The sequence below is a fragment of the Streptopelia decaocto genome (assembly GCF_964273445.1).
Source record: "Streptopelia decaocto genome assembly, chromosome: 2".
In the NCBI taxonomy this organism is placed as follows: Eukaryota; Metazoa; Chordata; class Aves; order Columbiformes; family Columbidae; genus Streptopelia; species Streptopelia decaocto.
This window is the reverse complement of record NC_138655.1, coordinates 136,837,354-136,909,442: the sequence shown is the minus strand read 5'-3', so window position 1 is coordinate 136,909,442 and position 72,089 is coordinate 136,837,354. Positions and strand designations below refer to the sequence as shown.

Genomic DNA, 72,089 nt, shown 5'->3' with positions numbered 1-72,089 from the left:
GCTTTCTAAAACAGGTAGGCTGTTCCAATTGACTCAGTCAGCAGCACTGGGTTGCAAATGTTACGCAGCTACAGTATCAGCACAGCATCCAGAAGAGGAATATACTGTGTGGAAAGGAAGGCTTTGGCTCCAGTTCGTGGAAGCAAATCGATCTAGAGCTGAGGGATACAGCATGGACTAGATCCAGTCCAGTGTTGTGCAGTCTTCTAGGTGGTGAGAAGAAAATCTAGGCTTTCCAAAAATGGTGAATATTGTGCATGAAAAAAGCAGCAAATATGAACAATGCGTTGATATAAAGCTCTGCATTGAAGGTGAACATCCTAATCCATGGAGACCTGAGTACCACTGTGCATTAATTTTTGCAAGAGTTGTGAATGTGCTCGCACTGGAGCATCAACTTGTAGGCTCTCTTTATAACATAAACAAGTGGTCCAAAGCTCTGTACAGTGTTGCATGTTACTCCCTCACTTAGATTTCATCCCTTACAGAGGAGAAGAGGGAATGTGAGCAAAGGGGTTGGGATTTGACCCTATGTCACAACCTCCCTGCTCAATAATGGGCTTTTCACAGTGTTGCTTGCAAGGAAGAAAAGGAGGGGAGGGGGGAGAGGGAGTAAACAGAAGGAGAAAAGGCAAAACACAGAAAAGAAAAAATGGCAAGGTGTTACTAGTTCAGTTTGTGATCATACAGACCTAAAATTGGCCTTCTTCATAGCAATAAACCAGAAATATGTGATAAAAAATAATGACAGCCAAAATATTACAGAAAGCTCTTACCAGACCATATACAGCGGATGTATCCTTCTGTACGTCGGATTTACACATTCTCTGCAGGGACGTGGGGATACTGGCAATGGGACAACTGTGGGCTGGATTTCCCTCTTCAAATAAATTCAGAGCATCAAAATTGGCATTTCATGCCTGATGGCAGCATCGAGGATGCAGGACAAAACAGGAATGTGCGTATCTGTGAAGCTGCTTGTTTGGATATGGCATCCTGGATTTTTATTCTGAATGGCTAAATTGTATCAAGAAAAAAAAAATAAAGAGCAATAAAATGTTTTCCATATTTTCTGATATGTGTAACTTCTTCAAACAGAGCTATTGTGGGTTGTGAATTTTCATGTTAAACACAATGACACCTAATAATGAATAAAAAATAAATCAGATGCAGACTTCTGGGCTGCTGTCCTATGTCACCGTGCCACCTATGACTTCTGTAAGTGGTCATGTATATTAGTGATTTACTCACTGCAGTAACCAACTAAGATGTGGCCTGAAAACTATGTGTGGCACTCATGTCCCTGTTTAGTGCTAATATAAATTTTCTGCCTTTTACACTGGCAGGTGGGTGCACATGTGTATGTATCCAAGGTACACAATAATTCTGAGTAACAACTGAACACTATCCAGCATCTCCCTAGTTATCCTCTTCCCTCATTTGACTTTTACTTGTATTTCCCATGTACTTGACTACGTAGGAACTGTTAAGAAAAAATATTTGTTCAGATAATAGAGGGTGGGTTTTTTTTTCACTGACCCCCCCCAAATCTGCTGAATCTCTTGACCAGCAAGAAGGCAGTCAGTGGTATCCTTTGCTCCCCCTTCAAAAAGCATTGCATTGCCTTGGTTATTTGTTCAAAGGGACACTGTGACGTCAAACTGGGACCTAAAGATAGTAATTATAAACACTTTTTCTTTAACAAACTGAAGACTCATGGAGATATTTCTGTGTTTATCATTTCCAGTGGATACAGGGAATTTTGGTATGTCTTTATTACAAATAAACATCTTCCACTCAGCCAATGCATCCCAGACAACGCAGCCTTATGCTCCCACATAGGAGTCAGGGAGAGAAAATGATGAGAAATTCATTACTTAAACCTGAAATGAATCAACTCATTTTATTTGTCCAAGTTGGGAGAATGAGGAATACAGAGGGGCAGTTAAATACTTGAAAAATATTCATAAAGTCTCAGAAAATTAAGTTGGGAGGGTTAAGCACCCTTGGTAAAAAAGAACAGACGGAAGAACCATCAGGTGTGCCAGATCTCTGCTATTGCCAGTTAAACAGAGTGGAGAAGGGCCCTTTACATCAATTTTTGTTTTCTTCTTTTCAATAGAGAGGTCAGCTTGCAAATGTGGATGTACTTTCTTCACATACGTGTAGAGATGAGCCAGAGAGCTTCGCACACACAGAGCTGCAGTCTCCACCTGGGCACTTTTCATAAGCGAGCTGCTGTTATTCACCTTCAGGTACTCACTTTGAGACATCCTGGAATGACCTGCATTTTGGGAGCACAGAGCCTGTGCTGTCCTTCTGACACTTGATTCAAGCACTAGGAGTAATGAACACTTTGTTTCCAGCCTTACAGCATCATCTGTCAAGCCCAAAGACAGAACTCCTCCGGGACACGCAAAACTGGACATGGGAACTCCCTGGGTGAGGGTTGAAGCCAGCAGAGGGAGGATGGATGCCGAGGCTGCTCTGCTCTTGCTTTGACCTCTTGTTGGCCCTCAGTAAATCTCTTCATTTTCTTTAGCAAACAGGCAAAAAGGAGACAACCACTGAGGAAGGGATGATTACTAGGTAGCGAAGGAGGAAACTGTGGAATGGGTAAACAGCACGGCCATGCTAATTATTCTTAGCAGCTTTTAGTCCTCCTCTCCTTTTAAACATGCTTTTTCACCCTGTGGCAACACTCAGCTGCCTTATTCTGGTCCTGCAGTGCTGAGACTTGACTTACCACCTTATGGAGGTGAGATGGATGGAATACAAAACTTCTTTTCTACTAAATGACCAAACACAAACCGTTGTTTTTGACCCTTGCTCATTCTTCAAAGATCAAACAGAGGAGGGAACAGGATGCATACAAAATGCCATTAAACCTGTGAGCATCTCCTGGTAGGTGCTGTTCAAATGGCTTTTGAACATTTCAGCATATCTTTAGTTCTCTTTGATTTTTCTGAGGTCATATGGGTGGTTACTGGCAGAATTATACAAATACAGTCTTCACAGCTCAGCAATCCTTGGATCCAGATTTGGAGTTCAATGTGGGTGGCATAGAAGCAAATGCCAATAAGAAGGCTAGGACAGGGCTGTTACTTACAGAAACTAAATGACTCAGTATAGAACCTTTGCAAGCCGCAATTAAAGAGCCGGGAGAATATTTTGTAACTATTAAAGTGTAAGGGGGAAACCTCAGCTTTTTGTAATGCTGCTTTATTTTCTTTCTTTAATGCATGTTTTAATCTTGCCTTAAGACGTATTTCTGTAACTCAATGTCCATCAGAATCAATTAGTAACTTTCAAGTCTTCTGCTGCTAGGGACATTTGCAACTCTGCTGCGGGAACAACTTTCAGCTTATTTTAGGGTCAAGACTTCAAATCTCAACAACTGCATGTTCCCTTTGTCCAGAGAGCCTCTGTAGTGCCTACAGATAGATTTTACTAAACTTCCTATAGACTTTACACTGGTTTTGTATGGTTAACTTATCACACAATGACAAGGTATTGTCCAAAAACTTTTAAATAAAAGCCATCACACTGACACACTGCGGATCAATACAGAGTTATGCAAACCTCCGAGACAATACGAGCTGTTGGGTAAAGCACTGAATAGAGACCCAGGAAAGTTGTAAGTTATTGTGCCGTCTCTGCCACTGTCCTACTAATGCTGCTGGGTTTGCAGGATGTCTCGGTTTTTCAAGTTTGCCATCTGTTGAATGGGGATGTGGTACTCACAGGCAATCTCAGTGTAGCTGAAGGCACATTTTGGAATGCAAGCACACAGAGCAATCGGTGAGTGTCAAGTACACATGCACAGGCTACAGTTCATATTGTGGGAAGTACTGGGATGAGTTACCAGAAAGAAAAAAAAAAATTTACCATATGAAAAAGCTCAAAAAATCTGATTACAAAGTAAAACAGAGAAATATGGGTTTGGTACATTACTTTAGACCGCTACAACAACAAAATAGTTTTGTGTGCATTTATGCATGTGTGTATGTGTGTATGGACATACATATATGTGCTTGGAGGGGCGCATGGGTGGATGTATATGCATATACATATATACAAAAATAGGTATATGCATATATATACACACAGTACTGCAGTGGTGTATCTATGCCATATCTATTCTTTTGCTTATACAACAGCACATGTATCATACAGACAATAGCTGAGCAGGAACCAACTGCATTTACTGACAGCAATAAAAGGGATTTGTGTTTTAGAAACAGAAAAGCAATTTTTGACTTTTACACTTTTTCTGATCAATCCACAGTGTTAAATATTTCTAAATTGTCTGGTTACCAAGTTTCAGTCATGTAAATTTGGTCACTGATCAGACCATAATATATACATATTTCATGGGATTCATACCTTCAGATTTCTCTGAGCTATTAATGAAAAAAACAAGAATAAAAAATTGCTATAAGGAGTTCCATAGGGAGGGAGGAATGACCCCAGATTTACACTGTGAACTGTCCTGCAATCATGGTCATGACTGAATTTTCAAGACAATTGTCACATCCCAGTGGATTTCAGAGCATATTAAGTGCAGTCCTTCCTGGGAAGGCTGAAAAGAAGGGGTATTACCTGAAGACCCGCCAGACCAACTGACTTCAGACTTGCATGGGTAATGTTGCTCCTGGCTCTGATGAGGTATAACAATTTTCAAAACATGTCAGAGATGCCTGTGGATTTTAGAACACTTTGAAATCCAAGTCTTAAATGAGAAGTTTTGCTCCCAGGGCATAACTTTGAAAACAGAGTGCAGGAAGACAGCAAATGAGTCACAGCAAAGCCCTCTGGAAGCTCTGAAGAGCACAATTTTGATATAAGAATCTGAGCAATGGAAAGGATTCAGTTCTTGTTCTTTTGAAGCATTCTGAAGTATTGATCCCCTCCAGTACAGCTCAAGGTATGCTTGTGCTCCTCCACACATAAAAAATAATAAATGATCCTTTGAACACAGTAAGACTTGCCAGATATTAGTGCTGGGATATTTTTTTAAAGGTGAGCTTCACTTCTTAAACAACCTGTACCCTAGAAATTGATGGGATTCTCCAATTTGTCATCATCACCCAACAAACTTTTGAATTTTAGAGCTCCCAAAAAAATCAGCTGTCCTACAGAATGCTATTTTCACCACAAACTCCAATAGTACATCATTGTACCATTAAACACGCTGCTTTCAAGATGCGTTGTCAAGGGTTTTCAAATACACATTATTTTTTCTGCCCCACTTATTAATACAGAACTGTTGTAATTTATATATGGTAAAAAAAAAAAAAATAGGAGAATAAATGGTGATATGACACTTTGTAGTTGCAATCTCCCATCAGTGGAGAATCTCCAACTTTTTTCTTTTGAACAAAATGTGACCACCTCACTATTTAACACATTAGACTGAAACAGTCAATAATTTTTTGCCATTGAAGCCATTTGTGTTTTCTGTAGCATCTGTAGTTCATGCTGCCCCATAGCATATAAGAACAATTTATCGTTCAACATCTCAATGTAAAATCAAATCTCAAAGAAGTAAAAATCCCAATGCCACTCTCACAAATCAGTGAGGAGTTTGTGGTCTCTAACTTCTTTCTCAGTCTGAAAACTATTCTTGTAGCACATTGTAAATAACTTTTGTTTTGGTTTAGAAGTGCAAAGCAGTAATTCACAAAGCAAACAGCAATAAACTCATTATTAAAATCCATATTTCACAGATATGATAATTTCAATACAGCAGCACGTCTTTTGATCACTACCGATCCTGCCTTTGAGAGGTTTGGGAAGGGGGTGGAGGCAGGAATTGATGAACAGTGATAGCGCTGTTGGATGAAAGGGGTTCAAGGAACCTCCAGCATTTATGTTAAAGCTATATTTTTTTCATGTGGTATCCTATGGTTCCATCCTGAATCTCAGCCATTAATATGTGATGTTATATCAAGAAACCACGAAGGAAAATCCTGCCTACCAAGAAATGTAACCCCAAATATTATCAGAACCAGTGAATAACAAAGCCAGGATGAGTAACCATCCAGATACCCCCCAGCCCACAGTGTGGTGCAGACTTTCAGGGTAGGGAACAAAACAAACAGACACGAACAGTTAAAGAGCTACACAGTTTCATGTCAGATTTGTTTTCCTGCTTGATTACGACACCAGAAACTGGATAGAGACAAGAGATGCCTATCCTGTGCTTCACATCAAAGGGGATGCCAAGTGTTTTAATACAGGGTCAGTTAAGTATTCCAGTAGTTGGTCAGTATATTAAATTGTCCTGGACAGACTGGGTGCATTCAGAGGGCTATCAAAGGGCTAGAAAGAGCCTGAGATGGGAAATGTGCTTTGCTGATAGCATATTGTTTATTCCAAAAGGAGGAAGGACATTGGATTACACGTGCTTTATTTTAAACAGCAGACAATGATCCAGATTTGTGATGTGAACATGAAACATGAAGTTTTATAGCAAAGCCTTGAACCTGAAAGCCCATAGTCTCTGAGGAAGGTAAAACGAGAAATCCAGACAACCTCAAAGGATGACAAAATTAACGTTTGGCTTCAAATTTTGCAGCTCAGCTCCAACTTCTGAATGAAAAGTGCAGCACAGTCTGGGCGCTCCCAGCTGCGCCTCCCATGCTCAGTGCAGCCAGCCTCCCCGTGGGAGGGTGTGGGCTCTCACACCGCTGTGACCCACAGGGCTCATGCTTCGCGTGTGGCATGCTGTCTGTCATCTTCACAGCTTAAAAAAGGAGACGGGATTTCCAATTGATCTGAGATTGGAGGCAGGGAGAAAGAGAACACGTATTCTTCTTCCCAGTCCCCTTTGCCACAGTACTGCTGCCAAAACTAAAGCAGCCACACAGAGAGCTGAGGAAACTTTTAAAACTTAATTAGGGAAGAAAGCAAACAAAATAATACTACAGTGTGTTTACTTAGAGCTGCAATGCTGCCAGAGAAACCGCATAGCTTGCATTTGTAAGCTATGCTTTTCATATAAAACATATTTAATTAAAAGAGGAGACAGGACAACAAGCTTTCTTCTAACTTCATTTAAACACATGTTTATGTTGTGTTCTAAATTCCCCTTGGGTTAATGTGAAGCTGGGCTAAAGCTTAAAAGTGATGTATCCTAGGTAGTTTTATTCCCTGAGTTTGATTTCAGGACCCCATGGTGTGTCATCTGGAGCTCCCAGGATCCATGGACACTGTTATTCAGATGGGGATCACTTGTACTCCTGTCCTGATGTTCCGAGGCTGAGCTATGGATTTGCATTCTCACACATATTGTCTTTTCTGCAGCCTTTGAAAATATTAATTTATTTGGTTTGGCCATATTCTCCCTTGTTCTGTTTCCCTACCCTGTTACAACCATCAACATAACAACTTCTGTGCTCTTTTTGTGTTCTTCTGGAAGGAATTTTAATGGAGTTGTGGAAGCATCTTTGCATGGCTTTACGTTTTACAGTGACTTACTAAGTAGACCAGGAAAACAAAGCTCTACCCATGAATGGTGCACACTTCATATTATATTTGAAATAACAAAACATGCTCTTTCAAACTGTACTTATGTAAATTAACAGGAGAATATCACATTTTTTATAGAATTTTAATGAGGTTGAACAGAACAGCACATGCAGCACAGTAATCAAGTGGGTTAGTAGCGTATTTACCAAAAAGATTGTTCATGAAAGAAGACACACAGTGGTTCTAAATATTGACATGTTCAGTTTCTGTTTGAATTTTCAAAAGCAGAAAAATTGTTTTGGAATACAGGCAAATTTTTGGGTTTTTTTCTTTGAATGTTGAAAACAATAATAGCTTACAGACAAAAAATATTTCTAGCTCACAGTCTGATTTACCAACACTGTCTATAAGTGAAGGTGCAGGATTTTTCCCCTAAAAATATCTTGCCTCTCATTACATTGAGTTTTTCATGGTCTTTAATCATTCTACCCACAGTTTCAATTTTGGATCAGTTCACTGAGTTGAACTGTTTTAGAAAATTTCAGCTGAATAGTAGATGTTTTTGAAAATGAGATCAGAGAAAACCCTCAAAGGTTCTTTGCAATTCTTCTCTCTTCCATAGCCACTTGCCTGAGAAGTGCTGGTCTCTCTGTGCTTCAGGATCTGGCACTGGACTAGAGAGAGGAGCTGCAGAGTGGAAGGTGGGGAGATGGTGAGCAGGAGGGTCCATGAAGGAGCCTGGCGCTCCTCTGGCGTGAAGCTGCCTATATTTGGCATGCTGCAAAGCTCTGCTCACACATGTTCAAACAGAAACTTGATAGAGTTTGGCATCTTTCAAGTCTGCACGAGGGAAGCAGAGCTTCCTCAGGAATTGCTGCTTTTGACAGTCAGATAAAGTGTTTTGGATGATAGAGGTCATATGCTTCAGATGAAAGAACAAGAAATCCTGCAATGAATGAGCAGCTCAAGCATACACTGAACCAAAGCAGAGCTTCCTTTCAATGCCCAAAAGCTATCAAAGTGCCAAGCACGCGATTGACTGAAGTCCAGAAACAGTTGGCTCTCTCCCTTCCAGAATTGTCACATACTTCATTTAGTTAATAAGAAATACTTTCTATTATTTGGTTTCATCCTACTATGAGTGTCCTGTGCTAGGGCTGATTTTGGTCCTGTTGAATCAAGGACAAGCTCTACTCCACTCCGATACAGGCAGAAGCATCCTGTGAATCTTCAGTTACCCGTAGCTTTTTCTACGTCATTTATGAAACGATTCATTTAGTTAATAAGAAATACTTTCTATTATTTGGTTTCATCCTACTATGAGGTGCATAAATGAGTACTTGAAGCCATACCGATGAGTTACACCAAACAGCATTTATTATGGCATCTTTTTTCTTCACTGAAAGGGAGCTTTTGAATGAAAACCATCTGTCCTGCTCCCACTGCCAGGCCGTGCTGACCAGCCAGGGGCACACCAAGCACAGCCTGTGTGAAGAACGTGGGCTTTACTCGGGCCAGACAAGGACTGGCAGTTGTCTCTGCAGCCAACAGCAAATATGGCTGGCATCTTCAACAGCCTCTATTTCCCCAAGCCTTGGGGAAAGACCTGGTCTATTTTTTAACAGTATCCATGTATTATAGTTTGAATGTCCAACTTTTTGGTGGGTTTTGAAGCAGAGTGTCCTGTGTTAGGGCTGATTTTGGTCCTGTTGAATCAAGGACAAGCTCTACTCCACTCCGATACAGGCAGAAGCATCCTGCGAATCTTCAGTTACCCGTAGCTTTTTTACGTGATTTATGAAACGATTCATTTTGCAGTTGTTTCCCACAAAGAAGGGCTAATTCTGCATCTTTGTAATTTACAAGGCACATTGGAAGATTCCACATAATATGTAGCAGGCAATTTGTGCCATCATAACAGATCTTTGGCTTGGTTTCTGAATCAGAAATGTCTGGCATAGTATGCAAAAAAGAACTGTCTTGAATATATTTGAATATTTAGAGAGTTATTAAAAACTTCATCGTTCTGAAGTCAGCGATACAATTTTGTTGTGATCTGCACAATGCAAAAATAGGAAACATGGGACAGGACTATATGCTCCCTTTTTTTTTTAAATAGGAGGAAATTAGACTGTACTTTAGTGTTTACCCTCAGTTTAGAGTAGAAGATTGCTGATTATACTGTTTTTTTTAACAGATGACAATGCAATTTAGCTTTGTCAGGACTACCAATGGTTCTGGAAAGGAATATAACATCATTGCATTCTATATTTAATCATTTATTTTGATTCACAAAAATAACTCCTCTCAGGATGCTCTTGATAATTTAAAAAATTACAGCAATTATGACAGCTCAATAAATACTTTAGCTTCATCTTCTTCAGTCAACACATTACCGATAAAAGAAAAAAAACAAAAAAACAAACATGGAAATGTTCCTCCAGTCTTTCTACATTCATAGCTAGGACTGTAGCAAACAACGTGGCCACTGTGGCCAATTCATGGGGTCAAAAACTGTCTTCTGCTTTTCATTGATTTGCTGCTAGCTCAGAAGGATGACTAAGCAACTAATGCATTTTGCATCTATGCTTTACCACGGATTTTTTATGTATCTTTTGGAAAAGGCTGAGATGCTTCTCACACAGTCCTAGCCATGTAAATAAAGAGTTAGGATATTGGCTAAGCCATTCTCTCTGCCTATGTGCTGCCTCATGACAGAGCTGATAATTGCCTCCCACATCCAAGGCACCATGGAGGATGGCACAGAGATACTCTGGTATGTTTGTAGGATCCACTCCAATTTTAGCATAACTAACACTGAGCCAGTGCTCAAAGCCCAGTTGCATACGGAAGAATCCTTTATGGGGTATATAAATCACATATACCCCTGCATAGAAGCACGGGCAGCTGTCTGTAAGAGGCAAGCGGAGGAGTTGCACTCATGCACATTAGCTAAAATTGTGTCTGGAATCAAGCTGTGGCATAGATATATTGAGTACTGATGATTGACAGGTCACTATACAGAATAATGTCTCTAATATCTTATTATATCTTAACAACTTCTGATGGTGAGTCCATACACAGAGATTTGGCATTCAACTGCCTCTGTAGCCTCTTCGCAATCCCTGATAGTGCAGAGCCCTTCGAGGACTTTGGGATATAAAAATTGTTAATGGGCAAAGACAGACAAATTAGCCCGTTATCAAACAGTTTGCTGAGCCTACAGCTCTATCTCCTGCTCCCTGGGGAATTTACAGGCAAAATCCTTGCTCCTCAGGCAGCGCACAGGGAAGGCGCAAGGAGGGGGCTGGAGACCCGCAGCTGGAGCAACCTGGAGGTGAACAGCTGCTGCGGGGATCCTTCTCTTCTGCCGGGCAGGAATCACCTGCCCCGGAGTATGGACATAGTGATGTTTGATCTCTGTGGACAGAAAGACAAGGTGTAATAAACGTTGCAGGTCACACACATCTGGCTGATGCATCCTGGTTAGTATTTGAGCCACAAAGCACGCACCCAGTAGAGGGCTTAAGCAGGCCACTAAAGGAAAAGGACTCCTAAAAAACACACACGGTGGATGTAGCTAGGAGAAAGCTGTCAATGTGCAACATAAATACGGTGCTCATTACTAAAAAAAAAAAAAAAAAAATTAAATAAATTCTTTAAATGAATGCACCCTCAGATGATTCAGTGGAATTGCATCAGTGCAAATACAACTGATAAAAGCAAATCAGGTTTTTAACCTCAATCTTTTAAAAATTTGAAGATACTGAAGGACAGAGGGGTAGACAAAATGCATTAAGTCCAGAAATCCTTCCTCAAACAAATGTCTGCAGAAAATACAGTTTGAAACTATAGCAAGATCAACCAATTTGAGGACCAGGCCTCCCCTGCAAGGGCTCATCTGCCCACCCTAAGAGCATCACAGGGACAAAGAGAACTGAAAACTGCCAGTGAGAAAAAGTGAAACGATAATAATTTTCTTTTATTTCAGTAAGTTTCGTCTTACTGGGAACTTCAGTTTTCCATCACCAAGGTCCTTGGGAGAATAAATATACATCAATAAATAGTAGTGAGCAAAATAGTAGTTTGCTCTTTCCTGTCTTGCTCACATATGAGGACTTAGCTTTTGATGAGGCAGTACGTTTTAATGACATTTCTGAGTATCCTGGGAAAGCTTAATGCTCCCTGGGCCTATGGAAATATTTCCTTTTAGATTTGAAGTGTCAATGATTTGACTGGCTGAAGGAATTTAACAGGCTCCGTAATGAGGAAGGACTTTCGTCAGTGCTGCCACCACCTGAGTTTCAGACTACTTGCTTTCTTCAAAATATCCTCAGCTGTTGACATTTGAAGATTTTTCCATGTGGGTGGGTTAGATGTGATGTTACACAGCTGAAAAAACTTCATGTAGAGCTGGGAGTTGCAGCTTCAGCTGTAGGTGGGAGACAGCAGAAAGCGGGAGCTCAGGGGTCACAACACGATGGCACAAAGTCTTGAGCAGCCCCACGAGGCAGTCAGATTTCTTACTACGTCTCCTCTTGTCTCTAACCCATGCTTAAAAATGCAGATAAATAAAATTTGAGATTATGAAGCTTGGGTTTAATGGACTATTTCATTTGCACTGAATTCTACACAGGTATAAAGTGCACAGCTCTCTCTTCTGGTGGTGAAAACAGAACTAAAAACTAACCTTGATTTTTATTGTGTCCCTGCCATCTGCACACATACTTTTTGAAACAACTCAAGTTGCTTGTTCACCCTCCATCTATTTTAAAAGTAAGGTTTGCAACTGAATTTCTTGGCAACGTCTTCGACACTGTGCAGGTGAACACGGTGCAGATGAATTTTCTGCGAAAAGCTGTCTCTGAGTTCATTAGACACTATTTTCTGACAAATAAAGCGGAGCTTTAGTTTCCAGAAGCGCTCGTTCCCTGTCGACACTGCACCCGGCAAGGGCTGCGCTTGTCCCGGCCCAGGAAGGGCCCTTCCCGCCCCGGCGCCCTGGCTCCGCCCCGGTGCGTCCGCCTCAGGCTCCGCCGCCATGCCGGGCGGTGCGCGGGGCCTGTACCGGCGGATCCTGCTGCTGCACCGGGCGCTGCCGGCCGCGCTGCGGGCGCTGGGGGACCGCTACGTGAAGGAGGAGTTCAGGAAGCATAAGGCCGCCGGGCCCGCCGAGGCCCAGCGCTTCCTGCGGGAATGGGAGGCAAGTGCCGCCGCCCCGCGGGGTCTGACGGGGGGGCGCCTCCCCAGCTGCGTCCCGCCGGGCGCTCCGGGCCCTGCAGCCCGGCCCTCGCTGCCTCCCCCGGCCGGGACGGGCCAGGCGCCGGCCCGGGAAGGGGCACCGGCCTCTCGCAGGCGGTGGCCGGCCCCGCGGTGACCTGCCGTAGCAGCGGCGTGCTGGGTTGGCGTTGTTTAGGGATAGGTGTCGTAGACAGGAAGATAGAAAATGCCTGTTAGTTGCTTCGCTGGTAATTACCACTGAGGTGCTGATCGCTGTTTCGTGTGCTGAGTGTGTGTTCTTCGTCTGGCACGACCCCCTGAAGGGCAAACTCATTGCAAAGGTACAAAATTCCTTGTAGTTCTACATCCCTGGGCAGGTTACCTTTTGTGGTTCTTATTTCCTTGTCTCATCTATGTGTGATTATAACTATGCACACATAAGTACTTATAAGAGAAGGACAATTATATAATTAGCTATGTATACATGTATAAAAAATACACAAAATTACCTGTATAATTGATAATAATACACTGTATAAATGTGTATGTATTTGTAACTACATACATAGCTAATCATATAGTTATAATTACCTCAATACATATGTGTAAATAGGCTCCCCATGAGTTCGTATTTCACTTTCAAGTGACATTTTTTCAGAGTGTTTTCTAAAAGAAACAAGTCCTATGTGAACAGTGTTTCTCTGTTTACCCCCCCCCCCGCACCACCTCTTCTCCTGAATTTAGTGGCTGACACCAGCAAGGGCACAAAAGCAGATCACAAACAAGTGATCAGGAGGTAATGAGTTTCAGAAGCAGCAGAGGAGGGAGACTGGAGGTAGTTGCCACACACGCCTGAAGTCCAGCCGGTGCCAGAGTATTAGTAGACCCCAAAATATCAGGCAAATGTTATAGACACTTCATAGGGGAAAACCTCTCAGACCATGAAAATAACTGCAAGAGACAGACCTATAGACAAGTTTCCCATTAATTTTCATGCTCACTGAACTACTGCTTTGGTAGTATTTTTTAATCTTGAAACTGTTTTCCTTTCTGTGGAAGAAAATTTTATTCTGCTGTGCTCTGGAAGCTGTTTTACCATCAGAACGGTAATGGGGGAAGATCTGACCCGTCCCTTCTACCTGCTGTAGCTGAAATCTTGCCGGGGTGGGAAAAGCAGCTCCAATATCCTTCTGCTGGGACATCAGGAGCCAGTGGGGAGAAAACTGGTGTTCTCTTCAGGGGAAAGGAGTAAGTGCATTTTAATTGCCTCTTGCCAACTGATAGATCCTGAAATCAGGAAAATTTATATCTACCTCTCAAATGCCTGATGCTATTGTAATTCTTCATTGGCATTTACTTGATATTGCCAAAATGTTTCTGCGTCGCTGCTTCCAATGTTAACATGAGCTAAAAAGACAAGTTACAGGTTACTGTTTTCAGTGCTAAAATCTTCCTTAAAATAGTTTTAGAAAAGGAAGAAAATGTTACATTGAAATATCTTTAGCCATTTCTGTGAAGTAAACAAATAGTGAAAATGTTTCTCTGTTTTAAAAGTAGATTATAGGGAAAACTGGGAAAAAATTAGACTACAAGGAACAGAAGTTGAATTTTGAAACCTGACATTTAGTGCTATTAGCTATGATATGTGCAAGGAAAGGAAACTGATTTAATAACTGTTTTGAGCGTGTATGTATAAAGAACTTTGAAAATATGTCTGTCTTCTAACAAGGTACTGGGAGAGATTAGCACATAGTTAATGTGGCTCTTCTCATCTTTAATTTTTACCTTGCTCTGGGATTTTTTTCTTCTCCAAATAATAATAATCTGTTTCAAGGGTGGAATTTAAATCAGACTTTCACATTTATGGCATGTGGGACTCTGCATCTTACAATATGCCGTGGTTCCCAGCTCCTTGAAGCTTTGAGCTAGATAACTGAGGAAGATGGACTGTAGATGACTTGGATTAGGCAACAGAAAGGTGCTTCAGTTCATGTGGGTGTCCTCTTTGCACCCATTCTGGGCAGCAGACACCCTTTTAAGTCAGACATAGGCTGGAGGCTCTAGACTAGTTCTGGCAGAACATGCTGGCATACGGGTGAAGCGTCCAGTTCTTGAAGGGCTTATGAATCACACGGTGACATGCAGAGCTGTGATATGCTGCTTCACATACATGAATCATAATTGTACTTATTGACCTAATATCTATTTTTATAAAAAAAAAAACCCAAGCAAACCAACCAAACAAACAAAAAAAGCCCCCAAGAGATCACTACAACATTAATTAAAAATGATGTTTATATTACCTGTTAAGTTTTAGCCATTTTTTTTTTTTAATGCAAAGTTACAGCTCTGTTAACAGTATTTTGGCGTGTTGCACATGTCAAACACCTTTCTCGATTTGCTTGTTCATTAAGGTACATGTTGTGTACCTTAAATGTGCACTTGAGTGCTGTCAATATTCCATCTGGAAAAGTTTTTTCCTCATGTCTTGTTGCATGCAGTGTGTCTGGTACAGAGTGCCATGATGTCTCATATGACAGAAAAATGCTATTCATAATTTTATATTTAAATAGTGTATCTTAATCTGTATTCACCAGAGGGTTAAGGTTATGGATATGACTGCATCGATGTTTCTTGACTTTGAATGAGGACTTGAGTATGAAATGTAATCTTAATAAGCCATCCCATGTGCTTTTGGGGTGAAAATTTCCAAGGACAACTTAATTTTAACATGAAACTACTTTTGTTAAAACTCTTCAGGCTTTGTTTGGATAGTCAGACCTTCTGTGTGTGCTTGAAAATATACTGGTTCATAGTCTGTATTTGTAGTATACTTTATTGTCCTCCAATTTGATTTGTATTTGCAAATTGTTTAGTTATCAGACCTAGCATTTTAACTGCATTATGGTTGTGCCAAACAATTTATTTTCCCCTTGGTATTTAAATTATGCTGATTCAAGGGAACTGGGCACATTGGTTGCTTGTCAAAGAAAACAAGCTGAGTAAATTCCCTTAATTTCTTGTGAAACATGGTGAAAAACCTGTAGGATTTTACTTTTAAAAGCTTTAAAAAGAGCTATTAAAGGAATTTAATTTTTCAGGGCATTTAAGCAAACATAGGTTCTAATATTGCCATAGTTCTTTAACATTGTGTTCTATTCCATCGCCTTTGGGAAGAACCTGAATCTCAGTGCAGGACCTGAGTGCTCAGCCTAATTCTCAAACGAGTACAGGCATTTTGAATATCCTTACAGTGCACACAAGCTCAGGTGGAACAGGGAGATTTCTAAGATTAGCTTTGAAAAGAAATAGAGGAAAAAAAGATGTAAAAGGGCTCCCAAATAATATTGTCTCAATATGTGAATGATTTGTATTGTTTTCAATTAAAGAAGATAAGATCCGCCTTCTTTGCCATGCACAGGGATGGGGAGGGATTTAGTGTTAGAACTCAGCTGGCTCGTCGATGGCTCATGTCATTTTATGGGAAACCTAAGCTGACCTGTTTGTGTGTACAAGATAGGAAAACTATCAGTTGAATATCCTTGGAAGAGATCTTAAGTGAATAAGACTGATAGAAATAATCTGCAGTTATGTATACATTTATGTAAGGGTAGAACAATGTAAATTTTGCATTTTTTCTATGCGTGTTGGATTGATGGGTTTTGTCTTGAAACCTGCTGGAAAGTGTTAAAGGGTGATAAAAAGAAAACAAGCGTTGCTGTTCAGGAATTATGGTTGTTCAGGTAGATTCAAATCAAGTATATAATTTATGAATATATGTTCCTTTCTATTTTCTAAATATTTAGTATTTTAATTAAAATAATTGGTACTCACTTACAGGAGGTGGCTGATATAATTGGATTGATAGTGATTATTACCTTGGAATGCTATTGAATTAATGTTGACAGATATAATAAGTGAATTAGTTCAACAGTGTTCTAAATCATATGGTAGCTGATGAGAATGCTTACTTAAGAATAGGTAATATTAAGATAATTACTTTACTCCAGGTTACAAATGATACAATGTAGAATATTCAGCTAAGTAATTTCAGTAATCATTTGTTTTACATCATTTAAGTTAATTCTTCTTTTAATTTTGAAAATGGCCAGTTTGTACTTAGCTTGTTTAAGAAGTCTGACCTTATAGGTAGGAAGGTCTGGACTATCTTGAGAGGAGCAGAATCATTCTGCAGAATTACATGACATTTTCTCACATCTAATAGGTTGAATAAATTGCCTTTGAAAGGCTTTGGCTGCTCTTGACTCTGAAAGCATTTTTATAAGCTTTCAGATGAGCTGACACCTGCTGTTGTATACTCAGAAGAAAGGTGATATTTTTTCATTCCTGATAACAAATCTAGGTGTTATATTGATAAAATTAAGGTGTAACTATATCCCTCTCTCTGGAGAACTTGGTCATGTAGCCTCTCAAGTATGGTTAATTTTTTGAATTGGTATGATGTCAGATATGATACAAATAATTGTCATTCATCAAATTTGTCTTCAGTTGCCCATGTCACTTACAGTATTTAGTGTGCTGGGATTTTTGTGGGATGGTCTCATCATAGTTCCCAGGATGTAGTTGTCCAGATACGTCTTTTTCTGTTTTCTGTTCATGAGTGCATACACTGACAGAATTTTTTTCCTTCTTAATTCTTTGGGCTAGTATGATCTTCCCTCCCCTTCTTGAGTGATTTTTAGGCTTCTGACACTCAAAAATACATTGAGATGTTGAAAGAGAATTCGAAGAGCAAAGAGCCGAAGAAAGTTCAATAGGTTGAACGGGGAGCTGTGGCCAGCACTGGACTCAAACCGGAGTGGGAATGGGACATGTATTTGTGCTGTCTTTCAGCAAATATATAGGTTGCATAAGTCTAAAACAGCTGCTGACTTTCTGTATTCCACTCTCAGTTTCAGTGAAGTGCATTATATAAGTGATCTTTTCTTTGCCTGACAAAGAAATACGTTTTTTGGAAATGAAATATGACTTTAAGGTTTTTGCCATTTTATGACTTTAATAGAAGTCGTGAAGTAGGGTTTAAGAGTAGTATTTCATTGTAACATTACCGGATACATTGGAATTTGCTTTGAGTGATTTTTATGGCTCTCTTCTTATTAAGAGTAAATTCCTACTGAGACTTACGTGTTTAGCCCCCACTTAGGGTGTTCACTGGATATTAATTTGTAAGAACTAAATGGGAGACAATTTCCTCTATTTTCTTTGATATTTCTCAAAAGGCAGGAAAGAAGTTCTCACTTTTCTGAGAGCCATGGCCAATAAATTGAAGAGCATGTGGGATTCGGGTGTGACCAGCCACAGAAAATCAGCCTGTTTGTCTGACTTGACGTTCCTGCTTTGCTGTAAGATTCAAAGTCTACCTGTGTAAGACGACAGTTTTGCCTCAGTGCACCCATGAACCAGCATTCATGTGCAATTGTCCCTTTGAGCAGAAAAATAAAGGCAAAGGTCGACCACATGGATCACTGTAGCAAAGTTTCGCAGTAATAACATCCTTGTCAAATTATAGCATCACTTCCATCCTTTCAGTGCTCCTTCAGATCTGGGTTTAGAGCAGGAGCTGGTATCTGCTCCCCTTCCATGGAGAATCCAGGTTGTCAGGGAGCTTTCTCATGTGGAGACACGTGGGGTGAGCTGGTGGGTCCCTGCTGGCTTGTGCGTGCTGCACACCCGTCATGGGAAGGGGCATTCGGTACTTCTCATCTGGAAGGCAGCATCCTTCTCTTTCAAATTCGCCTGCCCACTGCTAAAACCAGTAATTTCTTGGTGGATTTTTTTTTTCCTGTGTACATATTGGTGCAGGATAGCAGTTGATTAACTTATTTCATCTAACTTTGTTACGTGTAAATACACTGCTTTTTTCTTTTTTTTTTTTCCTCTTTCAAAAATGGTGTGGCCTGGGGTTGATGGAAAATAAGACTTAAAGGCAAATGTGAGATTTTGTTTTAAACCTTTGCTGTAGTTTCCGAATTCAAAATTTCATGAGCTGTGGCATCAGTACTCTCAGTGCTTCTGTCGTGTTACTATGCCAATTATCTCTATATTATCATATCTGTGATTACATGTAGCTAGTCAGATGGCTGCCCTGGTAACCGTGCCTGTCTGCTAGTTGAAGTTTTAATTTACAACTGTTCTGACACAGCAGGAGATAATATCTGAATCATTGTGGGGGGTCACATCAGACAGTAACGTCAGTGACTTGCATCTGCCAGTCACCTCGGGGTATAGTACATTGCATAGTGAATTCCATTGAAGTGATGGAACTTTGTATAAATATGTGGTGTGCAAACAGATTTATAAATTTCACATGATTTGATTGTTGCATGTATTTGTAAAGTATATAATATGCCTTTGATATTAAAGTGTGACACTAATTAAATCCCAACTGAAATTTGTTGGCAGAATACAGAAATCTTGATAAGATACAACTTAGATGGAGAAGTTTAAATTGCTGTAGAAGTGGGATAAATCTCTGATGTGTATAACAGTTTATTCCTTGCATTGAGTAGCACTGGCTTGGGAAATGAGCAGGGCATATTTATGCTAATGCTCTCAGATTTGAAGAGACTAGAAGTTTTGTGTATGCCTGCTTGTGTATACTTTCCTAATGAGTATGGGTTTGTGACAGCCAGCTTGTGATTAGATCACTAAATAAGAAAACAGGAATCGTCAGACACAGTAGAAGCAGTGGAGCATTGACAGAGTTGTCAGTTTAAAAGGTAATTCACATTTCCATCTAGTGGTGGTATAAAATTCTGTCCAAGCCATATGAGACAGCGTATGTGTAACCGTGCTAGCTAGCATGGCCTAGTACTTGTGTATGTGTTTTAGGAAATCAAAAGCCTTTGTTATGTATAAATTATATGCATAATAGCACATAGTTCTCAGGGCCTCCAGATTTTTTTAATTTAGAGCTGTAGTGATCAGGAATCTGTTATTTTTGCTGTGTGCATTCAGGTCCCTGAGTACTCTTTGAATCTAATAATTTATCTGATTTGCTGGAAATTAGTCTGATAATCTTTCAGTGCTCCTTGGCAGCCATTTCAAACATTTAACTCTGTACAGGTTACAGAAAGAAAATCGGTGTCTTAAAAAGTTTTCTTTAGGTTATATGTATACGAGTCTTGTTAGATTTCTTGTTTCCTCTTAGACTTAAAAAAAAAGAAAAAAAAAAAAAAGAAAAGGAAATGAGTATTCTGTTTGTTTCGCCCTTATCTTGATGTTCCAGCACTGTTTATTTTTATTATTTGAAGTATTTTACAGTAGAATCTGGAGAACCTTACCAGGTTAGGTCTTCAGATCAAGATAATATCAAGGTAACTAATCCACAAATCTTTTGAACTTTCTTGTATTTTAAGACAATGTAATGGGTCAAACAGACAAATGGAGTATGAATTGGAATTGCAAATTTATAAGGATTTCTGCTTGCTTTATTGACACCTTCCTTCTAGCATTTGTTTGGTACTTATGTAAATATTGTCAGCTTGTAGTGTTTTGTAAGCATGGTAGGTTTTACTGCGTTTTCAGTGCATTTCCACTATCAACACTATGAACACTGCCAACTTTCCACAAGTGCTGTCAAGTACCATATTTTGTAATTACTGCAATAATATTATGAGTGCTGTAATTGTGCATGCTGCATAGATGTGCTTTTCTGTCCTGTGTAGACATAAAATTGATATTTTCTGTGGGTTAAAATGGAATCTGAAGCTCATCTAAGTAATTGTTTTGGATTTTTTTTTCCTTCTTTCAGCATAATTTGAGGTGTTTGAACAAATAGCATTATACAAATTGGAAGATTTTTAAAGCTCCAGATGTGTGTATCACATCTGAATATAGAGCTGTACTGAAGACACACTGATGTGTTTGGACCCATTAAGGGATGAAGTTTTTTTTGATATGGTTCGCTAATATTAAAGTCAGTTAAACAAATATTTTTTTTGCAAGAAGCTGAAACTCAGATTTCCACTTCATAATCTTGTATTCAGTAGCATCTTTATCAATCTTCACATTGTTTTAGCCGTCTTCCCTAATGCTGAGAGCTTTGGCTGTTTTAATACTGAAACTGCTTGTATCTACAACCGTACACCTAATTGATATCCTGCTGTTTAGGCTGCTCACTCCTGGGAATACACTGAGCAGAACATTTCTGCTGAAATATTTTTATTTCTGTGTCTCAAAACTGCTCATTTCAAACTGCTCTTTTTGAAGGGTATGATTTGGAAAACATATTTAATCATAGTGTCTGATAAAGTGTTTGATTTTTATAGGTTTTTAAAGGTAATTTCCAGAAGTAGTGTTAATGAAATACTTATAATGAAATGTTCATGACACTAGACATTAGAAGTGATGTTGGTTTTTAGGCTTAGTGATGTGTTGGGAGCTTGAGTCCTGTTAATATGCTCCTTTTTTGTTGTTTCAGGGATATTAGTGAGAGACAGAGCAGACTGAGGGGAAAGAGATCATAATGCACTTTTCCCCACCCCTGCAGTAACTGCCTAAATCTGTAGAATACCTTCTAAATTGATCTTGCACCCACCTTTCAAGACTGGCTAGCAACTGGTGTAGAATACGTATGATTTAGATACGTATTCCCTTGCTCTGTGAGAATTCCTGAATTATGGAAAATTGATACATTAGTTTTATGTTATTTTGTACTATTTTTTCTTCCTGAGTAATTCTGTTCCATAATTTAGAAGAAATTAACAGATCGGTAGGTCACTGCAACATTCTCTTATGAGTCTGAACTGGAAGTATCCTGGTGGAAGGTTTTGAACTGAAGTTCCCATCACCGTTGCTTCTTTGGAGATGTCATGCCTGAAAGTATTGTATTGTGTTGGTAGCATTGATATCTACATGGAATGAACCAGAACAACTCGTTTATTTTCTGTGGCCCACCAAATACCATTTAGCTCATAATCAGTTTCTTGCTTTTTATGATTGCGTAGTGGAAGCATGTGGTCTTTGTAACTGAATTGAGTTTGTGTGCTCTTTGATGTATATGCAGTCTGTATTGAGGGAAGAATTTGTATTACATTAGCAATCTTTGAAACTTCATCGCCTTCTAACTGAAGTCTGTAATGCCCTCACGTGTAGTCTGATAGCTGATTTTTGATTTGATAAATGAGAAGTATCCTTCATGGGATTGCAGTTTTCAAAGTGTACGCATGATGGCAGCAAATACTTAAATTGAGGCAGCTTGTTGCTGTACTAGAAACAAATAGGATATGAATTTTCTAATATTAACTAGAATTTTCACATATTCAATCCTTGATAAACTATTCATTAAAATACATGTTGATACTTGTTAACGTACTGCTGCAGATTTTGAGAATTAAAAATTAAAAAAATTAATTCAAAAACTTTACTGTGGTTTCTACCCGGTTTAGCTGTTATGTTTTCCTAATGTCCTTTCTGGTTTTGCTTTGCCTTGGAGTAGTTTGCTACCCCAGTAGTTTGCAGTGTTGAGCGTGGCTCCCCTTCAATACCCTGGCAGGGAAAAGGGCTCCTGCAGCACTGTGTTATCCCTCAAAGCATTGCCTTGTGTTGCGGGTGGAGTGAGAGAGGGAGGGATGCGCTTCTCTTGTAAGAGGGAAGCAACGATAAACTTTATTGATATAAACCAGTGAGGCAGTCAACATGATAGTGATTTAACAAGATTTGATGGCAAGATACACTTGATTATTTACTGTGTAGAGGGCAGGGTCAGACAAAAACATCTGGGAAGCCCTCCCATTGAGTCATGAGGTTCAGAGAGGACCCTCTTATGCTCTAAACTCCTCAGAGAGGAGCCTGGGTGCGGCTGGATCCAGACTTAGTCTCAGACTATGCTTTCCAAATGTTGCTTGAGTCAGACATTGACCAGCACTGTGTTAGGTGGGCACATTGCCATGTATTAGCCCCTGGCTGTTGTGTCCTTATCTGCCTCTCCCAAATCCACTTTGAGCGGCTGCATCCCTCATGACCAGATGCGTCCATTGCGACCACAACTGGTGGTTATCACTGAAGCGGGGCTATGGGAGAAGGTCAGGTTGGGGTGCGGGGAGAGCACCCTGCCACACTCTGGCACTAATGGTTTCCCAATGGTGCTGAAGTTTGCTTTTCTGAGGACTGGTTTTGTTTTTCTCTATTGGAATAATATATCTGATCTCTCTGCAAAGAGTTCTTGTATGTTCCTTTTTCATGCTTCCTTTTATAGAGTGCTGGTGTCTCACTTTGTGATGATTTTTACTCAAATTACTTTTCACAACTGGATTTGTAGATGAGTCAAACCTATGATGGAGAACTAGCCTAAGAGAAACACCCTGCACTCTAGTCTCCATCGTATTTAAAAAGTAATTTAAAAAATTCCTAATCACATTCTAGGAACTTTGTAGACCCCAGCATCTGATGGCTTAGAAGAATAGCAGCTGGTGGAAAGCGTAGGTCAACTTCAGGCTGTGGTGCAAGCATGATGCTCTAGAATTAAGGATATTCTGGTTCATGTTGAAATGGCTTGTTCTATGTATGTACTTCATTTACAGTAGTTTAAATTTGACTTAATGCTTAGAATTAAATCTAAGGTGTGCAGCAAGTCATGATATTCAGTTGTTTTCTGGGCCTCCTGAATTTTTAAATTCAGTTGATTGTTTGCAGTGGAGCATGCTAGTGAGCTTTTTAACATCCATTACAGCTAGTAATTGTAAGAATTTATTTAAGCGATCCATGATGTGAAGAGTTGTAATGAAATAACAGACATATATTATGACCTTAGTGGTTTACAAAGCTGAGATCTTGTACAGCTGTGGGTTTTTTTTCATTAGTTCTGCTGCTGATTGACCAGTGAGAAGGAATTCCATGGGCAGCACTAGCAATGTTGGTCTGATTCATGGACAGTTCGGTACCATCACTTTAACTGAAAGGAATTACATTGTGTATTAGAAGGGGGGTGGTTAGATCGAGAGAGGTCCTCCTTCCCCTCTACTCCGCCCTGGTGAGACCTCATCTAGAATATTGTGTCCAGTTCTGGGCAGAAGGACAGGGAACTGCTGGAGAGAGTCTAGCACAGGACAACAAAGATGATGGAGTGGAGCATCTCCCTTATGAGGAAAGGCTGAGGGAGCTGGGTCTCTTTAGTTTGGAGGAGACTGAGGGGTGACCTTATTAATGTTTATAAATATATAAAGGGTGAGTGCCACGTGGATGAAGCCAGGCTCTTCTCGGTGGCAAACAATGATAGGACAAGGGGTAATGGGATCAAGCTGGAACACAAGAGGTTCCACTTAAATTTGAGAAGAAACTTCTTCTCAGTAAGGGTGACAGAGCACTGGAACAGGCTGCCCAGGGAGGTTGTGGAGTCTCCTTTGCTGGAGACATTCAAAACCTGCCTGGACATGTTCCTGTGCGACCTCACCTAGGTGTTCCTGCTCCAGCAGGGGGATTGGACTAGGTGATCTTTTGAGGTCCCTTCCAATCCCAAACATACTGTGATACTGTGAATTACATTGTAAGGAAAAACATCATCGTCCTGTCAGTCAAGAAGTAAATTAAAGTTACTTCTTAAATAACACGATTTCTGGTTTTCCTTTTTGTTTTGTTCTTTTTTGGTTAAAGGAGTTTGAATTTTGCAGCACAACTAAATGGTGCTGAAGTGCAAGTGCTGAGTACTCTGATAGTACTTAATCACTGGCACACATTGGTATCCTTTGTGATACATCTAATCACTTGTTTTCAATCCAAGAATAATATGTCCTGAAGAACTGAAAATCATACTGTATTGAGTTTTGCCTAAAAATGATTTAGTATATATAAATGTAACCATGTAGGTATCATGTTGGATGTGTGTTTACATTTCAACAGTATGTTTAGTATAGTTTAGTTTAGTTTATCTGATTTTATATTGAGACACAGGTCAGCCATATAAATGACATATGTGGCTGAAATGAGGGTTAATGTACTAGACAGTATGAAGTGTAACTGTGATGGAAAGACTTTTATGGCAATTAGCAAGGGCTTGGAAACCAGTATTATACTGGTGTGAGTGCTGTCTACATCGTTATTAATTTTTATTGTATTAATTTTAATGGATTGTTTGTGCACTTATTTGCACAGATATGCACTTTTAATGCATAATAAAAAGTATAGGTAGTCATAAATTAAGCATATAAATAAATTTTTGCAGATTTTTCTTTTGAAAATGAATTCCATGATATCCAAAAGACACAGTTCCAGTCTTTCATGGCATTAGAATTTTAGGATGCATTAGCTGGACTGGTATCTAATATTGCTTCACTTGAATTTATTTAGTAGTCTAGCAGAAAGCATGCAACAGTGTGTACTGGATTTAATTGCAGTGTGAATGAGCAATTTGAATTTGTTTTATTTGGCTTTGTCTTTTTTTCACCTTCAGATGTTCAGCTCTGTTGTGTGACCTCTTGTACTATTTAGCATACCCCATTTGTTGATTTAAGCTTTTGGTACGGTGATACATCTCTGGCAAGTTACTTGCTGAAGGTTTGCTTTTTCCCAAGTAATGGGACTTTTTGTTTGTTTGCATTTGTGATTAGATTGTTTGTAGGCACTGTTTCTGAGGGAAGGTAGGATCCTAAAGATATTTCAAATAGTTTTCAAATAGTAATTTTGATGGCAATTACGGCAGAACTTTCCAAGGGAAATTCTTCACCCAGCCGATGACAAAAAGCATTACTGAGCTGGGTTCTGCAAAGGAAGATGTTTTGCAAAGCTGTGATTTGTAAAATCACTGCTATAGTGGATATAGCAAGCACTTCTGTGAAGATGAGATCTGCTGTATTTTTCTCATAAAAAATAAATACAGTAGAATACAAATGATCCCATTGCTTCCCCACCTCTGTTGGTGTACTGTCTTGTTTTTGGTGTTTTCCTCTTTTAAGAAATTATAGATTAATGTTAAAGTGTTATGTTTTCGGACAGGGAAGATTAGTTATGTTTTGTTCTGTTTTTCTAGTGCAACAGTAAAGGCTAGCCCAGCACTCTAACTGCAGGTGGATTTTACGGTTGAATTTTCTGTAGTGCAGGTGCTGGTGGGGGGAGATCCCCTGGGAGCTGGGGTGAGTGGGATGCGCAGTGTGGTCGGGACACCGGGGCAGTGCCGGCCCTGGGACCAGCCCGTGTGGGTGCCTGCAGTGCCTGGCTCACAGGGGCAGCTCAGCAAGCAGCGCACAAGTGGGTTTATGGTGTAAACAACTGTTTATTCTAGTCTGCACATCTTTACTGTGACAGAAATGGGGCATATGCTGGGATGGCAGACGGACCTTCACAATCCGATGCCTTCCTGTGCAGGACCAGTGTTCTGCGCTGTGACCTGCTGCAGCTGCGTCCCTGTGCTCACCTGCCCCATCTGCATGGTACTGGGGAGGGGGAGGAGTTCCTGCTACGTCACTGAACAGGTTTAGTTTGACTAGTCTAAGTCCCCCCCTGAACTGGTGGCTTCCCAAAAGCAATGGGAGTGATGTCACCTGGAGAATTCTTCTTCTTCTTCCCCCCCCCCCCCCCCCCCATTTAGCGAACATGATTTTTTTTTCAGGCACATGGAACATTCTGGAGGATAGCAAAGCATGCTAATATTCACCACCCCTTAAGACTGATATAAACCCCTTCTCATGAAGACCCTGTAATTTACCATCAGTGTAGTTCAAGGGGAAGCATTGCTGGGTGGTAGGTGGTGTAGATGTTATTCAAGATTATTCTGCTAGTATCTTCAGGCAACTTATCTGAGAGTTTTTTCCCATTTACTATCTTGGCCTAACTCTATAGTGAATCCTGTGACTAAATTAAGAAGTAGAGTAGCTTACTTGGGAGTCTACCTTAAATAGGTAGCTCTGTAAGCTATCCTACAGAGTGGAGTGTGAGAAGTCATAGGTGATTCTCATGTAACTGCCTATTTGTGGACAGGTGTACATGAGGCTTTCTTTTCCATATTTTTCTTTGCTAGCAAGCAAAATTCATTAAGATGTATAAAAAAACCTCAATAATAATTCAAGTTTTATTGCTTGTATTTTTGTTGCGAAAGCTCAAGTTTTTGTTAACTAGGTGTTCATTTCAAGATGAAGTATGCACAGCACTAAACTATTTGACTTACTTGATTTCTAACCCTTTATTACTCCCCTACCCTGTTTTCCCTCTCATTTGCTAGTTCAAACCAAGTCCCCTTTAATAGCGGGAAAACCTCCTGCAGTAGCAGAAACAAAAAAGAAGGAATAGAACAAGATTTAGGTGAGTTAATTTTGAAATATTTGTTGTATAGAGATTACAAGAGAATGTGTTTAGTCTTGAATTTGATCTGTATTTGATCTCCCTAAGCACAGTACAGAATATTTTATGGCATTTTTTCAGAAGTGCTTTCAAATTAGCTGTCTCTACAGTCCTTTATTGAATTTTGAAATTTGTTCAGCAGATCAGTGAATTTTCCTTTCTCCTTCTGTACTTAATCCCTTCAGTCTTCTGTGACAGCCCAGCACATACTTGCTGCATTGTGACAGACACTATGAAAATCCTCTTAAATGTCAGAGCTGTTGGATAAAGTGACTTGCAAATGATTATGGAAGTTTTGGGGTTTTTCAGATTTGGGTGCTCTGATGTGGTCAGTAGAGATGAGTACTCCTTTATAGCATCTCTTGAACAAACTGATGACACATTTGTTGTCTTCAGTTCTCTGGCTACTTCTGAAGTAGTTCAGGGATTGTATACAATCTACAAGTTAAAAATCCTTAGTAAGATACACAGATTTGTAGGTTTAGAGGTTTTTTTTTTTTTGAAACTGTTAAAAATATCACCACAATTTTAGAATTATATTAGAGTGGGAACTTTTAATTTCTCTGACCTTTTTTTTTTTTGTCTGCACCATTGTGTCAGATGACTTTCTGACTGCATGTATGTTGTATCACCGTATTTTAGCAAAATATAACGGAGTAAGGAACTTTCTGTTGTAATTTTGAGAGCAATAAAACTAAAGAAGGAGGAAATGCTGTGATTCATCCTATTACTTGGAGGATATGAAAGACTTTTTAAACAGTTTATATTATTAACTTCATTTAACAGAGGTATGTTTATGTGTATACAAGGTGTATGGCTGGTCTAAAACTTGAACATCATTTAGCATCTTTTGCTGCAACAACAAGAACTTTAAAAATTTGCACTGAGTTGTAGCACAGAGGCCAATGAGTTAATGTTTTTCTCCTTTTATTAAGTGCTATGAAGTACACGTTAATTGCAGTAATAAGCCTTCTTTCCAAAGAGTGAGTTTACAAATATAAACCAGTATGTTTTTAGTTGTCTGAAGGAAAACTTCAGTTACATCAGTATGCATTTATTTTCATAGAGATGCCTTATTGCTGCTAATTAAAAGCAAGGACTGAAGTGATTGCGGTTAAATACACTGAGTTATTTCTATAGAGTAGGATTTTTGAAAGTACCATACTGAATGCCGTATTTATCTAAGTAACACTCCTATAAGAATTCACCTGTGGCAGTATTTTTTAATTTGCTTTTCTTGATGGCCAGTCTCCCAGGTAGTGCTCTGTGAAGAGCACACCTCAAAATGTTTGTGCCATGTTGAAGAAACAGGTAGATAAACTTAAATGACTCCTTGCTTGTCTGTTTTAAATGCCTCCACAGGCACCCAGGTAGGGCTTGTCTTTCCTCCCTGTTACTAGAGGGACCATGGGAAGACTGGCCAAGAAAATCAGCCTTTGACTCAGTGTTTTCTGTTGCTAAATTAGTATCCCATGTATTGCATTGGAACAGGAAATGTAGAATTTGTTCACTTGAAACTGTTTGTCCTGAGGGATGGATCTGACTTTTACACTAATGACCTTTTGGTCTGTTTATCAAATATCGCCCATGACTTTTTACTTAATTCATTCAAGCACATTATTCTTCTGCAGGTCCATTAAAGTAAAAAATTCAGTGCCCCCTCAGCAGAAAGGTTATTTGTAGTGTCAGGGAAATCAATGCAAGATGCCTATTAGTGGATTAAATTTTTGTTTATACTTGAGGTTTTCTTTATTAATGTGTTAGTTTAAGGCTTTGGATCTAATGAGCATATAGGAATGTGAGTAATGGAGAAATAAGAATACTGAGTCTTTTTTTAATATGTATGTACACTTAACATGCTTCATTGGGTATAAATTGAGTAAAAGAACGTGCATGGAAAGTCTTCTAAGTGTCATCACCTGGGATATGTAATCTTTTGCATATTCTTAGTATCTAGCAGTCTGGAAACTAATGTGGTTGTCTTGGAAACAGGTTTTATTTTCCTTTTGTGAATATCTATATGTGAAATCATTGTCTTCCTTGGAAATCTGGAAGTAATAGTGAAAGAAATAACTGCAAATTTAAGATGCTTGTTGTCTATTTAAAGAATTGATACGGGAGTCTATAAGTGATGTTTGCATTGTGTGCTTTAATTATAGTTGCGTGATTATGTTGCTGAAACAGTCTTTAGGTTTTCTAAGGTAAAATGCCGGTACTTAGTGTTTATATTTGTCAGAGAATTATCTGCAGTGAAGCACTTTGCCAAGATATCCTAGCTTAATATTTAAATAGAAACATTACTGTATAACTGCTGTGTTGAATAAGTTCCTAAAATTGAACTATCACTTCCAGTTTTTTCCCTTGCCCTGCTTTAAATTAACAGCATGTGAAAAACCCTTGAACATTCAGTGAGATTGTGGAATACTGTTTGCCAGACAAAACATCAGCAGTAGACAGAAGTGCACAGGACAGCTTTTTTATTAACCAGACTGCTGCCAGGCACAGCATAAAATGTCAAAGCAAACCAGAAACTGAGTCAAGAAATAACCGTCTTTCAAATTGCTGAGGATTTATTAGGATATGTATGAAAATATGAAATAATGTTCTTGAAGGAAGTTTTACTTTTCTGGTCTGTAGTTTATCTGTCCAGTCACAGCAATCTTAGAGTTTGTATTAGTAACAGTGTAATTTTGTTATAATTTTTACAGATAAAGGTCCAGACTGAATAATTAGCCATGTTTTGTTCTTAAATTATTAACTATAGTAAGTTCTAATGGGTTTTTAAATATATTTCTCTTCCCAGTGTTTTTGTCTCCAGGACCAATTTAAAACGCTCTCAAACACTGATATGTGCTTCAGAGAAGATTTTTAAAAATTCTTTCATAGAATAAGTATGTTTTTTGATGGAGCTCACACTTTGGATGATACAGCGTGTCCAAGGGGAGAGGACCATGACAGGATCTTGTCAAGCCATTGGAACCCATTTGCATGACCATCTCTTTCATTCTACTTCCCACCTCTTTCTCCTGACCCGTTTCTACATTTCAGATCGATCTCTCTTTTCAAAACTTGATTGGTCATTTTATTTTTTCTGAAATGTTGTTTTTCCTTCAAGTATGTTTTGATTTTTTTTTTTTCCCTTCTTCACTAAAGCAAGCTCAAGCTTTCTATTTAAGGTCTGAGATGAGGCTTATTAACATAAGTTGAGAGGATCTTAAAGACTATGGTTGCTACCAGTTGGTGCAAGAAGCTTTAGTGACCTAGATTTTGGCCCTGATGTACAGTACTGATGCTTGTTTTTCCACAAATGACAATAAAGTCACTCTGAGGTTCTGTCATGCTGTTGTGCTCTGTTTTGGACCTAATAGCATTGATATATGTTTACCTTGATGGTCAGGCCACAAACTTCCCAATTTCACCTCAAAATATGATCTCATAAGTCTTACATGAAAAAAGGACATTAAAATAACACGTTATTTAAGCTACAAGCAAAGCTGAGTTAGTCATGAAGCTTTTTTTTTTAACATTCCTCTAAATAAATGTCATTTCTTCCAGTTTAATGATATTACTAAACTGTGTTAAAAAAAGTAGTCCATTTATACCTTCCTGATCAAATAATAATTCTCCTTGCTGATTACTAAGTATTACATAATTATATTCCCTGGCTCCATTTTAGCTGAACAATTTTTCATTCTCTCCTCCCAAAACCCAAACCCGTTATATGGTAACAGTTCTGTATATTTGCAGTGTGTGCATCATTATGTTACTGTGGTCACTACCCTGAAATTTGGTCGATAATCACATATTCTAGCATCCTTCCTGAATCTCCTGGAAAAACATAATGTTGTTAAAGTTCTCTTGGCTTATTCTTTCAGATTAACTTTCTAAAACTTTGAGTCTGGTTGTACCCATTTTTTACAATCCACTGACTTTGTCCTGGAGAAATCTGTTTTACTTCTATGCATTGTAATTAGAAATGGTGACATGGTTTTCCATCCTCAGAAATTAAAATACCACATAATTCAAAGTTTTCTAAGGATAAAAAGGAGCTGCACTGTTGCCGAGTCTGACTTCAGCAGGGTTACCCAAAGGTAAAACAAGCTCTAGGGGAGAGATTATGGATTCATTTGAAGATAAATGGTATTTTTATTGCCTCTTGTAATTAAAAACCCTAACAAAACTAAAAACAACCCCCAAACTAATGAACACTTCCCTTTTACCGTAAGAAAGGAAGGAAGTTGATTGAATCCAGTCATCTCCAGCGAGAGAGAGAGACACATAGTTGCTTTTGCAGTGATGAGACCCACATCTCTGGAGGACAGTGTGCCCAGTCATCACGTCATCTTTAAGACAGAAGTTTCTGATGCTCAGCACAAAGCCAACCTGCATCCCTTGCTGCGGTTAGACGCGTAACATTTAGATGTAGACAATCCCATCGCAAGTGGTAGACTGTCCCTTTGGCTTGAAATGACCTCTACAAACTCTTCCGCCTAATATTGGACTGAAATACAAAATAGCTTATCCAAGCTGCTCTTCACACAACTCATTTTTAGAGCTCCTCATTAATTACAAGTGGGTATATTTGCTAGAAAAGGGGTTTTTTTCACTTGCATTGTTTTTCTTTGGGGGTGAGAGATGCATTCTTTAGTGGGATGGGTTCTCCACACTCATGGCTTTGAAGGGTACGTGAGGAACCAGTTTGGCCTGCGTCAAACTGTGTCATTTTTGTGTTTTTTGTGTGTTGCATTTGTGCTTAAATGGACTCTGTGTGCTGCTCTGCAGTCCCTGTTTTTCCTTCCCTTTGTGGCGTGCCACTGGGGTGGCTGCCTCAGCAGAGAGGCAGGGGCAGTGGTTCAGCCCCACTCTGTTAGGTTCTTGGTATTGTTTTTTTTTTCCCTTCAGGGATTGTTTGACTACCCTGTTGAAGAGATGGTGATGCACAGGGGATGAGCAGGGATCTCATCCTCGCAGGAATGCAAGTTTTACTGTTGCTGGGTTAGAAAAAATTCCTTTTAAAATTTTGGTTATGTTCTTTCACATAATCTGAAGTTCTCAAAAATGTGTATAAAATCACGCTTTATTTTTTTCCTTTTTGAAATAGAGTGAGCAGTGTTGCAGCTTTAATAAAAATAAGGCACACTTTCTGATGCCCTTTTTGATTCTTTCTCATATGTGCTTAAACTTTCAACTTAGTGACTTATGACTGGTCATATAAGCTACTCAGTCTGTTTTTTAAGTAGTCACGTTTTTATACATAGCAAATGTCTGAATAAAATGTACCTGTTTAACACATTACATCCTAACTTTAGTTTCACTGAACCTTTCTATTATTAACAGAAAATATCAGGGGTGGCTGAAGTTCGACGTGTAAAAGAAATGCCAGATTTTTAGCTTGTGTAAAACATCTTATCCTTTATGTCTAAGAGCTGTCAGAAGATAGTAAACAGATCTTAGAAAAGCAGCATTTATAACCAAATTGCTCTCATGAAATATAAGTAAATCATACAACAAAACAGCTAATTAAATCTGTAGTCTGTAGCACAGTGACTGGTATCCTATCCATTAGCAACCATGGTGCTTCACTAAAGCCAAACAGCTTGAGTTTACAGTGTGTTTAATTTGAGTGACAGAGGTTTGTGAGTGAATTGAAGGAGGATTAGAATATTATTTCATACCTCAGGTACCTTTGCTGCTGCAGCGCGGTCTCAGGTCTCCAGCTTCGCAGCTGTGGCCGCTGTAGCGCAGACCACCCGCTGAAGGGCTGTTTTGTGGCTTTCTGTAACCTGTCCATGCTGGGAAAATCTCCCTGATTTTGAAACCAGAAAACTTGGTGTTACTTTGCACAACTCTGCCTCTCTTAGTAGACAGTAAACATTTTGTTCACAGATTCTGTGCTGTGAAGGAGATGCTAGAACAAGAAAACATGAGGAAAAACATTGGTTTTTATAATAAATAATCTTGTCACTAGATTTTTTCTATATATGCCTGTTAAATTCATAGAGTAGCCATAATTTTATGATGATCAGCTTGTTTGTAGTGGTTTATTTACTTGGAGCACAGTGTCGTTTTAGGGCCCTTACTGTTGTCTCGCAATGTGAGTGCTGTCTGCTGCACTGGAGCTGGAGTGTCTGTGGATGAAATGTTTGGCCTCATACCCTTTGGATGATGGTGTTTTCCAGGCTTACATGTAAAGTACTGTAGCATTTTCAGAAAGAGAATAATCCTTGAGATTTCCCTCTTGTGCTTACACTAACAGTCAAGAATTTTTATTTTATTTTATTTTTTTTTCCCTGCAAAGCCACTCAGCAATAACCACTTGCCCTGTATCCTTCAGACTTTTGATAGGAACAGTGTTAAGCCAGTGCTGAATGTTTGTGCAAGTTCCTTTTGCTAAGAGTTGCCTCCGGTTTGTTGTTACATGTGTGATGGATGCTCAGGTGATTTAAATGCCAGAAGAGCAAGTTGTTTTTTCACCTTCTGTCAGGACTTGCAGTAGGAGCTGGTCCTCTGCTGTGCTGGGTACATCAAAGTGAAATTCCTGTCTACATTCTGTTGCCCTTTTCCCAGCAGTTACAATTTTAATTTTCCACTTAAGAAACTCTGATAATGCCAGCCATACGTCATTAGCTGGTGTCATTCAAATACCATTTGATGAGCACTTTCAAAAGCAGGAGGAAGGTTTACTCACCACCCTTTATAGTATATTGACATGTTTTTTAAGTGATCATGGTGTGTCCTTTACAAAAACAAATGTGGTTTGAAATTGTCTGATAATGCACTTTCCTGTTGGAATATGTGTGACTTCACATAGCTTTTTATTCAGATTAGGTAATTTATTTGACAGTAATTGTATTTTATGCAATTTTAAAAATGCTTATGAGCTATTTTAAGTTGTTTTATAGGATGAAGTATAAGTTGTTATGGCTTAACGTATCAGTGTATAAAAATATCCACTGAAATTGTCTGTTTTCCTTGTTTTTTTTATTATACTTCCAACTATACTTACAGGTTCAGGTAAATATATAAAGATGCTCTGGAATTTCATGAGGTGTATCTCCATTTAAAAAACACTTCTATAAAGATTTTATCTTTTGCTGATACTCAGTTTAACAAACAGAACAGTTTCATAGTAAAAAATACAGTAAATCAGTTGCAGATTTCTGGCTGAACGTGCATAAAGTAATTCATTCAATAAATCTCTGCACAGTGATCGGAACAGGTTGTTCCTTGCTGTGCTGTTCCTTCACAGTCATTTCTTCGTGCTGCTGTCCTAGCAGCATGTGTTTGATTTTGCTCCTAGAAGAAGTAGGGTTTGAAATACTCCAATTCTAAGTTAACTTCCAGGGAGCGATGGGGGTGGTCTGTCAGGCCAAACTTGTGGGGGTTTTTTGTCACCCTGAGAAAATCAGTTTAAAAGAATTGGATAGTGTTTTTCAGTGCCTGACTGCTGTGTTTGTTTAACACATCTCAGAGTAGCAGCTTCTGATCTGGCCCCAGGTAATGTTGTTGTTTATCAGTGTTATAATTACTTTGACTGCATGTGGAGCTAGTCTTTTGGAATGGATGAAGACACTGACTTTAACTGTGTAAGGGAGATTAAAACTATGGGCCTTTTTAAAGAGAAAACCTGGAAATCTGGCAAGAAAGTGAATCGTACAGGTAGTTACTGTGAAGAGACCTCTATCCTCACGTTTTCTATTTAAATGAAACTTACAGAGATTTTTGGGGTGATTGTCTAAAATGTATTAATAGTATTGTACATTGTGAGGAGGATGCCAAAGGAAATAGAAATGACCATTACTGTTCTTCCCAATGAAAATGGGCAGATAGGCTCCTAACCCATTTAATCTTACAATTAGATCATGTTTCTCATCATTTTATATTCACATATGAGATAAAGGTCTGTCAGCATGCACTGTACCAGGGAGCAGTCTATACATCTAACAGTCAGGGAGTGGGGCTTTTGGTTGTGTGGTTTTTGCTTTTATTTTTGTATTTAGTCTTTGAAAACCAGTCTGACACCCTTTCTGTAATGTGTGGCATTTTAAAACCTCAGGTGCCACCTATCCTCTTGCCCTTCTGATAATTTGTGCATTTTGCGAATGCTTATGAGTCAGAGAGCAGAAGAAAACTATTTGGTTCAGTTATTGAATTTAAAGAAAAAACTCTGGTAATTGACTACAGCAGGGATGTCAAACTCATTTTTACCGGGGGCCACATCAGCCTCACAATTGCTTTCAAAGGGCTAAATGTAATTGTAGGACTGTGTAAATGTAGGAGTAGCTATCCCTGGACTACAGCATATACCTTCTGTATTTTTGTAAAAATCACTTGGAGGTTCAAGTATTTAATCATGTTAGAGGATTTTAAGAGAGCCTAATGGCCAGATTCAACTTCCATGCTATAGACACCAGTGTGATCTCCAGCATCTCTAAGGAGAGCACCAGAGCGTTCAGGTGGGGCATCATCTTCCCTGCATTGGTGATACGGAGAGTTTTGGGGTGTCTCTGAGGTTGGCGATGCAGAGAGCTGCCCAGTCTGCACCTCAGACTGTTAATCTCTGTTAAGACTGGGCTGGGTACTGGGAGGAGTGGGGCTCTGAGACCATCTGTGGTGTGGATGGCCAGTATGCCGTGGTTGGGTACTGGATAAGTCAGCCATCTTTTGATGGTAAATGGTCAGGAGAGGTTGTCTTGACTTGGACTTGATTCTGATCCTCTTTGTTTCTGCTGATGGTCATGTATAAGGGGCAAAGGCTTTTAGTACTCAGCTGGTGTTTTGGTTTTTGTTTGTTTTTTTGTAGATGCCCAGATAGTGTACATTTGGTGCAGGCAGAGCATCACTGTAGTAAGAGCTACGTACAAAGAAAGAACCAACCAACCTAAGAACACCTGAGGTGCAGAGGTTGTCCCTGGCTGACCTGCCACCCTTGACCATCTGTGCAAGTGAGGAGCGCACCTGTCTGCCTCTGCCCTGCTTGTGTGCGCTGAGCCGGGCTCTACCAGGCCGCAGCTTTACTTGTCTCCTGTCTGTGGTTCTGTGGGCAGAGTGCGGAATAAGATGCCCTTGAAAAATCTGCCAGGGATTGGTGTCATGACTGACAAAGGAGTTTTGTTATATTTGGAAGTTGTGGTTGTATGTAAAATAAAATGAGAGGCAGAAGTAAAGCAGAGCGCTTGTTTCGGTTCTGCTGGTAGGGAAGATGACACCAGGAAATAGTTGAATTCTGTATCTATTAAGTTATAATGGAAACTGAAGCATACACAAACATGCTGCTTCTCCTTATTTCCTGAGAGGGACTGTGCTCATCATATTTTGTGACCAAAGGTATATTGTTGAAGGAACAACCGTTAGCGTGTTTTCTTGTTTGTTTTTTAAATTTTGCTTTTAAACCTATTACTGAACTTCAGAGTTCAATGTATTAAAAGTTCGTGTGCAGTTAGCAAAATTGCATGTTTCCTGTATAGAAGCTGAACCTTAAATTACAGAACTATGTACCAGCAAATGATGTAGTATCTTTCCACAAATCACTGATCACTTAATAACAGTATGAATTTCTGAGGGAACAGTAAGGTGTTAAGCACTTAAATATCTCAAGCTTTGTTAGTTCGTCATCTGGCATCACAGGCAGAGAAAATGAGATATGCCATATAGTTGATCTTTTTCCAGTGCTTTTGTAAAGGCTGAAATGTATTTTCTTCGGTGCATCACTGCCTTTTGGTAAAATGAAGTTTTCTGTCGTAAGCCAACCAAGACCCAGCATGTTTTCAGGGTCTAATTTTGAATTTTTGTTCACATTGCAAATCGATGTGAAACCATGACTGTTGAGGCTTTCTGGCATGTACAAAACATTTGTTCAGCTAGAAAATGAATGGGGGAAAAGAGCCAGCGGTGACACGTCCAGATGGGAGCCCGCTGGAGTGCTGCAGAGCAGAACACCTGGCAGCGGGGAGGGAGAAGCACCGACCAGCGCTGTGCGTTCGGATGCAGGGCACTGTGGGCGTTGTGGCTTTGTCGAGGACCATCACTTCTTTAACACTGATGCTTTGTGAAATGTGATGATTTGATTCTAGACTAAAAACCGAAATAATATTGCAGACTCTTTACCAGTCATTAATTTTTTTTTTTTTTTTTTTAAAGGTGATCTTCTAGTCAACAAAGTTTGTAAAATTGTAACCAGCCTTTAAATAGACAACAGTTATGCCAATGTGCTGGAGCCCCTGGCTGCTCCAAGGTGGTTGGTCATTAGTGAAGGGAAGGACTTTTCTCCCACTGTGGAACCTGCCCTGGTGGGACATTGCATGGAAGGGATCTCAGGGCTTGGACATTTAGTCAGGTTTCTTGATGAGATGTGGAGAGTTTCGCATTGCTTGCTTTCAGTATTGTTTCTGAATTATACGCTTCGAATGTTGTTGTTTAGTGTAATGAGAATTTATTTTTTGGAGTCTGGAGCCAATACTGACCGGATTGTTCTGTGCAGAAATTTGGAGATAGAATGAGGTGGAATAGTTGATGTGTAACATGTCGGTGTGTTACTCGCCTGCTGACAGCGTCAGAGATCACATTTGTCTATCTGCCTTGATCAGAAATTCTGTGGATCACAAAGCTGAAGACTTTTTAACCCATTAGAATTTTTTACCTTATTGTTACTGTTTGATATACTCAGTCATCAGGAAAAAAATGGTATTTATTTCCTCCTAAATACTGGACCAACTCTACCATAAAATAATACGACGGAGATGTAGAATTACTGTAGGGATTAACTGTAGTGTCACTGTTTTTGAATGTGTGTTTAATGTAAAAAGGGCAGAGATGATGTGGGGAAGAACCTCAGTATTATGAAACTGTTACTTTTCTTATTAGGTAACTTTAACACAGAGTTCTACGACTACAGAAATGAGGAATTGGTTTAGTTCAGAGTCTGTATGAATAAAATTTTACTGTTGTTTGACCTGCTTTTTAAAATCTGTTTTCTTTAAAGAGCCAGGAATTAAGCTTTGCAGCAGGGCTGCTGACTTTAGTGAGGCTTGACATGGTACATAAACAGCGTAGTGTATTTATGTTAGTAAATGTAGTGATTTTCAAATTTATCACATGCTTATGAATAACATTCTTCCTTTTTATCTACTTCTCAGGAATTATTAGACGTACAGCTGAAGTAGTGGCTTTAGTAACTTTGGTAACTGGATTAGGAATTCAGTATTCAAAAATGAGGCTCCTTTCAGCTGAAAAGTTGAAATTAAAAGAATGCTTATATCTCATTGCCAAAATCCCATGGTTTTGAATACTCCTGATACTTAATCCTTTATTAAGAAAAAAAAAAAAAAGGTGTTACCATTACAGTTCTTTAGTTCCATTTCTTATGGTATATTCTAAGTTGTGCTTGAAACTTTAAGGATACTTTAAAGGATACCTTACTAAATAGGAGAGAAGCCTGTTTGTTTTTTTTTTTTTTCCAACAGCAATTAATTTTTGAAATTAATTTCTTAATTGTGTAGTTTGTTTTATAAGTTCCACTTAAGAAAAAGAAAAATGTGAGCTCCCAACCCGGTGTTTGAACATGTGCTTAACTTTTAAACATCTGAGCAGGTTCACACGCCATGAGGATTTTGACAAATTCCCTCATGATGACGTCTCGGAGAGCAGCTGCAGCGGGATGGGGCTGGACCGGGGAGCCGAGGAAGGTGCAGGACCCCACTGATGGGCTTTGAACGCAGCGGCCTCAGGGGTAGCACCAACAGCCAAATTACTTCTGCAGAACTGCTGTCCTTGCAAAACCCTTGAGTGTTGTAATTTTTCTAATGGTCAAAGATCACTCCAAAGCAGTGGGAAAGCAGTTTCCCAGCTGTGCCCGCATTACTGGTGTGAGCTGTTGGCCAATTCCATATCTGCCTTGAGAGGTTTTGCCTTATAATGGCGCTCAGCCTGGTATGGATGTCATACGTACTGACAGTTCTGCCTGTCCACTGACATAAATACTGTTATTTAAATAAACATGGTCTAAATGCCTTCTGTTACAATGGGATTGAAGGAAAGTTCGAAAAAACTTACCTATGTTCAGGACAGTACAGAAAGGGGGTTATATTTTTTTGTCTTCTTCAGGGAATGAGCATGCAATATGGAGGTATCTGTCCTAACTTTTAATTTTACTAACTAATTTATTCTAAAACTGGCAGAATAACAGAGGTCTCACAGCTGCTGAATTCCTTCTGCCTTTGGAGCAGTCCAGGGCTGGTGCAAATGGTCAGTTATCAGAAATGCAGAGAGTGGTTAGACAGAAAGGCTGTAGGATACCGTCTAATTATAGATTGATTTTTCTAATATATTTCTTCAAGAATAACGCTTTTCCAGATACAGCAGTTTAGAAAGTGAATCCTATTGATATCTTTCTAGATAGAAAACATGTATTTTAATAGTTATAACTACATAAATGTATTTGACCTATAATGAAATTTTGTTTTCAGTAGTGGTACATGATATGACAGAATTAAATTAATCTGTACGTATAGGACACACATTTTAAACTATCATCTACTTAAAACTGACTGTAGATACTAGAAATGTCTTAACTTTGTTATAAAAAGTGTGGGGTTTTGTCATTTGATGTTGATTAATAGGCTGTTGTAGAAGGTTGATTAAGAGTATGTTATTACGGTAAGACGGTATTAAAAGTTGACCTGAATCCTCCATTTGTCATTTTGGTGACCTTTATATCCCTTCCTCTTTAGAACTACGCAGCACTGATACAGCAACAAATTAATGAGGACAAACAAAACTTGAGAGAAAAGACTGTGTATGGAATCCAGCTCACAGAAGAAAAACTTAATGACTTCCGTGATGAGCAGATTGGGCAACTGAAGGAACTGATGGATGAAGCTACCAAACCTAATAAAGAAATCACCATTTCTAAAGACTCGGAATGCAAAAACTGAAAGGTTTTAAAAGATGTTTTAATGCATATGTAAGCATTTTGAAACTTCCTTTTCCACTTGGACTTGAATGTGGTTTCTGTGCAATAGTGGGCACTGCTGATGGGATAACTTGTCTGAAACATGTCTCTGGGTATTTGGCTTTCTATGCAAGAATAAATGTGTCCGTATTTATTGTGGGGCAACAATAAAGTGTGGCAGACTTTAATTTAATTAATAATTTGTTAACCCTCACCTTCCCCACTACTGAAGGGGAATAGGAGGACAAGGGAGAGAGACTTACAAGTTGGAAAGTTAAAGAAACTTTACTAATAATGAGAGAAAATAATGCAAAAGATACAAACCCAATATTGAATTTCCCAGCATAGCGCAGCATCATGCCCGAGGCTGCAGAGCAGGCACTGGGAAGTCCTGGAGTCCTGGACTGCATTTGGCAGTAGACAGGAGCTGGATTGAGTGATGCACGGACTGGAACCAGGATCAGGATTGTAGGCAGGAGAACAGGCAGGGTCTTCTTCAGATGCCGGCCATGGACGAAGAGAGTGAGATCCTCATGATCTCCCAGTTTTATACTGTGTATGATGTGGATGGCATGGAATGCCTCATTAGTCTATTTGGCTTACCTGTTATTTCCACCCTTTCCTGCAAATAAAACCCTGTCACTTGTGGGATGTATGAAATTTATCAGCGACCTTGGCTCCTAGAGCAATAAAAGATAAACCCAGGCCTTTTCTGCATAGCATTCCTGCTGTTAGCTCAGTAAAACTGCAAATATCAGCCATTATCAGCTGCAGAGCAAACAGTGTCAAAAAAACATGCAGCCAACTTCAGAAAAATGCAGTCACTTAGAAGAGCCTAGCTGAAAGGAAAAGTCACTAAAAGATAATTGGTCTTGTTTTAACCAGAACCAGGACAAATTGTTAAAATGGAATAGTCACAACAATTTTCTGTTAATTGCAATATTTTTTTCTACTAATGGAAGGCAGAGACTGAAAGAATTTGGTAAAAGTAAATTGACATTTTTAAAATAGAAAGCTTTATTTTTTTTTTTAATCTTAGCACCCATAGGGCAAAACATTTTTCTGTTTGTGTATAATCCTCTGCCTTAATGGAAAAGATGCAGTTAGCATTTGTTTTCTGATGTGGATTCAGTGGCCAAAGAACAAAATTATGGTACTAGAGTGGGCTCATTTCAATTGAAAGAAATGAAAAGTGTTAGAAACGCATGCAATTGTTGAAATTGAAAGTTGGTTTTCTTCTTGAGCTTTATTCTGAAAAGCACTTTAGAATAAAAGATGTAGTTCATTATTGAATTCACCTTGAAGGTACCACTGGCTTATGAAGAAAATTCTGCTGTTTTTTCAAAGCTAGATATAAATTACCGTTAGTCTCTAAAATTTTGAAAAAATTTGTGGGTTGGTTGTGCTGTATTTAGAATTCAAAGACCTTTTAAAGCTCAGCACGTCATATTACTCAATATTTTGTATAGATCAGAAGTTGTAAACTCCTCAATGACAGAAATTATCCTGTTCATAATACTGTATAACAAATATAAATAATTAGTAGGTAATAGGTTAAGTCTTCATCAGGAGATTGCATGCCTATTGTAATACTTATTGCGACTAAAAAAAGTCTTACTTTTTTATCTACTAAGAAATCCACCCCCCTTTCTGTGCAAAAGTCACCTTTCATTTTGTCTTCCAAACCTGGTTTTATATTATTAGTTTTGTTCTATTTCTGGACCTTTCCCTGTCTCTTACCCACAGCGTGTTCAAGACAACATAATTTCCTTCCTCCTGGGGGATGACAGCATTGACAAGTGAGCACATTTCCATCTGTCTCAACATGCTGTTTGCCAGAGCGAAGCTCCTGATCCTGACCGGGGGCAATTTGGGGAGCAGCCTGCTGTGCTCTCCCTCGCCTCTCTGCCCAGTTCTTTGCTAGGATTTTAGATTGTAGGTTGTTAATTTCTATTAACAGGTTGATTGAAAGACTCCTGTGCAACTTAAGGCAGCTTTGCTGCATCTTCCTCTGCTCTTTGCACAGTAGGAGCATCCTTGATCCTCAAGGGTTTAATCCAAATAGGGGCAGAAGGGTGGAGATGACATCAGGCTGCAGGGCTGAGGCCACAAGTCCTGGTTCTTGGCCCGTTGAAGGCAACTGCAAAGTAACCAGTAATTTTTGTGGCCAGATCTACTTCGTTTTAATACCAAAAGCAATGTTTGGGTGCTTGACAACAGAGTTTGTTTCCACTCCTTGATGGCTATTACACCTGCGCCTGCTCTCCAGTCAATATCCAAGTTGCTTCAAATTTATTTCAAGTATTGCGATTTAGAGCATGGTTATTTTTATCAGCACATTTAATGAAACTTGTTAGTTCAATGAAACTAGCTGGAACACTTCTTTTGTGTCTGTCTACTGCTGTTTATACCTAGACAATACACATTTCTAAAGGCTAAATTAAATTTATAACGAAAAATTGCTATTTGGTATGAAAAACAAAAACTAAAGTGAGTTGGAGGTGAGGGTAAACATCTATGCATCCACAGCCTGTCTTCCTGTAAATCTGACAACTTTTTTCTTTCATTGCCAGTGGTAGCTCTTATTTGTACTATGTTTGTATTCTTGTTTAAAACAACTCTTACAAAGGCCAAAATTCTACAATAGGAATGAAACATCTTTAAAGCTTGCTGGCTTTAAGACAGCTGGTGCTAATGGTAAGGCCTGCTGTGATCTGAGGAGCGCTTACACGGGGTGGCAGGCGTGGGTGGCCCCACAGAAACTTTGCAAAGCTAATGCTACCATGGGTTGGTGAAATTCTTTGATTTACAAGTGTGAAAAATGCCAGTTAAGCTGAGGAGGACAATCGGCATCTCATCCTGTCCACAGGTAGGCTGAGTGACAAAGATACTTTTTTTTAATTTTATTTTTTCATTTTTTTTAAGGTATAGGGTATGTTCTGTAGGGAATTTTACACAAGGTTTGATGGATAATGAACAAAAGAAAGCATTCATCAAAATTACTTCAAAACTGCTAGCAGCTTGCAATTTCACATGGCAAAAGAGCTGCTAAGAAAAAGATGATCACCTTATAATGAACAATAGCCGTGATCACTTTACAAACGAAGATGAAGTTTTAAGCTCTGTCCTGTGCATGTTGTCATGGATTGCTGTTATACAACTGAGCACTGAAAGGCTCCTACCACCCATCTTTTGAGACCTCTCGCCATTCAGTGTATCATCAAGAAAGATCCTCTGTATTTTGGTGATCGTAAGTTCATTTGGCTCTCTAGAACTGAAAGAGAGTGATAACAATTGGTTAATTTGGCTAAATCTTATCTGTGATAAGACTATATGATTGCCTGGAAACTGGTAGTAGTTGGAGGGAGCTGAATTTTAGGTAGCTGGAAAAGGAATGAGCTGAAGTTTTCAGAAATCTGTCTCATTAAAAATTACTACAGTTTTGATTTGCAAAATATGAAGTTATACATCTTAAAAAGAACAACTATAAATGTAATTCCTTCAGTGTTTTATTATTTCTGTGACGTGGGTTTATGCTTTTTAAACCAGCTGTCCAGCAAGAGCTATTAGAATGTGATCTTTCTCGCTTAAAAAAAATTAATAACATACTGAAGGTAGAATTTATGAAGGAGTTTCATTCTCAGCTATTTGGACTGTAATCTTTTATAATTATTAGTGGGCTTTCTTCCTCTTGGATACATATTTATGAGAGGCTGCTTACTCACTGATGAATCAGTGGCCAAGTTTTCATTGACTTCTAGCTTAAAATATTGAACAATTGGTGAAGGAGCAAGATCATGCCTTGCCTGTTATAATATTTTTAAATTTGTACTCTGTGTAAGCCAAAATAATAACAGAGGGAGGGCTGAATCTCTCAGCAGACTGATTAAGCATGAACAAAGAGTGTCCATCTGCCTTTGAGGAAGGATAAAAGCTGAGTAACTGTAAAAGGCATCTCCCATGCTGGGGCTGTCCTACTGAACTGTTGATCTTGAGACCTCTTGGAAAAGGTTTCAAAGTAAATCCTTCCTGCTGGAGGGTATAGATGCAGCATCACAGTTTTTGCACGTCTTGTTTGGTGCCAGAACTGTCTGCCCCAGCTCCTACCGATTGGTGTCCCCGTGCTGGACTGGGCTTGGTGCATCTGCCAGTGTTTGGTACCCAAGAGCCTCACCGTGAGGAAAGGATTCCCCTTTGAACGACATCAAGAAGGTCACCGTAAAGACTGATGCAAATCAAATGGCTGCTGTTAAAAGTTACAATAATTGCATTTGTAAATGATCTGCTCTTATTCATGGAGGTTACCTACCTGCTGCAAAACCTGTCTTTGGTAGGAACATTTTCAGCAGTTTCAGTGGCCACAGCTCTGCCCTGGGAACAGACAAAACAGTGCTGAGTCCTTCCACCTTTTCCAGTGGTTTGTGTCTACTGATTAAAGCACATGAAGATCACAGAATTTAATTTTAGTTGGATGCAACCATTATGTAAGTATCATCCAAAGTATTCTTTGTTCATTGAAATTGAGAGCTATAAGTCAATGTATAAATTCAACATATAAATGACCAAGAACTGAATTGTTTTGCCACTTGTAGCAGTGTGTGTTATGAATAAATGTCAGGTGTTTCAACAAGCCTGTTTATGTGATATATGATCCTACACAACAGATGTGTGTGTCTGGGGAATTCAGTGTTTAAACTGCTCTCTAACAGTTCCAAAGCTTGTACTTGAGACTATAAAACAAGGATCCTTTATTTAATAAAATGACCTTTAGTTACTGAATATCTGTCAACTTGTTATAAATGCTGAAGAATATCAAGACAAGTGCGTGTTACTGCTGTAAAGCCCTTAATAAGTGGTTTGTTGAAATACCACCATTTGCAACACCATTTCTAGCACAGATGAGCTCTCTGTTTTATGCCAATTATGCTCCTAGAGGGACGATGTGTAATCTAAATAATCTGTTAAGTGAGCTAGCATATTTACCTTTTTTTTTTCCCAGAAGGCTCCTGTTTCTGGTTTTGATTGGAAAAAACAACTAGCACAGAATCTAAAATACTGGTATATGTTTATCCTGACAGATTAACAGCAAAACGAGTAAAATACGTAGAGGAGAGTAGGCTGGCAGTACTCTGTTGGGGGGTTATACCAAAGGCAGGATATCACTTAGCTTTGCTGTCATAGAATAATGTAGAGAATCTGTAGCATAAAAGTCCACCAGAGCAATGGAAACTGGACATGCTCTTCCCTTGCATAAGAAACCCACATCAAAAATGGGATGGTGCAGTCAGTCTGCTCACAGAAGGATCCCATCCTTGTACATGCCCTTTACTACTTGAGTACATGTTAACAATATCGTGCTGTCATCAGTGAAGTCACCTTTGGTTATGATCCAATCAGTTAAAAGAACTTTACAAAGATGAAGAAAATACCCTGTTAATCAAAGACCCAGTTAGAACTGATTTGAGAATTTATATTTATTTCTGCTTTAATTTTATAATGTGAGCACATACTACTGGGTGGTGGGAAAATGAACCTGACCTAAATATCTTGAAGTGACAGTTTCTTAGCCTCTAGGGGCAAACCCTTGCAATCCTTAGCCACTGGAAAACTTCATCTTAAGATGATATTGTACAGTGCTCCCAGAATATACCCTCAGGTGCAGTAAAAGTGAAAACTCATTTGGGGCTTTTCTTTACAAAAGGTGAAACTTGACTCTGCTGCTTTGTTTTTTTTCCTGAGTTAAAATATGCTATTCCTATCCAGCTATTCCAAATGAACATCATCATTTGAAAGATGAGCTTGGAAAATAAATTTAGTGCATTTTAATGTCCATTGAGGTACAATAAGGTTTGTTCAGATGGATCTGTGTTTCAGCCTGTCATGCTCTTAATTGCTGATTTCATACGGCAGGACTTCAGTCAGATTGTGATACAGAGGCAATCAACAACCTTTAACTCAAATGACTTGGATGTCTTAATGATGTGTGACTGACATGCGTTGATGTGCATATGACTGCACATCTGCAGCCCCTGCCTGGGGGGCTGGCTGGCAGGGAAGGAAAGGACATTTGGGAAGAACTGGCTTTACAAAAACCAGTAATGTCTTCTAAGTAGGTACTTTTCTCCAGAGAAAGCGCTAATCCATCACACAAAGTGCCAAAGCCACGGCAGAAATCTTGGTGCCAGCGGTCGATGGGGACTCTGGGGTCCAGTCTTCCTCAGGCTTGAAATTCCCCAGACTCTGCTGGGGAATTCAATTTGTCCATTGTGTTCCTTGAATTTTCTTCCTGAGCGTTTGGCAATTTTAGCATTTCATGAACTGTGCTTCCCGGCACGAGGCTGCAGGAGACAGCGGTTGGTGGTGTCTCGCAGTCCCCCCGAGCTGGGGGTGCAGCGTTGCCTGCCTGCACCCTGCATCCCTGCAGCGGGCTCAGAGCACGATCCTGCGACAAGGCAATTGCTTTGATTGTACTGCAGGCACAGCAACGCGGCGTCATGTTCTCAGGTGAGGTAGTACAGTGTTTCTTCCTGATCCGGCTGTGGTGGGACAGTCAATCTGAGGAAGAGTGGCACTGCGTAATGGGTTTTCTCCATCGCTTTCTTTGCCGTTGCCGATTTGTGTTGCAGGAGCGCGCTTTACTGCATGCAAGTCCTACAGAGGTAAAAATTTTGTTTCCCGCTCGCCTTTCCCAAGCCCGTGTCTCACATCCTGGAACTCCGGATGCTTTTTTGCTTTTACTTGGCCCATTCTGCTCACTCCAGTAGCCTGGTTTTAAAATTCTGCAATGAGCAAGTAGGTTGGGAAATGTTTTAACCTCTCACTGCCCACCCAAGCCTCAGATGAGACTATAGGATTTGAATGGTAAACCTGAGGAAGGAAAACACTTTTATTGTTGCTATGGAAACAAATTTATGTAGTAACGACTTGTTCTGCTTCCCATCTCCTTGATATTATGCCAAAATAAAGGAAACAAAACCACAGACAAAGCCTCTGGTACATGAGATTACAGTTTGAGTGACCTCCCAGCAGTATCGCAAAGGAAAACAAAGATGACAGGAATAAGGGGAAAAAAGTCTTTGTGTCAAGACAGTCTGTTTTGCAGAGAAGGAACTAGGAGGAGGCTAAAGAAGGAACTGGGGCCATAGTGGACAGAAGGGCAACAACCTGTTGCAAGTCTTTTGTAGGATCCAGTGTTCCCTGTCCAGAGTCACTGCTCCAGCTGGGCAGCTCATGCTCTCTGGTCAGCATCAGATGCTCAGCGAACAGCGTGACACTTTCTAATGATAAGACCTACCCACATTTTCTCTATAATCTGTGTCTTTGCACAACAGCGATATGGATTCTGGGACTTTGCCTTTTCCTCAATGGCTGTGGTTGAGGGCTTCCCTTGCTGGTCCACTGCCTGAGGCAAAATCTGCGGCAGGACCTGCATGGCAGTGCAGTAAGGCACAAACATGTACCTGTTCCTTGTGGGCATGTGATCAGCGTGGATATGATGGTCTGTACCCTGCTCTATTGCAGATGAAAGCACGAAGTGTGTCTGATCATGTTGCTACGATAAGTAGATTGTTGCAGTATTTGCTTAGGCATAGTTTTGAAAGCAGGTCTGGAACTTCAAGAAATGACACATCTTAAGTATAACAAATTGCCCTTTAGAAAAAATATCCACACCAAACAGTGAGACTCTGCCAGACTAAAGCTATTTTGATATTACAGGATTTAAGCCCTGGTGTGGGCACGTGAGGCAACCGTAACACAGTGGTCAAAGAGGTTTCAGAGCATCAGGGAGAAACATCCCTTTTGGTTTATGAGCACAAGTCCTGTGCTGAAGGAGCAAAGAAGGTGACCCTGTGGCCCCATCCCTAACCTTTCAGGTTCATCCGCAGCCTCTTTTGGTTGCTTTGATTCAGGACACACCTAAATTCCTGTCCTTTCCCACAGTGATGTCTGTGTAAGTCAAGAAACAGCAGCACACCGAGTGGAGATGTTCCAGAACAAGCAAATCAGATGGAATTAGCTTCTCCATTTGCTCATCTTTGTTCACATTAACTCCACAAAGCCACAGCTGACTCCTAAAGCAGGAGGTGCCCTCCTAGCAGTTTGAAAACAACTGCTATAACCTCCATGCATTAAGAGCAGTCAGGCTGAGGGTGTCTGGACTGTAGTGCTGACTGGAAGTGATTTAAAGACTGGCTAATGGCTTTCAGAATTAAAAACCAAACCAACAACAAAAACCCCACAACCAAAAAAACCCCAAAAGACCAAAACAACAGAAATGACGTATCAGGGGACACATTATAGGAATTTACTAGTTTGATTCCTAATGCCAAACCATGGTAGAGATTTTACTAGATATCACAATAGGAGCTCACTAAAAGCTATACAGTGAGACAAAGCAAGCAAGGAATATCAACCTGGAATGCCAAGGGGGTACTTGGAGGTAGAGGCAATCCTGTAAAAGCTGTTTAGATGTTATTGTTATCTACGGTGTGGATAGTTATTTTGAAACCAATATTCAGCAAGTTCATAGGCCAAAATATAATTCTGCTCATCTGAAAAAGTGGATGAACTCTAAAAGTCCATGTAAAAATCAGTCTCAAAGATAGGGAGAGTAAAGCAGCTCCTGATAAAACATCTGGAGAACTGGAAGAGGGATGTGGAAGATGTGCCCTTGTGGCCAGGAAGGCCAATGGCATCCTGGGGTGTATTAGAAGGGGGGTGGTTAGTAGATCGAGAGAGGTCCTCCTTCCCCTCTACTCCACCCTGGTGAGACCACATCTGGAATATTGTGTCCAGTTCTGGGCCCCTCAGTTCCAGAAAGACAGGGAACTGCTGGAGAGGGTCCAGCATAGGGCAATGAAGATGATTAAGGGAGTGGAGCATCCCCCTTATGAAGAAAGGCTGAGGGAGCTGGGTCTCTTTAGTTTGGAGAAGAGGAGACTAAAGGGTGACCTTATTAATGTTTATAAATATATAAAGGGTGAGTGCCATGATGATGGAGCCAGGCTCTTCTCGGTGGCAAACAATGATAGGACAAGGGGTAATGGGATCAAGCTGGAACACAAGAGGTTCCACTTAAATTTGAGAAGAAACTTCTTCTCAGTGAGGATGACAGAGCACTGGAACAGGCTGCCCAGGGAAGTTGTGGAGTCTCCTTCTCTGGAGACATTCAAAACCCGCCTGGACATGTTCCTGTGCGACCTCACCTAGGTGTTCCTGCTCCAGCAGAGGGATTGGACTAGGTGATCTTTTGAGGTCCCTTCCAATCCCAAACATACTGTGATACTGTGATACTGTGATACTGCTTCAAACCCCAGAAGGTCTTGAAATGCCAAGTGCAAGCTAAGAAATTGATACTACCTTAAGTCTGTTGCTCTTGCCTGTTTGTGTGGGGTGCTTTTCCTGTGTGGAGTGATCCAGGCACAGCACGTGGCACATGGGCTGGAGCTGCGGTCTCTTCTGCTCTTACCTGAGACAAATCTTTGCAGCTTACAGCTTACCAGGGAGTCAAAGGGGCTTCTGAGAGCAAATCCCAAACTTTGCAGGGTGAAACCTCCTTCGCTAACTTTCTGTGAATTGTGATAGTTGGTCTGTGGCATGAATTACAAGTATCTTCATCTTGGCCCAGCTTGTTTCCTTAGTTGTTCCTATCATATTGGGGGGAGTGGGGTTGTTTTGATTTTTTTTTTTTTTTTTTTTTTGCTTAATTCTGCAAAGTTGAAACTACCCAGATGATCAGAACTACTTGTTCAGTTAAAAAATGTAACTACTTCCTACTTCTTTTCAAATTCCGGAGTCATTACAAAAACTGATGGCAAGGGTTCTTAAGACCACTATTAAAAAGTCCCTGTAAGGAAGTAAGACATTAGAAATCAAAAATACCCTGTGCTATACTGCAGAAAAAGACTTAAATGAATAATTTTATTGCTTACTCCTGAACATAATTTATGTAGTGAGATATCTGTGCAGCTCTTTGCGTGTGTCACATGAACCTTATCTGTGATTTATAATTACTTCTGGGTCTCATAATTACCATATAACTTCTTTTATTAAAACAAACTGATCACTGTGTAATTAGTTACAGTGTAGTCATTTGTAAGAGCAAAACTTTGTTCCCTGCCTAAAGTGAACTGGGGAGAGCTATAAATGTGAAATATCGGTGCTACCTGCGGGATTCAGTTGCTGTTTTCCAATAGCTGTGATGCTTAAGAGCATAGTGCTGCAGCAAGGGTGTTTTTGGGAACATGAGGCATGATCTGTAACCCTGATTAAAGCTAAACCACACACTCTGGCTTTCATTTGGCTTCTTTTGATATCAGGTACCACTCGATGTCACACTCTTGCAGCATCCTCTGGAGCCCAAACGGGTACTTGTGCTGATGGTGTGACCAGCTTTAGGGGGCCTGGGGCAACCACCTCCGTCCTCCACACTGCTGGTGTGGCAGAGAAAGCCACCGAGGGAAATCCTATTTCTTTACCAGAACTGTTTGCTTTTCAGCTGTAAACACTGAAAAACTGTCTTGGAAACATGGCAGTCCTTAGCTCTGCCCCTTTGCCGGTAAACAAACCTATTGAAAGCTTGCAAACCTGTTTAAGATTATTAAAATTAATGCAATTTTACAGCAATATCCGAAGCTTCGGGAAACTCAGAACCCACTGCCCTGGGCCCTGCACCAGGGCCCCTCTGTCCAAATGAGCAGGAGCCCCTGACGTCCCTCCAAAGGAACTGTGTGGCTTTTCTGACTTATTTTTAATGTGACACACAGGAAAGGAGACTTTGTATGATCTGTCTGTGCTGGATGGCAAGTGAACCTTTCTGGAAATTACTCAAACACTTTGGTGCGGACAGACTGCTCACGTGTGAGCTTTTTGTCCATCAGCTCAAACCCAGTGTACTATTTCTGCCTCTCCTCAGGCATTGGAGATCAAAGCATTTCCAGGTTGTTTTTTCAGCCTCAGGGCACTACATTACACCAACTTTTTAAAGAGAATGGCCTTAAAACGCCACATCTTTAAATAAAAAATGAACTATTTAACACGGGCAATTAGCCCCAGGCTGGTTATTTCATTTTTTTAGAAACAATTCTCACTCCCCCTGCCAATGGAAGGGAAAGTACGAACATCCGCAGCATAAAAAGCACATCTACTCAGCAGGGGCAGAGGAGGCAGGTGCAGAGATTGCCCCTGCAGAGCATGGTAAGGGGTGGAGATAAAGATGGTGTGCCATGAAAATTTAGAACTCTTACAGAGGCTTTTGGTGATGTGCTGGTGAACAGCTTCTTCAAGCAAGGTTTTAAATGTATTTTCTTCCCCTTGCCAACACATGGGACAGGCAACTCCTCCTGGTGGGTTTTGGACTCCAGGCCTTGCAATGCCTTTGGTGTGCACTGTGTTTCAGCAGTGTTCTAGTGGCAGTATGAAACAATTTATAGTACTTGGCATTTTCTATGAAATATTTATAGAGATACTGTATTCCAGTGAATTGTGTTGCTAGCTCATGCAATTCAGATGATGAAAATGTCCTTTGTAATCTATGGAAAAGGAAACCATCAGTGCTGTAGAAATAAGATTTGCAACTGGCAGCATCATCGACGAGTTGGAATCCAGGACATGGGCAAGCACCGCTCCTCCGATAAATCCCAGATGTAGGGAAGAAGGTGGCAAAATTCACCTGTGCCCACGTAGCCGGGCTGGTGCAGCTTGTGCCAGCGATGGAGATGGGTCAGCGCCTCAGCCTGAGAACGAACCTGGACTTTGAGTCAAAGCAGCTGATCACGGCTGAGGAGCAGCATCGCTCACCCTATTGTGACTGGTGTAGAACAAACACAAAAGCTGTACACAAATAAATTCACAGTCTTGGCCTCCTCTGCTGGAAGACAGAAATTGCAGGGATCCGTGATGTCTGCCTAGAGGCAGGAACAATATTTTGTTTGGTTAAAGGGAATGTTCCTGTTCCCGGGGCACACACATAAATCTTGTTGCAGAAAAACAAAAAGAATGCTTTTTCACCAGAAGCAGAAGTGAGCTATGAAATGGTGTTCAATATAGCCATGATATTATCTTTTCACTGCAGGACAGGACTCCAAGGGATGCAAGACAGAAAGGCTTGAAATGAAAGTCTTCCTTTTCCATGGAGATTTTATTTTAGTTCTTCCTCCATGTATTATTTTCCTTCCTTGAAGGTACATTGTCATGCCAAAGTCCCTGGAACTGCCTTGGCAGTCCCTGTCCCACAAGAAGAGGGGGTGGCAGTGGGTTGGTGTCTCCCAGGCTGTTCAGCCCAGCCTTGCCCTGCTCCCAGGGCACAGCTGCGGGGCAGAGCTGGCTTTGGGGGGACACCGGCTGCAGCCTCAGCAACCACCCAGTGTTGGTCTGTGAGGTTTGGGGTGAGCTGCCTCCCTTTGGGAGAGACACCCCAGCTGACCTTGTGGGGATGCTGCAGTTGGTTATCCTCCAGTCAAAACTGTCCCCAGGAACCAAGGATGTTTGTGCTCCTCAGCGCTCATTTGGTAGCAGACCAAGCTCTTCCCACAGATAGATTTTCTGGGTTTGGAGGTTTTTGAAATATTTTAATGCAAACGGAAAATAAAATCAGGTACAGAGATTGTCAAATCTTAGTTTAGCTGGTCTCTGATCTAATCATTCAGGTTAGAAACCATCACCTGGAGGGCTTGGGTGAGCCCAGCTCTGTCTGCATGGATGTCTCAGTGGGGATTTTAGGCAAGGGGCTGGCAGGTGGGGTTGGGTTTGAGGGCTTTAGTAGGAAGCTCTGTGTACCGGTAGTGCAGCACATGGTGTGGGATGGAGGTGGTTGTCTGTTGGTAATATTGATAGGGTCTTTCTGCTGCTGTAGACCATGCACTGTGACTTGTGGTTGTCACTGAGGTGGCTATAGCTCCTGAGGCCTCCCAGGACCCTGCTTTTCAACAGACCATGGCTTCGATGTCCCAAGGGCCCTGGACAGCCCAGGGAGGTGCCATCCACAGCGAGGGCAGGCGGTCCCCACACTGGAGCTCTGGTGGGGTGCCCTGCCTGCTCCCACACCTCCCTGGGGGAACATTCCTCATGCCAAACGAGCGCTTTCACCAGCTTCCCGCCTGCTTTGCAGCCTGCTTGTCACCCACGGCAGCTGGCGTCACCTGGCTGGGCGTTAATAGCAGCTTTTGCTTCCAACTGGAATCCCAAACTCCCTCTCTGAATCAAGCTGGTATTAAAGAAGAAACAACTACCTTAGTAATGAGTCAAAATTAACAATTATGAACTTACACATTTAGAGTGATAAACTAATTGCTCAAGGAAGGCAGCAATGAGTATGGCAAGGGTTCAGAGCCCCTCCTAAACACAACAGGGAGAAGGTGGTGGCTAAATGTGAGATGGAGGTGTCACGCCTTTGAGCAGACAGACAGACATGAGTATTCGTTAGAAACACGTCTGCTGCTGCCGGCACCATCTCCCCTCAGGACCTGCAGCTGCTCCATCCCGGCCTCACCCCTTACCCCGCCCTGAGACCCCTGCTCCAGCCCTCTTTTTGGGGGATGAGAGGAATTCCTGGCACTGGGAAAACCCAAACTCTTGCTGTGCCCCTCCATGGCTTGTGCATCATGGAGCTGGCTGATGCTTCAGGTGCCTTGGGCTTGCTCATTTGGCCCTGCAGTGGCCCTTGCCCGTGGCCTGGGGCCATTATGTGCATGTGGCCTCCAGGCAGGAGGAAAAACACAGGAGAAGGAGAGAAAGGAGCTGAGGGTGACAAGACATTGTTTTGTTTGTTTTATATTTTCTGCCTTTTTTCTCCCGCATTTTTTATTTCAGGGCAAAAGTAGAGTGAGGGATTAGGTAAGGAGGAGCTGAATGAAGCAAGCTTTGTTGAGGAGAGATGAAAGAAAAAAGGGTTGTAAAAACAAAATGTGCTTTGTCACAGGACTTCCTTGCATGCGTGGAGACCCCCAGGGAGTAGGGGGTACGCTGGGCAGTGAGGTTGTCATGGAATAAGGCTGTAGTTTTTTTGCAGGAAAGCCACCTCCTGTGTTGCCAGTTTTCCTGCTTTGGGGTATAAATTCAGCCTCCATGACCCAACTGGTTTTCTGCACGTTGAACTTGCGGGGTTCTGGGGTGCTGGAAAACACCAATGTTTCTTCGTCTGCGTGCTCATCTGAGTTTTCTCATCTCTTAGCAGCAGGAAGTTGTAAGTAACGTTTCCTGTCAGAAGGCTGTTTATAAACAGATGTGCAATAATTTCAAGATCATCCTTCTTTTAATGTAACCTTACATGAAATTTTCTTCAGATCCTTTGGATGACTAATTCTTCTTTGGATCCCATATAAAACCACATGGTGATTCATCATTAAAATAATAATCACTATACTAGCAGCACATAGTTTAATGTTTCACCAAATAAAGAAGTGATTGAAACTTGCTATTATCAAACCAGAACAACTTTGTTTGGAAGAAAAAAAAAATGGTTTTTTTTTTTTTTTTTTACAAACTGCTATAATGAGCTGCCTCTGCACTATTATCTCTGAGCATTAACTGGCTCTTTTACACAGGATAATACTCAGAATAATTATTACTTATCTGCATGTACATACATTGAGTAATAAAATAATTAGACCTTTTAAAACAGAGGATAGAAAAGATTCCATTCACTGTAATTCTCACTTTCTGATTATAAGGTTGGAATAAATGATGTGATATTTTATCTGTGTGTCAAGCAGTAAATGCTGGATTTATAGATATTGGTCCAGGCTGTGCATAAGGTATATATTTTGTCAAATTCTACAATGAGCAGAGATTTACATAAGGATGTGAGGGATCTGGGCTGTTGAAATTCAGAGGTGGATGAAGGCTGCTGAGAACTCCTGCCGCATGCAGCTGCTGTTTGGTGCAGGGGCTTGGAGCCGCATCCCGCTGGGAGAGCAGAATGCATTGGGACTCTTGCAGAGATGGAGGCTCATCCCTTTGCTTCCAGCTGCGTGGAGTCTCATCTCTTTTCTGGGTGAAGGGCTGGTGCCTTCGCCCCCGGCTGGTGGAGCGAGCACAGCCTGCCCTGTGGCTCAGGCCGACGTCTTGTGTGGCACTGGCCCAGCTGTTGCGTCTCAGGAAAGCTGTCTGGGCTCTTGGACGCTGCCTGGACAACAGATTCTCCTGAAATAATGCACTTCTGTGGAACCTAGGGACCCTTTGTACTTGGGCTTTGGTCTCTGCTCAGTCTCCCATCTGCGTGGTGCGGTAGCAATAGTCTTCTGCTTCACACGAGTGCTGGGATGACAAAAGTGGTCATAGTGTTGAAACCAGTGAGACATCACTGTACAGAAAGGTAAAGAGCTGCAGGCCTGGTCTCCTGGCAAAACCCCACGCACTGTCTTTCAGATGTGCCCGAAGACATCCCTGGTCTTGGTGGGAGAGAGATGGGGAGCCTGGATGTGACCCCCATGGCTGTCAGCCTGGGAGCAGGACCTGTGGGGTGGCACAGTTCAGATCCTTCTGGCTTCAAAGGGCTCCTCAGAGCTGGGAACCACATTGATTTCTGAGCACATACGGGTCAGAGATTGTCTTCTAACACGACTGCAAAAGCAGACAGACCTTGGGGATCATCAAAGACTCCTTACTGTACCGGTCCAAAGTGGAAATGGGGATGCTGCAGAGGACAATATTAAATTGCTGTGCTGGGGAGGTGAGTGGCACTTGGAGCTTCACATTTTCAGCTGTTGCTTATTATTTTCAGGAACTGCATTTCTATGTATCATACACCAAACGCTCTTTCCTTCAGCCTCACTCCTTCATGAGCAGGCAGACCTGAGCCTGGCTGGTCGTACCTTTGTTCTTGGCCTGTGATTGATTGTACTTCATTTGCCATCTCAAGAGCGTGACCTTCTGGCTTGCACGTGCGCTGTACAATGGACTGAGGAATGGCAGCGGGTGGTACCCATTGCTCCATGGATAATGATTTTAAAGGGGATTGTTTGCTTGCCTGTTTTTTGAGGACACCTCAGGAATAACTGAACAATGTCAGATAACAAAGAGAAACCAATTCATCTCATGCTCTCTTGCAAAGCCCAGACACTGGGTTAATCACACAAATCATTAGGAACTCGAAGCAGACTGGTGGAAGATTTTAATTCTGTTTGTTGAGAGTTGTAAACATAATTGATTTACATTTTTCTCCAATAAGTTAATTTGAGAGAGTGTTCCCATTGTGAATAATATCAGATCCAAGGCTATATGGCTTACAAATCTCAATGACTCCACTGGAGAAAATACAGATCACTCCTTGCTGCAAAGAGATGAAAAGGATAAAGACTAATGACTGGTAAATGTTGGCTTCCTGTAAACAGAAAATTACCAAATCTGACAAATGTTATACATTAGCACTGTAACACAAGAAGCAACATGCTCTCCATTATCCCTGATAAGTTAATGGATAAGTAGTGCTGAAATTAAAAAAAAAAAATAAGTAAAGAAAAATCTTTGGAAGCAAAATCTCCAGCTTGATTCAGAGTAGTTTTGGATTTAAAAACTTCTGTTTCCTAGAAATATTACAATTAACTGAATGTTTGGTGTATGCGACATTTTTCCATTGCAAAATCTAGATTGGCTGACGATGAAGATCCTTACAGAAAGGCATCCCTTTAGAGATAATCTTGTGCTTTAATTTTGGTGGGATCAGGGAGAGAGAGGAAGGGAGCTGAGGACTGAAATGCAGCAGACCCAGATTCCACCTCCTGCTGATGCTGCATATCTCAGTCTTCACTCACCTAAGCTCTCTCTAATGTGTACATTTTTTTTCTTTCTAGAAAAGATCTGTGTCATTTCTGCATGGAACCAGTTCATGTGTGATTTTTTTTGTGTGTGAAAGGCTTTCTGGCCAGCCTTGAACTCCCCACTGAGAACGCAGACGAAACACAGGTGCTGTGAAGGATCCCTTGCATGCCATTGTTACCTACTCTTTGTATGGCAGAGTGAAACAATTCAGAGACTAGAAGGGCTCAGAATTCAAAACACACTAAAAATTCCGTAACTAGCAAATAAAATAACCCCAGCCCCACAAAGACTGGTGGGACAAAAGCACCCTTATCAGCATGGTACAGGCAATTGGGTGAAAAGAGCAAGAGAGAGGGGCGTTATTCATAGTCAAACAAAGTTTAATTAAATAATGCTTTAAAGCCTTTCAGCAAATATTAACAGTTGCAAATGTGGAAGAAGTTTCCTTCCGACACAGCCTAATAATGTTGACAAGCAAAATAATCCCCCTTCCTAATGTGATGAATGCGGGTCAGGGTTTGCCCTGTGCGTTTCCGAGCACGGTTTGCATTAATCACACAGCCGTCATGAGCGTCTCTGCTCTTACCAGCACTGGTGGTCACGGCTGCCCACGATGTGGCCACGGCTGGAGCGCCCAGCCCAGCTCACCCAGCCAGGTGAGCTCCTGTGCAGGGTGCTTGGGGTCCCAAGCCTGTCTTCTTAGGGAAAAAGTCTTGTCATCATCTTCTCGTGTTGGAAACATATAAGCATGACTGTTCTTAGCAGCAATATTTGAAGACATTCATGATTACCTTCAATCATCAGCTTCTTAGTGTTGCTACAAAAGCAGCTCACCTGCATAGTACCTTTTAAATATCCCTGGTTATCTTAAGCCTTTAAGAGTCCAAATCTACACCCCAAACCCTTACATCTTTTCTAGGAACTGAACCATAACATGATTTTTTTAATGTGGTTATTGTGAATGTGCAATTAGCTACCGCTGTAAATCTAATCCTTTCTAGACCAAGTCTCTGAAAAAGGAGAAAGTAATTTTGAAATGCATCTCGAAAATCTGCTGCTTTACTAGAAAAAAACAGACTGGATATTTTCTGCTTCATCCAGTGAATTTTAGAGATGTGACTGTGGACACCACCGTGCCATCAGGATGCACTGGATGGAACCCGTGTGGATGGTGCTAGGGTAGGTGCATGGAGGGCGGGCAGGTGGTCTCAGCTCCTTCTCCTCTGCCAAAGCTGCAGTGTGAAGGATGCCACGTTCTCCAAACTTCCATCTTTCCAGACATGGAAAACACTTCTTAGCTCAAGGATCCTGGCCAGGGCACCCAGAAACAACAGAGTATGGGCTGTCATGAGAAGTGGATGAATATTAAAAATTTGCTGAGAAATGTAGATTAACATTAATTAAATGTTAAAGTTTTGTGAAGTTACCAGAGAAATAAAAAAGGACCTTGCACTGTGAAACTGTACCTAAAGTCAGTGGTGACTGACTGTTAATTGGAGAGTTACATAGGGTGCAGGTATTATAGTAAAGGATGTCAATATTGGTATCCTGAGACAGACACGGGCCCCATCCTTTCCCATTTCCTAGGAAACTCCGCTGATTTCTTTCTAAACTTAACCTTCTCAGAGACATAAGAATAATTGCCCCAGCCTACTATAGATTCATAGAATCCAGTCTAGCTCAAATTAGATAAAGTTCTCCAAAAGTGCAACAGTCTTTGCAACATAAGCAGACTATGCTTCATCTGGTTTTTCTTGCTATGTGTTCAATGGCACCTGCTCTGTATGAAACATGCCCCAGTCTTTAAAAGCATCTTGTTTTTACCATTTCTATCCACTTTCCAAAATCTGCGCTATTCATGAAAGGTATGACAATGGCATGTATGTTCTGAACACATCCCTGGTAACCAGATATCAGCTCTGCTTAAGATGAGGAATGTGAATCTGACCTAATTTCTGTTGTGAAACCTCATTGCGCTGTTGGAAAATGTGATGCTGATTTTTATTGATTAGCTCATTTAGAAATGGGTTTATAGCCCTTTTCTTAGTTTTACAGCCCCAATCTCCAATTTTTTTTTCTTATATGAGCAAATACTTGTTGCACCTGATGGTTCTGATGACTCTTGTGGCACAGGGAGCCGGTGGCTCGGCTCTTCTGAAGCCACACCAGCCGGAGGCTGCTTTGTGTGCTTGTCTGGATCAAAATGCTTCATAAGCGCCCTGGCTCACAGATCAGCTCTCTAAGCCTCATGCTTTGTTTCCTGGGAAAAAGCAGATTCGTCTTGCTCCAAAGATGGGTCATATCCAGCGTAACTCATTCATCAGCGCTCTCTGACAGGACAATATTTCATTGACAGAAAAGAAAAACATTTTTAAAACTGTCCTTCACAGGATGAGCTGTTGCCCCAGGCTATTCATCACAGTGATTCATTGCAACTTCATTTCTTTTGGGAAGTACTCTCATTGCTGCTCTAGACAATATGTACCAGTATTTGTCAGGTGGGGTGGGCTGGCTTGCTCCATGGGGAACCTGGCATTGGTAAGATACTGAGATGAGTAAAAACATGGAATTATTGATTACTTTCCTCCCCAATTTCAGATGAGTTTGTTCAGACAGATGAATGCACATGATATGCCTTGTTAATCAGTTTCTTACACTTGTAGTAATTTTTCATGCCTGAAAGCACCGTGTTTGCTCACTCATGCTCGGTCCAAGCACAGCTCTGAAGGCCAACACATCTCATAAGTCTGCCATTTGCAACCTGGAATTCTGGAAATGCTCTATTAAGTAGGTGTCATGTTTCTGCTTTCTATAGCTCTTCAACACCCATCAGCATATGCTCCTATATGTCTTACACTGCTTTTTATCCACAGTTTTACTAATCATTTGAGACAGTGGAACACAAGGTCTGGAAAACATCATGGCTCTCTGCACTGCCATTTACAGCTTAGCCAGCTGTAAATCCCAGAAAGGACTTAGAAAAAAATTCCAAAATAGCCACCCTGTCATCCTTTCCTCTAGTCTTTTGTCATTTGCTCACCTTGTGTCAAGTCAGCCTTGAAGTTTAACTCACACGGACAAGTGCTGCAGGGTGGCTGAGCCCCAGGACAGGTGCTGTGCCAGCCCCGCTGCCGGGAGCGTGTGTGCCCAGGGCTGGGGGTGAGCCTCCAGGGATGGGACAAGCCCCATCTCCGGCTCACCCCATCACCTCCCAGCTCACCCCATCACCTCCCAGCTCATCCCATCACCACCCCTGTGGCTCAGCCGGCTCCGGAGCAGGGTGCCTGGGAGGGGAATGGGGAGTCCTTGGTCATGGGAGCTTTGGCTACTCAGAGTCATTTCTAGTCCCATTGGTGCACAGACTTTCCCCAGTGTGCCACAGCTGTTTGTGTCTTGCAGGTAGCTTTGGTTTGCAAATTCATCTTCATTTTGAACTGACGTCTGTGTTTTGAACCTACACATGAGAAAATAAGGTAGTGTGGAAGAGACAAAATAGTGCCCAGTGCTATTTGCATTTCTCACAGGAAAGAGACCCCATCTTCTTTTCTGATGGTTTGCTTGCACAGCAGCTCCTTTGAAGGAACAATTATGTAAAGTTCTCTTTGTCTAACTAATTTTGTTGACTTCTCAGATAAATAAAAGATACTCAGACTTTCATTTAATTATTTGCTTAGTTTATATTTTCTAAGGTAATCTGTACTGAAAATTAAACAGGCCACGTGATCTGGTAGATGGACTGAAGTTGGACCAAGGGTTGGACTTGATGATCTCTGAGGTCTTTTCCAACCCAGTCGATTCTGTGATTCTGTGTGATTTCATTTTTCAGTCAAATGAAATATCTGGATATCAGATTACCGAAAATTGTTTGGTTTTGGCTTTTTTTGCATTTCAGCCAGTGAACTAAAAAAAACTTGTACACAACATACTGGAGATGTTTAACAAGCTTTACCAAGCCTGTCTGTTTCTGCTAATGACAGAGAAGGTAAATGTGTGCAAGCTACATCTCTAATGTCTGATTTTAAGTATCATATTTTATGGCAAATCTGTTCCAACCTATCCAAGGGACACAAGGCACTAGCCATGGGAAATATTGTACAAATTAGTCTGGGTAACTCTAGCAGCTGTGCTCATACAGCAAGTAGGGTGTCCTCTGTGCTGAGTACTGCATTTCAAATGGGATGGGATTTTTAGTGGGTTGTGTCATCAGTGCATAAAACAAAATACAGCTTATTGAATATCAAATTAACCAATCACATTGTTTTTATCAGAATCTGTAAAACGATGTTTCACGGGTGATTTAACACCACACAGGGAGATTCGCATCGCAGATATAAATGTCGAATTAAGTAAAATTAGATACAAACCTATAGGTGCTAGCTGATAGATTACATTAAATGCTTAAATAAACTCAACCAATCATTTTTGGCCAGATACTTTAATTACAGTGCCCCTTATTTGCAAATAGATTACCCCAACTGATAACAAAAAAAGGCATTCAAATGCTTAGTTTTTCTTTCACATATAGAATGGATATTTACATGCTTCATTTAATCTTTGTATGTGGGTCTAGAATACATTTATGAACAAGATATTAAAAAGTGTACAAAGCTGGTTGTCTTTTCTGGCTTCTTCCGAGTATGTGGCATTTTTGCACTTTTTATGTAGTTGATGGTGTTTGTTTCATGCCAGATAGATAGATTCAGAATAGATGAGAGTTTGAGAGCTTCATCCCAGTTATTCATCTGGGAATTATGGTGAAGTCTTCTGAACGTATAATAACACCCAGCTATTGCTTGATAACTTCATGTGTGGACATTTTTCCTCCAAACTGAAAATGTTGTCAGCTTAGCTTGATACATTTTTAAGGATGGGAGAGATTGGCAAAGGGCAGGCAAAGCCACTGGTTGCAAACCTGTAACCTGGAGGAGGACACCAAGAAAGGTAAAGGGAGCAAGGCAGAGCCAGTTCTAGCTCAGTCTCCCTGTGCGGGTGAGACAGGGACTCCACCTGTAGAACAGTGAGACGACAGCAAACCTGGAGGGACAGAAACAGTGTTATCAAGCTTTTCTCACTGCAGACACTCTCTGGGTAATTTCAGTGTAGCTGCTACCCTGAAGTTATCTCAGGGTAGCAAACATTTGTGCTAGATGTGTTATGGGTAAGTACCTCTTGTAAGCAGCACTATTATACCACAGGAATATGTTGTCTATATGTACCGTACTGACTTGTTTTCCGAGTGGCCAAGGTTACAAGGTTCACTTTTACAAAAAATCAAATATTCCTCAGATACTAGAAATAATATACTTGAAGTCATTTTCTTGGTTATTATACCCTCTTCCTTACAACACAGACACTTATTGTTATAGACAGGCTGTGATCAAGTGATTACCTGTGCATGTGACAGACAGTAGGGAGGAGAAAAGAGCAAGGGACTGGCTGTTACCTCAGTCCAGCCACTGAAAAACAGGTCAAGATTTGGATGTAAAATGTTAAGGTCTGCAAGTTTATAATTTTTGCTTTTCTTATTGTCACTGATCTTTACAGCAGTGACTTGTCTTTCTAAGAGAAGCGCTGGGGGGCGAGGGAGCAGTCGGGGCTGCAGCATCAGAGCACCTGCCTGGCTGCCTTCCCCTGCTGCCCGAGGAGGCTCCTTATCTGCTGGCACTGAGGCCCTTCTCAGTGCTTTTGACTGTGTTTCATTCACCCATGTGGCAGAAGAGTTAGGTAGCTGTGCGATCTGAAGCCTAAATTTGGAAGGAATCTGTGCTCTTTGGGTGTGACATGCTGTGAATCTTCATGGACAAAAGCATCCTCAGGGGCAACAGAAGCATGTGACAGGAGAGGCAATGAAAGCTGCCTTGCTCATCACAAGCAAGGAAGATAAGAGACAAGACAATGTACACAAAATTGTGAGGAGATAAAAGCTCAATTACAGGGGAATCAGATGACTGGGAGCAGTAAACACCAATTGTGTGTGTCTCACTGAATTTCTCAAACAAATCCCAGGCTCTGTCAGTCAGAAAGTGGTAAAATAAGTAGAAGGTAAGGGGGAATGTAGGCAGCAGTGAGAAACAGGACCTGTAGTGCTTGCAGGGCCTTTACTCTAGAGATTTGTTTGAAAGAGATAGAAAAACCTCAAAAGTTATCTCAAGAAAAAATAATAACGCTTGCAGGTCCAGTGGGTGTGAAGGATGAGACATGAAAAGGCCACGGGATGTAGACCTGGTTGTAGCTGTAGGGTTCAAGGTCAGGATGTCTCCCTGTGAGGCAGCACCGTGCTCACACTAGTTCTTCATGCCTGTGAGGGACTACACTGTCCTGTAAAGATGACCTGCTGTCTGTTTTGGAGAATACCATGTAATAGATCCACCTTCTGTCATGTGAGGCAACTGTGGGGCTGAGAGATGAGCTCTGTCCCAAGGAGCTTAACATATTGACAGCCCAGGACAGCTGCTGCTGACTGGAATGAAGAAGGAGTAAAATGTACCATTGCGTCTGCTGCTGGTGAAGGTATGATAGCGCAGGGCTGTAGGGCAACCTGGGAGAAAACCATATTCTGGGCAAAATTCCAGCCTTTGGGATGCTGCTGCGTGGGCAAGAGGTTGGTTTCATCTCTCCAGTTTGGTGGTGTTGCGTGTTATGGATGGACTCAAGTAACATGGGTAAAGGTGGTATTGTCATCTCTAGTGACCAGAGATGTCCTGAGAGGAGTGTGCAACCCAGGCCCCAGGCACAGCTCTCCTGGTGGTCAGGAGGAAACCAGGATCAGACTGACTATTCGTTGTCTGCAGCGTCCTCATGTTGCCCCTGGTGCGCCTCTGTTCCTTTCATGGACCTGACACACCAAGGCTCTGGGCTTGCCACACTGGATTTTATAGCTAAGTATATAAATGAGAGACAGGGAGAAGTCTCCTGAGCCTTCAGACTGATGCAGAGACAATGAGGTGAGAGGTACCGTGGGGTACCTTCGTTTGGATGAAATGGTTATGGCCACTCTAAAATCAATAACATGAAATAAAGCTGCAAAATAAATGTACGCAGTGGCACTTGCTCCCAGCAAAGTCTGATATAGGGGCACCTTGTCTGCCACTGATAAATGACTTCACTAAATTAGAGTTTTACAGTAATGGGTATTTCAGGAAATTTATCACTGGTGTAAGAGTGAAAAAATTATCCCAGTGAGGAAACTACTTGTAACAGCTGCAGGTATGTAACGATCCTCGGAAAATTGGTGTGCAGAGCCAGGCATCCAATACCAGATCACAGCCGCTCAAGAACAACCTTGCTCTGATCTAGAGAGATGAGTTAGTTTCCCACAGTCTTAAATATTGGTCATTTAAGCAGTGTCTACAAATCCTTGCTGAGATTTTGCTGAAGAAAACCACTCGGAATTTTTTCAGTCTTTTTAAATATTTTCTTAATACGACAAGAGTAAGAGGCCAAAAATACCCAAGCCCTCACAACATGGCCATTCGTGGCCACTGCCCAAAAGTGTACTTAAGCCAACAATTCTAGCTACATTTGTTTACCTGCTTAAAGTCAGTAAGTCAAGCTGCACCAGTTTTTAAGTTATTATCTCTGGGCAGTTCTGTTTTGAAGGACCTGAGATTAATTGTGTTTTCCAGCACAGTGACAATGGTTTTGTGCTCCAAAAATGTATACATGTATATTTTTTTTTGAGGTAATTGCATTTCTTGCTAATCATGAGCTGAAGTAAGTAACTTGCAGGATGCAAGCAATACTGTATATTTAATAAAGTCTGAAGGAATAAATAACAGACCTTTTATGAGAGGTTAATCTTGAGTAAAGAACAGATATTAAAATTATTTTTTATCCAATTTCTAAACAAATAGTAGCTACTGAAAATGGAACACATCCATTTAACCTAATGCATTTTGATACTTTACAAGCAGAAGAGTATTATGTTTTCTACTGCCAGACAGTGCTATCTAATGGACTTGAAAACAACATGAAAAAGTTTTTAATAAAAAAACCCACTTCGAAATATTGTGAATCTTAGTTTCAAAATCTTTCTGGTATTTATTTTGTTGTTGCCATTCCTGCAACCAGCCTCTTCCAATCGAGTTTTCCATGGGAAATGATGTTTTATGTCATCATGAGAAACAATATTATCTTAGTCTTTAATAGACAGCTACCTTTTAGATGGCTCCAAGCAAGATTTACAGACATGGACAGGAGGCTGCTATATATTAAGATCCTTAATTGCACATGCTTAAGCAGATATCAATAAGCACTGGATATTAATCAACAGGAACTACCAGTTTCTAAGTGTAATATCTCATTCAGATAAAGACTCTCTGAATTAAGCGGGATTAAAATCTGTGTTTTGCTTAAAACATGCGTCTAAGGATGGACTGTAGCCCATCTTTAGGTATGTCCTTTGACTGTGGTACTTACATGTAATTTCAGTTCTTGCTGGAAGCAGTTCTCCCAACTCTGATATCCTAATTTATGTTTATATTCATAGTGGGCGATTCCTTAGCGTTAATTAGTCCAGTTTCTGAAACAATCTTGTTGTTGTTTCATCTTACATGGAACAATTACTAGAATTAATATCTTGTATAAATGGGAAAAGTTGATGGGGAGAGGTACCTCAAGTCAGTTTGAACTTTGTGGTTAAGCTGAGGGTAAAACCAGCATATCCTGCATCTCAGTCATCTGTATGAACCTGCTTTTCCCTCACTCGTGTCCTACTTGCTTACTTCAAATCAGGTCCAGGTTTTGCAAATATCATTGCCACAAATTCAGATCTTCTTCCCCACCCACCCACCCTTTCCTGAGATATCAGGTCTATGTGAGCAAATCCAGTGAAATTAAAACTAGGGAAAAAACACTTAAGAGAGGAAAACAAAAGAAACCAAAACCAAATGTATTTGTGCAGTTATTAAGGATCAGAAGTGAAAAGCTATCTCTTCAATGTGTTACATAGACCGAAAATCAGCATAATAGAATACTGTGGGAGACCTGCGATCCCGTTTGTACATGTCACGGGAAGTGTGACAACAAAATGTATTTCACACCAAAGAAGTCCAAACTGCACTTGAAGAGCCTTTCTCTCTGCTATGAACTAGTGTATCGCCTCTCTTTCACCGGCCTAGCCAAGCATCTGCTTCACCAGTGTGCATGGAGTGAGTGGTTCTGAACCAGCCGTTTTCCAGATCATTAGACGCTGATTAAGCATCAGCTTGAGTCTGTCAGGTTTATTTTTAAAGGTTTTTGTTGTTTGTTTGGTTTTAAAACAGCAAGCTCAACTGCCTTTAAAAATAATAAAAGAAACACAGTGAAAGGCCTAATTAACAGTCTGTGGGATGGGCATTGCAAAAGTAGAGATCTGAACAAATTTAGAAACAGACCTTTATGCACTTTACTTTTTTCTCCATACTGGGGCAGGAAGCTTTTATTGTGGTGAGGCACAAGAAGCTTCATCAAAACAGCTGTCTTCAGTAAGAAACCCCTTGTAGATTAGGACTCACAGAAGGAGAGATGTCTGTAATTATTACCTTGCAAGTCATAGAGAGCAGAGAGGAAAGAAATAATAACACTAATGGCTTGACATCAGGTGATAAGTTCGATCTTAGTGTGAATGAATTCAGTGAGAGCAATGACCTACAACTCCTGGGTGAAACACCTAGCACTGATGCAGCTGGCACTCCAGTGGTACACAAAGAAATAAGTTATGTTCAGCTTATGGCTACAGCAGCATGAAGTACTCTTGCCTTCTTCTCCTTGATTCAAAGCAAAATTATCTATTTTTCAAAAAAGGAAAATATTCTTTTTTAAATCTTTTTTTTTTTTTTCAGATGAATTCCTCTGCTTTGTTTCTTGACAGGACAAACTCAAAGGGACCAAACAGTAAACTGGAGAAAAAGTGGTTATAACACTCACCTAAACCTTGGGAGACAAGTTTGTTTCTGTATAGACATTTGAATTCACATCTCACATCATGAAGAAGAGACCTTTAGCCATTCATGAAAGGCTAGCTGAGGTGCTGAGAAATGAACTGGTCTTTCTCCTAACTGTCCTCATGTAGAGACAGCATTCACGTACCCATGGTGAGCACCAGGTGCTCCCCTTTTCTGAGTGCCTGCCTAAGCCAGCAGCCTACAGGGCTGTTCTCAGTCCATGTCTGAGTGAAGGCTCACTTTACCTTGTTGGGCAAGCCCTCCTCCACATAAAGCAGTAGCTGAAAAGCAGTTGCTCCTGGTTAAGATCCTTGCCTAGGTTAAGCAGAGTACACATGGTCTCCCAATGCTGAGCTGGTTGTCCTTGCTGGAAGGCCAAAGGATGGTCTTGAGACAGTTTCATTTTAAGTCAGGACAAGGAAAAGGTTCTCCAGGTTGGATATCATGTTTGGCAATGTGATTCCTTGTATCATTTCATTGGCCGTTCAGATATTTATCCAAAGTCAAACATTAAGAGGAGGACCTGAGAGCTTGTCTTTTCTCCTACTACTGCCTGTGAGCACCCTGAGGGAAAATGCATATCTGCATCTCTGCGGGAAGGGGAAGGGCCTGAACAGGAGTACAGGAATACCCTGCCAAATGCAAGACAGATGCATCTTTCTTTAGCAACGTTATGAATATGACAAAATGTAGAGCTGAAGCTACTCAGGAGCTTGACCTTTAATAAACTGATGACAATCAAAACTGCAAGGGTCAGGGGGAGGACTTTATTATGCTCTACAAACAGGTGAAATCTGTTCTGTGCTGCCTCTAAACTAGTGCTAGAAAACCTTAAGAGTGCATAGATTTTGCAATTCACTTATTTATTCTTTTCTCAAAAGTTTAAGAAAATGTGGGATAAATTCTTTGCTTAAGCAGATCAGCTTTCAGAAAAATTCACAGTGAAGTTTCTTTTTTCTTACAACAGCCCTAACAAAGTGGCACTAAATATATATTCTTAAGAGTTGATTCAAAAAGAAACTATGAGAACAAAGAGTGAGAAAATAGCAATAGAAAACCAGGTCCAATACAATGCCCAGCCTGATCACAGTATCCACTGCCAATTACAATCTCTTTTTCAAGGTTTTTATTTGTTTGTTTGTTTGGTTTTTTGTTGTTGTTGTTATTTTTTGTTTGGTTTTTGTTTGTTTGTTTGTTTTTCCCCTCTGGTGCAGGCATGTGGTAAATGGCTTTCCCCATACACAGATGCACACAGTGTGGGTTCCCTAGAGTATGAACTGTAAGTGAAATTGTTTAACACAGCTTTTATGAGACTTCTCAAAGGGTTGTAATTTTCATTCCCAGAGGAAGAAAGGATTTTTTTTTGCCTAAGCTTTTGATTGCAACTCAAATAAACCAGAAAAGGAGTTTTTTCCAGGAAGTAACAGAGCATCGCTTGCAGCTTAAACAACTATAACTCATTCACAACATTCCTTATTATGATTATCTGGAGAGCAGACAAGGAAAGAGGTGGGTATGAGGTTATTGAGGGAATATCAGAGTAGGATTCCTCTTGCCTGACTTTGTCATGCAAATAGGGCACCTGGTATAAAGCAGTTGTCTCCACTCTCACCATGCTCTTTGAGAAATGGGAGGTCCCTTCAGAGGGCTCCTCCCCAAAGATGAGAGGCTGAGATCTGTGGTTGTAAGTCTCTCCAGAAATCAGTTTTCTCTGTAAGATGGGCTCATAAAGCATTGGGATATATGTTGGAACTGTGGGATTAGACAACAGGAAGGTACCAAATATAAACTGACAAAACCCCCGTATAGTTCATTTGTTATTGCATGTCAGTTGAATAGCATTACCTTCCTTTGCTATGCAGCATGGAAAAGTGGTACATGAATTGTTATGGCCTGACTGTAAAATGCGAAGTTTCCATAACTGCAAATTGTTTGGCTTTTGGCATTTCCCCTTAGTATTCATTAATGTGCTATACATAGTTTATATTCATAAATAGCTGTGATTACAGCTAATAAGCATCATTATATTATGTGTGGGTATATTAATTTATGTTTTCATCCTGCTGTAAACTAAAATTATATGAAGATATCACGTAGCAAGTAAACTCCCAATTAAGATAGTTCGATTACCTTTAAATCACTGCTGAAGCATTTTAATTGTGAGGCACATGGATTACATCAGCAAGTGATGCAATGAGGTTTACTTGAGCAATGCTGCCTACCTAATGGTCTGAGAAAGACACTCTTCCACCTGGTGAATACTGCTTATTTTCTCCAGTGCTGCCGTTGGTTTCCATGCCTTTTCTTTGTTGCAGCTTGTTGACTTGAACCTAAGAGTCTAACCATCCTTGTCAAACACACAGAGTCCTGGTGGGCTAAGGGAGCCTCTGATAACATTCTTCACATGACAGAAATGTCTTCATTCAGTAGGTCAAGAGTTTTTTTTCATTGAGGAAATATTTCAGACTTTGGCTTTATGAGATAATTCCTACTCCTGGCGAGAAACATTTAGAGTGACAATAAGCCAAGACACTCACAAAATTATGATTTTCTGCAGCAAATCCTTATCCAAACAGTCTCAAGATGTTGGGTCCTTCACAATACACTAGAAATCTGGAAAGTGCTGCTTGCCACGGGGGATTAGATTATTTCTGGTTTAATTTGAACTTGAAAATTCAGAAATGGAAACATTTTGAAAGAATAAAAAAACCCCAGCCTTTTCACACCTCAGAACAAGCTCAGGCTGAGCTCAAAGTTAGATTTCGTAGAGTCTTTTCTATATCTGAACTGCTTAGCTCCTGCTTAAAAGTAAGACTGTAATTCTCCAGCTTTTACAAGGGCAGCTCCCAAACCACACAGGGTTGTAGCAACTGAGTATGAGATGGGAAGCCCAAAAGAATGGGAAGACAACTCCCTCAGGTGATGGATCACCAAAGTAACAATGAAGAGAGGGGTCTTAATTCTCCCCTTTCTACTGACTAGCATATAGAAGATGAACATGAAAACAATAGTAAATTGTGGCTGCAAGAGGTTATAACAGTGTGTAGAAAGAGCCAGTAGACCTGGAAGCACCAAAACATGAGCATTCTGTGACAAGGCAGAATAAAGCAACTGTGCGTGCCAGAGCTGAAAGTCACAATAATTTCCTCAGGACGGGCTGGATTTTGTTTCCCATGTGTCCTGAGAAGGACTCAGTGCAATATCAGAAATGATAAATAACATGGCAAAGTTGTGTCTTATCTTTCAGACCTAGTAGAAGTTGCTCAAAAGTAAAAGAACGAAACAAAAAACTTTGTGAAAAGCTCTTTTTTTCCCAAAAAAAGTTAGGGAGGACTACAATCAATTATAGAAGCCAGCAGAAAAAAAATTGCCACAGTCTGGGAATATAGTATGAATTATTCACTACTACGCCATGTTTTCATTGAAGATAACACATATATTTAATATTTAAATTTTGTATGAAATAGAAAAGTCTCTCCTTAGTCACACAGTGACTCATCATTTATCCCCAGGTCCTTCTGAAGTTCCTTGTGTTCCTAAATGGCAATGAATTAAGACTTTTGTGCCTTCAAAGGTTTGTAGATGAAGCTCTTGAAAGGAAAACCTCAGTGGAGATGTCTTCTTTGAAATGTGTTTCCAACCTATTGTTTTTCTATCTCTGCTAGTCAAAGGTCAGATTTAATCAAGGAATGTAGATCGTTCTCTATATTTAACATAAATCTCTATTGATGACCTCTCATCCTTCACAATTTAAACAAAGAATAAAAGGTCCTGAATTATATGTACTGGCTTGGAAATTTATATAATTTCATTTCCTTTACAATCTGGAGAGTATTTAATCTCCTACATTGTAAATTAATGTCTTCCATAAAATATATTTAGCTGCAAAATGTTAGTCACTTACCTCCTGTACAATGTTTGTCAACTCCTGTCTCATTTTCTTACTTGCCTTGATTAATGTGAAAGATGTAACCATCAAAATCTGTTTTCTTGGAGGGAAAGGAAAAGCAGAAAAAAAAAACCCAGAGAAAACAAAAAATTGTCGTTGATTTGTAAATTTTTTCTTTGTGGGTAATGTTTTGAAAGCAGAAAATATTTGGAACACGTTAGGCTCCTGTAACTAATATACTTATTCATGTGTTCCAACTGGAGACAGTCACCATGTTAATGTAGCTTCAGTGGTCAGGTACCACTTCTTTGCCAGATTGTCCTCTGCTGAAGTGCTGCACAGCATCTCTGAACAGAGAAAAAGTACAAGGAGTTAGAGTGGAAGTGAATAATCTGCATATAGCCCTTGATTAGAGACAAGCTTCACTGGCATGACCTGGCTCTCCTAAAGGGAGTAGAAGACCTGGAAGTGTCCACACCCTTTGCATGGTTCCACTGGGAGCCTTGGGACACCCTGTACCTGAGGGATGCCCGTTGGGGGATGCAGAGCAGCTGAGCCCACTGTTCCCATGTGGCACAAAGGAGCCTACTACAATGAGCCACGCAATGAAGGGACAATGTTAGCAGCTAATCTTCAGCATGCAGAAAATGCCAACGAATTAATGAAGGCGTCTGGGTCACCCTGGTATGCTGCCATTCAAGATGTTAATCAATACTTCAATTACTTGTTAGCAGGGAAAGTAATAAATGTGCTCGTCTTGCAACCTCCATTCCACAGTAGCCTTGAAATCCTCCAACAGGCTGCTAGTGCTTGTTTACTCCTGTATTTGTTTGACTGTTGGCCCAAACCAGCCTGACACTCCCATCACTTTGGAGTCCTGCTGCAAATGCTGTTTTCCAAAGTCTCTCATAATTTTATTTTTCAAATGGTTGTAGTACTCCCTGTACCACCCAAACCCTGTTTCATGGCAGCAGATAGAGGCACGAATACTTTAAATTTTTAGATGATAGAACATCTTTTCTATTTACAAGGTGATGAGACACCCACAGTAAGAAGGAAACGATCAGAAAAACACAAGTGCAGAAGCAAAGACAGGCTACAGATGCTGTTTGACAGTGAAGAATCATACAGGTTACAAGCTGGAGAGACATTTGTAGCCTTATGGAAATGAGCATAGCTTGGTTGAAATGATTTAGTTGGGTTTGCTCTGGACTTTGGCGGGACGAGGATTTAGCTCAGTTTTCCGCAGAATTATTTTTCTTCCTTAATTTTACAGTTTTAATGTTTTCCCTTCTTTTATAAAACAGTTTATAAACATTCTGCTGAAGCACTGAGAAATCTCTGAGGGTACCCCTTAACAAAAAAGTATAGGGCTACACTAAACTTCCACAAAATTATTTCAAAGGTGGAAATTCCTCCATTATGTGGGTTCCAGGAACTTCATTATCTGATGAAGTAAATTAATTGATTAATGAAACTCCAAGAGAATTGAAGTTGCAGAGAACAGGAAAGTTGCTGAAGGCGGTGGAGATGCTCATGGCTTTTCTGTTCTCTAACCAGAGTTGTTACTTAAGTGACAAAGTGG

At 40.5% G+C, this 72,089-nt stretch overlaps 1 protein-coding gene across 3 annotated transcripts; it reads left to right on the top strand.

Moving 5' to 3' along the window:
* The first annotated feature begins 12,497 nt into the window (after positions 1-12,497).
* SDHAF3 (succinate dehydrogenase complex assembly factor 3) lies at positions 12,498-40,122 on the top strand. 3 transcript variants are annotated; one of them, XR_014183228.1, is made up of 3 exons: positions 12,543-12,676; positions 13,753-13,941; positions 39,714-39,851. XR_014183228.1 is itself a non-coding variant. In XM_082044463.1 (2 exons), exons 1-2 carry the CDS (start codon positions 12,515-12,517, stop codon positions 39,915-39,917), a joined length of 366 nt encoding a protein of 121 aa, XP_081900589.1. In that variant the 5' UTR covers positions 12,498-12,514; the 3' UTR covers positions 39,918-40,122. The 3 variants fall into 3 exon arrangements, 1 of the variants encoding a protein (XP_081900589.1); XR_014183229.1 differs by lacking the exon at positions 12,543-12,676 and adding an exon at positions 12,699-13,034; XM_082044463.1 differs by lacking the exon at positions 13,753-13,941 and having other exon boundaries at positions 12,498-12,676; positions 39,714-40,122.
* The last annotated feature ends 31,967 nt before the right edge of the window (positions 40,123-72,089 follow it).

Coding starts and splice junctions, on each gene's coding strand:
- SDHAF3 (XM_082044463.1), top strand. CDS start 12,515: ATGCCGGGCGGTGCGCGGGGCCTGTACCGGCGGATCCTGCTGCTGCAC. Junction 12,677..39,713: donor GCTTCCTGCGGGAATGGGAG/GCAAGTGCCGCC, acceptor CTTCCTCTTTAG/AACTACGCAGCACTGATACA.